This window comes from Schistocerca serialis, chromosome 4 (assembly GCF_023864345.2).
Source record: "Schistocerca serialis cubense isolate TAMUIC-IGC-003099 chromosome 4, iqSchSeri2.2, whole genome shotgun sequence".
NCBI lineage: Eukaryota > Metazoa > Arthropoda > Insecta > Orthoptera > Acrididae > Schistocerca > Schistocerca serialis.
In genome coordinates this window covers 472,582,461-472,654,549 of record NC_064641.1, presented here as the reverse complement: position 1 = coordinate 472,654,549, position 72,089 = coordinate 472,582,461, and the positions used below count along the sequence as shown (strand labels likewise).

The 72,089-nt window shown below is 42.1% G+C and overlaps 1 protein-coding gene across 1 annotated transcript; it reads right to left on the bottom strand.

Annotated features, from left to right (window-relative positions):
• Positions 1-38,983: 38,983 nt before the first annotated feature.
• LOC126475147 (ORM1-like protein 3) lies at positions 38,984-68,089 on the bottom strand. Its single transcript, XM_050102762.1, has 4 exons — positions 67,936-68,089; positions 67,594-67,766; positions 56,986-57,137; positions 38,984-39,455 (listed from the first exon to the last, which is right to left on the bottom strand). The coding sequence occupies exons 2-4, from the start codon at positions 67,762-67,764 to the stop codon at positions 39,320-39,322; spliced, it is 459 nt and encodes a 152-aa protein (XP_049958719.1). The 5' UTR covers positions 67,765-67,766; positions 67,936-68,089; the 3' UTR covers positions 38,984-39,319.
• Between the last annotated feature and the right edge of the window lie 4,000 nt (positions 68,090-72,089).

Here is a 72,089-nt window from a genome sequence, read left to right as displayed (position 1 = left end):
ACTTGTCACTTACTAAGTCTAGAAATACGGCGTTAAATTTCTTGCCCTCTCATAAAGTGGAATACTTTCAGAATTGCTGATACTGCATAATGTGGTCCATAGTTGTGCACATATACATATCTCCGCTAAGGAATTAATAAAAGCTAATTCACAAAACTTAGTTGTTGTTACACGCTTCACACTTTCACAGCCAGTACTCAGTAAGTATACAGACAAAATTACGTAATGCCCGATTACGAATAAAAATTAATTTCCGGGAAATCCACTTTGACAAAAATATAAGTCGTTCCAAACTATTCGTGTTATTTATTACGTGATGTGTTCATTACACACCGGAAGTGTACTAGTCTTAGAGAAAGTATGTATGACATAAAAGGCGTAAGTTTCATCGCATAAATGTTGTTGGCTGTTAAAATCTACGCTCAGCGAGATAAGTATTCGAAGGAAGGATGAAGGTTAGGATTTAATGTCCCGCCGGAGACGAGGCCAAAGTTATAAACTGGTAGTAGATAGTTTCTCTGAGTTAGCAAGAGTTGGTATTGGGTCCATTTACTGGCCCCTTTATTCAGGTGATACAGTTGTTGAAATCTAAGATAATGATAGAAGCTGAAGAAATGATTTAAAATTTGGGCTACAGCTAGGACTTGAACCACGGTTTCCTGCTTTCTAACCAGATGTGTTGGCCCTTACACAATCATAACAGTCCAGGTAACACAGTGCCACGGACGACCCTAGACCAATGCCCTGCCTAACACAAACTTGACGCCTTCAGCCTATTTTCCCCTACTTGAATAGAAGCTTTCGAGATGTGGTGCTACAGAAGAATGCTGAAGATTAGATGGGTAGATCACATAACTAATGAGGAGGTATTGAATAGGATTGGGGAGAAGAGACGTTTGTGACACAACTTGACCAGAAGAAGGGATCGGTTGGTGAGACATGTTCTGAGGCAACAAGGGATCACCAATTTAGTATTGGAGGATAGCGTGGAGAGTAAAAATCGTAGAGGGAGATCTAGAGATGAATACACTAAGCAGATTCAGAAGGATGTAGGTTGCAGTAAGTACTGGGAGATAAAGCAGCTTGCACAGGATAGGTTAGCATGGAGAGCTGCATCAAACCAGTCTCAGGACTGAAGACCACAACAACAACAAGAGGAGGGCACGGGACTAAGATGTCTGTGAGGGTGTGTTAGCTGTACTACTATGGCGGTGTACTGGGAAACACATATAGCTATTAAACAGAAGATCTGATCTTGGCTGTGGCAGAACTTTTAGTTCATTTCTTCCTCTTTTATCTTGTCGTAGATAAAGTTGAGATTCATAATTTAATTATATAAGTTGCAAAACTGTTCAAAGAAATCTTGAGTCTCATTTCCAATAGGCACCTCACTCATACAGTCAATCCACTCTCGATATGTTTTTGAAAATACATGTTTATAGTCGGTGGTAGGCATAAAACATCATCTGGACTGATACTAAATGCTTCCTCCCGAAAGTATTTTGAGCAATTACTTCAGGAACCCACTCAAAGTGTAGTAGTTGCGAAAACATGCTTGATTTCTTAGAAACAAATAAGTCTGAGTAAATAGGGGGCATCAATGCGGATACAGGGATTAGTGATCACAAAGTCGTTGCAACGTACTTCTAACAGCAACAAACACACCACCGCCAATTGTGTTTAGATTCTTCGCAAAAATTTCGGCTGAAGTTATCTCTGGCTTTAGCCAGCTTTCAGTGCGTATAACGATTTGAGCATCAGTGCTTTCTACTATCGCTTGGAGCTCTGGTACTTTCCTTACACAGCTACGACGATTTACAACTGTTATACCGATGTTTCCTGTATGTACGTTCTTCCTTTGTTCGGCCTGCACCCTTTGTATGATTATATGATAGCGGAACAAACACTGGTAGCAGTTACTTCTGTAAAATATCTGGGAGTATGCGTGCGGAACGATTTGAAGTGGAATGATCATATAAAATTAATTGTTGGTAAGGCGGGTACCAGGTTGAGATTCATTGGGAGAGTGCTTAGAAAATGTAGTCCATCAACAAAGGAGGTGGCTTACAAAACTCTCGTTCGACCTATACTTGAGTATTGCTCATCAGTGTGGGATCCGTACCAGATCGGTTTGACGGAGGAGATAGAGAAGATCCAAAGAAGAGCGGCGCGTTTCGTCACAGGGTTATTTGGTAACCGTGATAGCGTTACGGAGATGTTTAATAAACTCAAGTGGCAGACTCTGCAAGAGAGGCGCTCTGCATCGCGGTGTAGATTGCTCGCCAGGTTTCGAGAGGGTGCGTTTCTGGATGAGGTATCGAATATATTGCTTCTCCCTACTTATACCTCCCGAGGAGATCACGAATGTAAAATTAGAGAGATTAGAGCGCGCACGGAGGCTTTCAGACAGTCCTTCTTCCCGCGAACCATACGCGACTGGAACAGGAAAGGGAGGTAATGACAGTGGCACGTAAAATGCTCTCCGCCACACACCTTTGGGTGGCTTGCGGAGTATAAATGTAGATGTAGATGTAGAAGCCATTTTTGTGTTTTCCCGAGACCCTCTAACCTAAAAAACCGCCCAGTCCACGCCACACAGCCCCTGCTATCCGTGTAGCCGCCTCCTCCGTGTAGTGGACTCCTGACCTATTCACCGGAACGCGAAACCCAACCACCCTATGGCACAAGTCGAGGTATATGCAGCCTACATTGGCGCAGAACCGTCTGAGCCTCTGATTCAGGCCCTCCATTCGATTCTGTAACAGGCAATTGGCAAATTCGATACGATGAAAACGCACCAAGCGCAGACAGCAGCTGAAGTATGCCACCGGGGAAAACCACTAATTTTTCACCCTACTAGTTTGACAAGGATGGGACTGGTAGCCGTCCGTGATCTTATAGTAGGAACCCTAAATCGGGATGGCCAGATGGAGAGTAGAGTCTTCATCCTCCCGAATTCAAGAGCAGCCTGTTTCAAACAACACACAGTCTTTTTGTCCCTGGTATATAATGCCTCTTTGTTTACTCATTCTTGTAAAGAAATTATTTCTTAATGTAAAAGGCTAGTTCTACAGTGTCCATTCATTTCTCAACACCAGTCAGCGCTCAGTAGCACTTACTATACACATATTATTTCATTATGTAAAAAGCTATCGCTACACTGTTCAATAATTTCTCAATCACTATACACATTACATAGACTCTCAGCTGACACCAGGGCAACGGCGACGATGTTTGATTTCCATTTTGTGTACCGTAACTTCCCATTTGCTTTCCGAAAAACTGAATCAGCATCCATCCGTAGTAAGTGGAATGTTGAGTTCAGAAAATGAATAATGGCCCGCGTTCGATTCCCGGCAGGTTGGAGATTTTCTCCACCCGTGGACTGGGTGTTGTGCTGTCCTCATCATCATTTCATCCTCATCACCGGCACGCGAATCGCCCAATGTGGCGTCAACTGAAAGAAGAATCGCACTCGGCGGCCGAACTTCCACGGATGGGGCGTCCCGGCCAGCAATGCCATACGCTCATTTCATTTTTTGTGTTAATATTGGTACCTTTACACTGAAAACCAACTATAAAAAAAGAAAAAAATTGTAAGTCTGGCGAACTCGCAACTATTGTGAGTTCGAAAAACTTACATTGCAAAATGTTTACAACAGTTTCAAACTCCTGTAAACACATAGATTCTGAGTGTGAATATGCATCACGAAAATCAACCCAATAAAAGACGCGTGTGGTCCATAATGTTTTTGTTACAGAGAGAAACTATACAGTCAATGTTTCAAGAATGTTGTCAAAATGAGTTGTGGGTAATTCGACGAACTCTTGAAGCTAGTAGCTACGCATATTATTCAACGGAAAGACGCATATTTTAGAGCTCCTGTATCACCATCAGAACCACTTACTGTAAACCTTCGATATTTGGCAACAGGTGACAGTTATACGAGGTTAACGCACTCTCATCGAATATTAGTGTAACTGTGCCTAGAGTGTGCTGGGTTATCGTGAATATGCTCAAGTATTTTGTAAATGGAAGTACTCGGGAACCGGCATTGTATAATTTCAAGATAGAAACAAATCAGATGACATGGCAATGCGCATACGTCCATCATTCAACTCGCCGTGTTTTTGCTGACTGATCATAAACTACAAATTCCGGACAAAACTTATCTCGACTACTTTTTTAAACTCCCGATTTCAAACAACTGCAGACAACAGTTAAAAACTAAGTCAGGCTTAGAGTTGAAAACAGTTGTCAGCTAAGTTTGTCGGAGTTGGTTTAGGGTCAGAAGGTGCCTTAGGAACACGAACGCCCCAGTCTGCTTCAACTGTGTGGCAGCCTACAGCAAGAACAGTGTCGTCAGCCTTCCACTGCGTCCCGTTATGCCAATATTCCGTCGCGCGTGGCCGTCGCCTGATGTCAGGCGCTCTGCATAATGAATGTTATCGCATTGGCAGGACGAACGGTAGCAGGTTTGTTGACCGAGATAACCTGATCCGATTCCCATCTGGCTCACAAACGCGCCTCAGACAGAGCGCGGTCAGAGCTGCGTCGGCCGCAGTTTGTCTGAGGCTTAGCGCGCAGATGTTAGCACGGGACTGCTAACGTGTGCCCAGCACCGAACAACCAGTCGATACCAGAGTATCGAGCATCTGCTCTTTGTGCCGACTGCGCGTCTGCCACGAGGGTACAGCCCGCCGGCCTTTGCCTCTGTTCCGTATGCGGGTGGTGGATCCAACGAGAGGATCGTGTAGATTGTCACCTCCACCACCATCTCCACTCTTCCATTTTACTAAACGTCTGTATCTTTTTACCTATCACTGTTGAAGAAAAATTCAAGACCATTACTCCTGAGTATAACCAGATATTAGCTAGTGCCTCCACCCCACCCCGCACACCACCCTACCTCCCCTCCCTACGACATTATCACCATTAGCGTCTAACTAAACTTCAGAATGAAAAAGAATTTTCTTTGCACACTTTCATTTTTAAAATTAAGAAAGGTCACACGCTGTAACTCCATTTAAACAACAAAATTAAAACTTATGCGCTATGCCTTGGCGTACTGTCTGTAAATGACTTGTTGCTGTACTTCCTACTTCTGAACTGGAAGAAATTAAAAGATTTAACGTTGTCAGTGGTTTGTGTCTGGCCACTGCCACTAATAATAATACTGTGTAGACCCTACTGTAGTGTAGTAGCCATTACATAATTACTGTTGTGTTGTGCTGCTGCGAATTAGTTTGTTTATTGTTGCAAATAAACAGTGAATGGGTCAGTGTATCTGGACATGTTAGAGCAGTTTGTGTACACTCAGATACAAGACTTGCAACCCAACATCATTTTGCAGCAAGACGGAGCTCCGCCATATTGGTCAATGGCTGTTCGCAAGTTCCTGGATAGGAAATTTCCCAATCGTTGGATCGGACACGGAGGACCCATTGCCTGACCACCACGTTCACCCAACATTACGCCGCTTGATTTCTTCGTGTGGGGATTCGTGAAGGACCGCGTTTATGGGATCAAAGTGGACGATATTGCTACATTGCGACATCGTATTACTAATGCGGTTGCAACAATAACAGAGGAAATGTTACAAAGAACTTGGTAAGAAACTGAATATAGACTCGATATTCTTCATGCTACAAATAGTTCACATTTAGAGGTTTATTGATGATAAATAAATAAATACTTTGAGATGGTCTACAATGTGGCGCATTTTTCATTGTCGTATGTACTGTGTTTTTTTCCCTGGGTGTATGAAATCAGGGAGGTTTGAGTGGGCCACCCTGTACATCACATAATCCAAGTAATATGTTGCTGCACTTCTGTATACAGTTATTTGGCTGTAACTGGATGCACATATTAAAATAATTCTCATGGGTGAGGCGGATTTATCGAAGACTGTGGAATAGAAGAATTACTAAAATTTGCCTACCTCTTTTTCTCTCCTGGAGTTTCTGGAGATTTGCGGGATGCGTGTTTTTAAACTTCAAGAAACTCCCTCAGTGGGCCTCGGTTCTTCCTGTTCAGGCAGCAGCTCACTTTTTAGATAGAGCAAGCAGGTATAGCAGTTTGTTCTGTTGTAATAAATGAAAAGCGCTAGTTTGCTGTGTTGTGTTCAATGTCGTAGCTTTTTATATTTTTTGAAGCTGGCTCCGAATCATAGCTCTTTCCGTGAACAGAAGCGTCAGGAGCTGGAGGTGTTGCCCTCTATGAAACAGTATCAGACTCAACTCTCATTTTCAAAATTAATACAAATTGCAAATCGCGTCACAAGTCACAACTAGGCATGCGGAAATTAACACAGAGACAGTAAGGCTACAATAATATCAACATACTAGCATACAATATTGAAAGCTAAGGTTGGTAGCGGGAAACATGTGTATATCATTCCGAAGCCCCGAACACTCTTTCGGCTTTTATAGAAACAGTGACTCACGCAATCAACGCGCCGAAACTTTTCATAAAATGAACAGAAAGTACAGTACTATCAAAACAGTACATTAGGTCAAAGAAATGAAACTGAACTGTGTCAAGTGTGACTTCTGTTGTAGAAAGAATTATGAAAGGAAACAAAGGCCGACAAGTTGCTAAAGTGAAACAAAGTGCTCCAACAGTTGTAGCATAATTTTAAAGTGGGGTCAAGCGATTAGTTTGGTTGTAAAAGATGAAAATTTTGTGAGATGTCACGTACTTTAATTACCAACACTTTCAAGAATTTTTTACTGACATACATAGTGAATATGAAGACGTAATTTATCATTCCAGTGTGCGCTGGCTTAGCCACTGAATGTTAATTGAGATATTTTTCAACTAATGTTTCGACACAAAATCATTATTCAGAATGAGATTTTCACTCTTCAGAGGAGTGTGCGCTGATATGAAACTTCCTGGCAGATTAAAACTGTGTGCCGGACCGAGACTCGAACTTGGAACCTTTGCCTTTCGCAGGCAAGTGCTTCTGTGAAGTTTGGAAGGTAGGAGAAGAGGTACTGGCGGACGTAAAGGCTGTGAGGACGGGCTCTGAGTCGTGCTTGGATGGCTCAGATAGTACAGCACTTGCGTGCGAAAGGCCAAGGTCCCGAGTTCGAGTCTCGGTCCGGCACACAGTTTTAATCTTCCAGGAAGTTTCAAAATCGTTATTATCGAACAAAAATAGACTCTTTGAAGACCTCTCTGCTTAAGGGTTAATATGAGACTTGGCACCTTTAGCAGGTATGACTCGTTACTTGAGCGACTTTTTTCGTCTCGTAACACTCATACTATGAAAGGTTAGCCTCCATAACTGAGTAGTCAGAGGAGATGGCTGCCAAGCAGACGACCTGCGTTCAATTCCCGGTAGCTACTGCGAAGGAATTTTCTTTGTTGGGAAGATTGGTACGGGGTGCACTCACCATCGTGATGCTAACTTACTTGAATGAGACGTAGCGGCCTCGCGGTCTGGAAAGATGGCGAAAAGTTCAGAGAGTGGTGTGTTGACCATATGCTTCCAGACCGCGTGCACGCGACGTCGCAAGGTAGATTGTGACAAAGGCGGCTGGTCGACTTCCCTTGGACCTTCAGGGTCTGGATGAGATCTTTTTTATGGAGCATCAAAAATCTAATTTTTCCTGTTCAGGTGATATAACTCACAGAAGACGAGTCTAAAGAGTGATTTGTCAAAATTCAGAATTATGCAAATGAAATCCGATTGTATCAAAATCCTTTTGAAGAGGGCTTTCTAAAACTTCCAGAAAATAATTATTTGGAGCTAACTGAGTTACAAGCGAATCATGCCTTTAGATACTCATTTCATAAGAAAGATACTATTGTACTTTGTGGCAGTTTTATACGGTTATTTTAGAGTCCTTTCCTAGAAATCGGTTTCTTAAATGAAAATAATTAAATTTGCGACGCAATCCAGGCTTTCAGATGAATATTTCCATCAACGTTTCAGAATGGTTGCAACTTACGTTAACGATGATACTGTGAAGATGTCCAAGATGCAAGCCCAAATAACTCAAATCACTCTCTAGCTGCACTTTGCAACTTATCTACTCTTTTTCAGTGGTAATCTGCCACTGTATCTGATCTCCTTTGTTTTCAATAGGGGCAGAGGGCTATATTTTTCTATAAAGAATTGGAAGGAATATTTTTAAGTAGAGATGTGAGAGAAGCTTAATTGTAAAGAAAGTTTAATAATCTAAATGGCTGTCATTTTGTTTGACATCCTGTTTTCATAACTGAAACCCACGCATAATCCCTTTCTTGAAGAATTTCTCTTATATCTGATCGAAAAGGGGTTATCTTATGAAATGAATATTACTCCATTAAGAGATTTCAGTAGTGATAGAAACAAAAGGTTATCCACTGGTGCAACGTAGGAACCGTGTAATCCAGGCATCAACTAGACAAAAGGGTTCTCTCAATTTTTGACCGTTCATCAGAAATATATGGATGTGCCATAGGCATGATAGGAGCTGGTGTGGTGCCTTTCTCGTTGATTGACTCTGGTTTATTTCTCCAATATACCCATCTGATGACAACAGATTTTGGAATCTAACGTTTGTGCTCCTAGAGGGCGAATCGTGTTTAAACCCATAATCTGCTCCACAGACGGCAGCAGGATTTTTTACAGCTGACCGTCACTTTGTTGTTTCTCACAGAGCTTCAGTTTACTTCAACAATCCCTTTGAGCTGCATTATTGCTGTAGGTGTAGTGACCAATCAACTCACCATAAAGATAACACATTGAGTTGCAGACAAGCACTGCGAAAAGACTGTGTTACACACTGAGCTTTAGGCCAAAGCCTTCTCCATAAAGTAAACACACAGAAGGAAGCCATCTCACGCACACGTGACCACTATGTCCAGCCACTCCAGCCACAATGCAACGGTGTCATCGAATGGAAACAGCAATTGAAAGTGGGCATGGGGAGTGGGAGGGATAGCAGAGTATGGGTTGGGACAGGGATGGGGAGGAGAAGTCAATTCATGGCAGAGAATGCAGGGAGTGGGTGGTGGTGGCAGGATAAGGCTGAAAGCGGCGGCAACGGAAGGCCTATGAGATGGGATGGAGGAGGAGGGGACGGGGAGTGGTAAGAGAGAGGAACAGAGAAGGGTAAAAGACCAGTGGCTGTGTTGGAAGACACACCAGCAGAAATATCCGGACGGCTTTGCAGATTAGCACCAAGCAGTCCCCTGCCCTCCCTCTTTTCTCTTTGGACCAAGCTTCCCCAACCACAATGTTTTCAATTCTAGAGAAACTTCGTGGCCGACATCAGTCTTCGTCAGCCAATGGTTCCAGACATAACAGAAAAAAGTAAGAAGACAACCTACGGCAACATAATATTTTAAATAAATAAACCACACTGTACTAGTGTGTGACATCACTGTAAGAGTCCAAAATCACTGCGGAAAATTCCGAAGTATATTCACGTCCATGCTACCGTGGGAGGTTCCTACCCCATTCTGTGGCATCTAGTAGTCAGGCCTACTAGATGAGTGGCCTGCCAAGCGAGTGCAATTATTGTTCGTACATCAGAAATATTTTCATGATTATCGTACCCACTGCATCTATAATTGAAATATGAGCCCTAGTGCCTGTCAGTTAAGCTATAATTTATTCTCGTCCTTACTTCTTAATTTAATGAATAACGCATCTGACTAATTGCTAGTCCACATTTCTGATGGTCTCATTCCACCCTGGCAAGGCCACATTTCCTTCCTGTGGTAAAATACCTCAACAAAATGGCTACCCACAACTCAATAATCAAAGCCACTATTTGTCTCACATATTTCCTCTTTTATTAGAATAAATTCTTTTACGGTAATGTTGCGAAATTTCTTGCATTACACTTAAACACAGTAGTTAAACAAGGGATTCTCCACCCGATGGGCATGCCATAACATAAGCATTTTACTATTCCATGGTCGCGTAATGTTTCTGTCTATTGCTACAGTGCACTTTCTGGATTGGTAAGAAATCTTTCGCTACTTCATCCTCTCCCACACTTTCGTAATATCATTCATTAGCAACATAACGAATTTACTGACTTTCGTGCTGTACTAGGAAAAATCATGCTTGACCCAATAAATTCGCTACTGTCTCATGCAAGTCACACAGATTAAACACACATAATAAATCACACTGACAGTATAAAACACATCTCACAAAACAAAATGTTGGAGTATCTACTCGTTCTGCTTTCCCACATCAAAAAATAGTCATCGCAGACTCACACGTCACTGGCCCACGTAATAATTTTCCTACCACAAACTCAGGAGGATTTACGCACATCTCCCTGTGCAATGCAACCCACATGGAGTTGCCGCATAGATGGCTGACTCACTTTAATTCTCTCTCAGAGTATCTGAATATCAAGCTGGCGTCACCCGGATGTATCTCATAATGGAAGTTTTAGTATCTTATTTATCTCACACACGGATCCTCAACTGAATACTAAGACAAGGGCTTCTAATTCTTTTTGTTGTCTCATAGTCAGGTTGAGACTCACACTGTGCTCACCGCGTGGAAGTGAATGTCTCTAGTTCAAGTTCTGCACACAGAAATCTTAATTGTTTTCAACTTAGATTTACACACGCAAGTATTTCATCTTAATACTACCACATGCTAGCATTTCGTCTTATAATTACAACACGTGGTTCCTTTGTTCCCCATGAATTTTTACCTACCTATCTTTTTCCGAACACTTCACATGAGCCTCCCACCAAAAGTTTCTGAAAAAGAGAAACTGTTAGTTCATCTACTCTTAAATATTCCACATGCATACCATTTTCATTTAAATTTGTTTTTCTGGAGCACACATAGAGCACGTCTTCACACCTCAGGAACCAGAGACAGAGTGCAGAAACATGGCCGTTCATCCGGTCATCCCACGCTTCAGCAGAAGTGGGGGAGGACTTTGCCATCATATTGGTCAGACACATTCCAGGCCCTCTGGTGCTCTGGTATACTTCCTCTCTTTGGTTCGGCCAAAGGTGACGAAAGAACTGTCTCAAAGATGATTATAGAATCTACCTTCACAATCTGTGGTCAGCAGACGACCAGCCATTCAATCAATTCACAAACATTACCAAACTGAATTCAGGGATCTATTTTAAGGAAATGCACATCTGAATAATTAAACATACAAATTACCCGTCTTTCCTACATTGGTATCTGGATTCGGTGTATTAAATAAAATGGTGTTATTCTACAAAAAACGCTGTTCTGACAAGAACAACAAAGTATGTTGTTGTACATCTTTTCTATGTCGGGTAGTACTGTACCCTTTCAACCGAAATGAGACTGAGAAATGTCGATAGTGCAGAAAAAATAAACTATTTCTGCCTACCTTGTCATCTACTATCTGAGTCCATGGATACCTATACCGTGCTTGCCAGTATATACTGCCGTAGAGACCAGCAGCATTCGCCCCCCGTCTGGTGATACACCCAGATGAATAACAATGTCGTCAGTTATCCCTCAACGATACTCCAAAGACGCACGTAAGAGATATGTGTTTGAACAGTCATGCACAAGAAGATGCACGTCCCTGCAAGAATAACAACCGCCACCTCTCGCCTCTGACGGTGCCATAGCGTCTCTCCAGCCATCCCATGGAATAGCACCGAAGCCTCAATGAGCCAGACACATCTCTTTCCTCGCCAATATGACCGCTCTAGGCTGGGGAACTACCAAGACGCCTACATATGCAAACGACGGTATTCAAACTGCCGGAACCGCACTCTCATTGGACGTCAGTAATAGTCAGGCAACGACGGAAGGGTAACTAGCAGAAGTCTCCTCGTCCACGTTCTGGACGCTCGAAATGGTTGGTGCGTCTATGCAATTACCACTCACCGGCGGAAGCAGAGGACGTGATAAAGAGACACCGGCCAAAGAGTACTGTAGCAGCGCTGCGTTAAACACACGGTAATATTCTTTATTACATACACTGAGGTGACAAGAGTCATGGGATAGCGATAGGTACATATACAGATGACGGTAGTACCGCATACACAAGACATAAAAGGGCAGTACGTTGGTGAAGCTTTCATTTGTACTCAGGTGATTCCCATGAAACGGTGATCATGGTCGCACGACGGGAATAGCAGACTCTGAACGTGGAACAGTCAGGAGTTAGACGCGTGGAACATTCTATTTCGGAAATCGTTAGAGAATTCAATATTCCGAAATCTACGGTGTCAAGAGTGCGCCAAGAAAACAAAATTTCACGCATGACCTCTCAGCATGGACAACGGCCGAGAGCAGCGACGTTTGCGTAGAGTTGTCAGTGCTAACAGCCAAGCAATCAATGTGGAACATGACAAACGTATCCGTTTGGAAAGTACGGCGAAATTTGAAGTTAATGTGCTATGACATCAGGCGTCCAAAGCGAGTGCCTTTGCTAACAGCACGAAATCGTCTGCAGCGCCTCTCCTCGGCTCGTGAACATATCAGGTAGACGCTAGACGACTGGTAAACAGTGGGCTGGTGAGATAACTCCCTATTTCAGTTGGTAAGAGCCGATGGTGGAGCTCGAATGTGGCGCAAACCCTACGAAGTCATGGACCCACGTTGTGAACAAGGCGCTGTGCAAGCTCGCGGTGGCTCAGTAATGGTATGGGCTCAGTTTACGTGGAATGGACTGGATCCTCTGGTCGAGATGAAACAATCATTAACGAAAAAGGGTTATTCTTGGATACTTGGAGACCATTTGCAGCCATCTATGGACATCATGCTTCCAAACAACGACGGAATTTTTATGGATGACAATCCGCCATATTACTGGGCACAATTGTTCAAGTTTGGTTTGAAGGACATCCTGGACAATTGAAGCAAATGATCTGGCCACCCACATCACCCGACATGAATCTCATCGAACATTTATGGGAGATAATCGAGAGGTCAGTTCGTGCGCAAATTCCTGCAGTGACAACACTTTGGCAATTATGGACGGCTACAAAGGCAGTATGGCCCAATATTCCCGCAGCGGACTTCCAACGACTTCCACGCCACGTCGAGTTGCTGCACTACGCTGGGCAAAAGGGGCTCGACACGATTTTAGGAGGTTTCCCATCACTATTGCAACCTCAGTGTATCTGACTAATTCTCGGAGAACCATGCAAAAGGGGGTTGTAAACATTTATCTTCTCGATGTTTATTTTAAATTTTATCATACTTTGTGGTTTGTAAGATTTCTGGCTGCAATTTGGTAGCAGCAAAAATCTTTTGTTGACTGCGGAAATGTGAAAACACTGCAACACACTTCCTGGGCACAAATGGCTAACATTGTAGAATGCTTTCTGTAAATTAGTCATGTAATGATAGATTTGCTACTGGTAGGCTTTATCGACACGTAAACTCAAACTGTAATCGTTGCAGAGAAAGCGATATTTATTTCGCGAAAACACAAATGAGTAATTTTAGAGAACAGTAACTTGCAGACGACAACAAAACGACTCCTCTACCACTAACGCACATTTCACGTAACATAAGAAAAATTGGGACTCTCAGAGAGGCATATATACGAAGATTCGTTTCTGTCCCTCGTTTTTTTCTTTTTTTGCGATTAGCACAAGGTTCTCTCCATCAGACACAATACGGTGGTTTGTGGAGTACATGCGTTCTAATAATTTAGGAGTGATCATCGGAAGAGATGTCATGATCACGTGGTCAGCTTACTCTGAGGTGACAAAACTCACAGGGTACCTCTTAATATAGCATCGGACTTTCTCTTACCCGGCATAGTGCAGCAACAAGCCGTGGCATTAACTCAACAAGTCGTTAGAAGTTCCGTGTAGAAATAGTGAGCCATGCTGCCTCTATTGCCGCTATAGGTGCGGAAATGTTTCCAATGCAGGATTTTGTGCACGAACTGACCTCTCGATTATGTTCCATAAATGTTCGATGGAATTCATGTCGGGCGATCTGGTGGGCCAAATCATTCGCTCCAATTGCCCAGAATGTTCTTCAAACCAATCGCGAACAATTGTGGGCTGGTGACATGGCGCATTGTCATCCATAAAAATTGTTTAGGAACATGAAGTCCTTGAATGGCTGCAAATGGTCTCCTAGCAGCTGAACGTAACCATTTCCAGTCAATGAACTGTTCAGTTGCACCAGAGGGCTTAGTCCATCCCACGTAAACACAGCTCACACCATCAAGGAACCACCACCAGCTTGGACAGTGCCTTCTTGACGACTTAGGTCCACGGCTTCATGGGGCCTGGCCACATTCGAATCCCACCATCAGGTCTTACCAAATGAAATCGGGACTCTGCTGACCAGGCCACGGTTTTCCAGTCTTGTTGGGCCCACCCGATATGGTCATGAGTCCAAGAGAGGAGCAGTCGGCGATGTCATGCTGTTAGCAATGGCATAGACCGCAAAATGTCGCCGCACTTTCCTAATGTATACGTTTGACGTACGTCCCACATTCGTCCCACATTGACTTCTGCAGTTATTTCATGAGGTGTTGCTTGTCTGTTAGCACTGACAACTCTAGACAAACGCCGCTGCTCTCGGTACTACGTTGTCCGTCGTGAGAGTTAATGCCTGAACTTTGGTATCTCGACGCATTCCTGATACTGTGCATATCGAAATACTGAATTCCCTAACGATTTTCAAAATGCAATATTCCATGCGTCTAGTTCCAACTAGCATTCCTCGTTCAAAGTGTTTCACATGAGTCACCTGAGTACAAATGACACCTTGTGCACGCGATACTACTTTCATCTGTATATAGACCTATTGCTGTCCCACGACTTTTATTACCTTTGTGTAAGCATACAGCGATCTAGATTTCAAACCACCATTAAAATAACACGAAGAAATCTATGACATGTGCGCAAAATTAGCGAGCATTTCACTCTGATAGTTCTTCGGACACACGCATACGTAAACGCTGGACTGGCTCCCTATTCCCCGGAAAATAGTCCTTCCTGGAGGACCTAGAACATAGTTTTCTCGAATTCTACTGGATAACTTATTAGGGAACACACATTTGACGTAGCCTACGTAATAGTTATGTACAACATATATTAATCCGACCTGATAATGGGCTCAGGCTGACAGGCTAGTCCCGTAACCTGACATATTTCTACGTAGCATACAGCGAAAATCACATTTCAAAATTCGATTCATTTCTCGAAATGTGGTAATGAAATGATAAATAATTACTGATTATAATCATTGTAAAAATGATTCTGAACCACATATCTGGATATGTAGACCACATCCTTATTAAACAACAGGCAGGATTCCGTCGGGGAAAATCATGTTGGAGCCAGGTTCTCAATGTAACCTAGCATATTGAGAACGCACACGAGAGAAGAGACCACAGGTGTGGCATTCGGGGCCTAACAGCGGCGTATGACGCAGTAAATCAAAACAAACTCACAAGGAAGATTTATACAATCACCAAGGAGTACCGATCCAAACCCTTCCACAAAACAGGCAGTTTTTTTCACTCTGAACTACAAGAAAAGCCGATGGAGACTCCAGAAGAACGGTCTCCCTCAAGACAGTGTGTTGGCACCGCTGCTGTTCAATATCTGTGCCAATAACCAACTTGTCTGAACAGGCGCAACACCTTTTATCTATGTCGACAACACGCCAGTTGCAGCCCAAGCAAGAACGTTCGAGGAGGTAGAAATGAATCTGACTGCAGCCCTCGAAAATCTGGCAGAATACTACGACAATAACAACGTAAAGCCTAATCCATCCAACACACAGGCCTGTACGTTTCACTTGAGAAATACACTTGAGAAATAGACAAGCTTGGAGAAAACTGGAAGCAACTGGCAGGGGAAAGCAATTACAACACAGGAACTCCCCTACATATCTCGGAGTAAAGTTCGACCGCACACTTACTTTCAAGGGCCATTGCAAGAACACGAAGTCCAAAGAATGAAATTTTCACTCTACAGATTAAAACTGTGTGCCGGACCGAGACTCGAACTCGGGACCTTTGCCTTTCACGGGCAAGTGCTTACCATCTGAGATATCCAAGTACGACTCACGGCCTGTCCCCACAACTTCACTTCCGCCAGTACCTCGTCTCCTACCTTCCAAACTTCACAGAAGCTCTCCTCCGAAACTTTACGAGAGTTTCTGTGAAGTTTGGAAGGTAGGAGACGAGGTACTGGCGGAAATAAAGTTGTGAGGAGGGGGCGTGAGTCATACTTGTGTAGCTCAGATGGTAGAGCACTTGGCCGCGAAAGGTCCCGAGTTCGAGTCTCGGTCACGCACACAGTTTTAATCTGCCAGGAAGTTTCACGAAGCTCAAAGTCTGCAGTATAAATAATATTATACGCTAACTCACTAACAGCACATGGGGGACTCAACCAAATGTTCTGCGTACGTCTGCTCTATCTCTATGTTTCTCCGCGACAGAATCTGCTACACCAGTCGCAGAACTCAGCACACACCAGGCACGTTGACACCGCTCTTGACGAGACAAGCCGCATTATAATCGGTTGCCTACGACCAACTCCAGTTGACAAAACCTACCATCTTCTAGGCATAGCACCACCGGATATCAGACGAAGAAAAGCGACAGAAATTGAGAAGAAGAAACAGGAAAACGATTACAGGAACCCCATGTTTGGAAGCGGAACCTCATGTCCTAGGTTGAAGTCGAGAACTTTCTCAGAACAACCGACGCCATTATTTCATCACATTCCGCTCGCCAAACAGAGCTGTGGCGAAACAAGGCAACTGGAAGTAACAAACAAAACCTAAAGGAAGAATGCGCGTCTGGTTTCCAACTACCCTAACGTATGTGGAAGACTTTGGACAGACTGTGAACTGGAGTGCAAACAAAACTTAAAGCGATGGGACAACATTACTGGAAGAAAATGGCTCTGAGCACTATGCGACTTAACTTCTGAGGTCATCAGTCGCCTAGAACTTAGAACTAATTAAACCTAACTAACCTAAGGACATAACACACACATCCTGTAGCGCCTAGAACCGCACGGCCACTCCGGCCGGGCCGGCCGCGGTGGTCTAGCGGTTGTAGGCGCTCAGTCCGGAACCGCGCGACTGCTACGGTCGCAGATTCGAATCCTGCCTCGGGCATGGATGTGTGTGGTGTCCTTAGGTTAGTTAGGTTTAAGTAGTTCTAAGTTCTAGGGGACTGATGACCACAGATGTTAAGTCCCATAGTGCTCAGAGCCATTTGAACCACTCCGGCCGGCCAACATTACTGGAGATGCAAGCTGCGAATGTGGAGAACTTAAAGATAGTGAACACTTCCTAGTCTGCCGAAGTTGCCTGTAGGGTGCACGCGAGCGGAGTGTGATGTAATGGCGTCAATTGTTCGGAGAAATCTCTTTCTCGACTTCAGCCTAGGACATGAATTTTTTTTCTGTTGTAGTGTTAGAGCAGTGACTAATACACAAATCGGAAACATCGCGAACCAACTAACCACGTCACGTGAATTTTTTATCCGTAGTGTTAATACGTATTCTATTTTTTTGGGAGTCATGACTGAAAACGACATTATGATCACCTGGCCAACTTATAAGCTCGTAATATTTCCCAATAGACAATTGCATAGCTACATATATAAGATTTAGCAGGCAACGACTTAAATCTGCCCGACATCGCGGTTCCTTTAGGTATCAGGAAGACCAACGTTCTATATCTTTGCCAACAAGACAGTCAGATCTCTCCATTGTTACAGAAAAGTATAACTGTTATTTGCATTCTCGGATTTACCAGCATGGAGACAATGACTGTCACTGTAATTTTCCATACTCTTAACACTATCAGAAACCTCTGGGAAGGTGAGCTTTTGCCAGCCATAGTTATAAGCGCTTCCCAGCATCATTAGCTCTACAGCAGGTATCCGAGTCGAGTAATTCGGATGTCGAATCGATTTACACGTTCGGTCACACGATCTTCTGTTCATAACTTCTAAGTTTGATTGTATTTTCAGTCTAGAAGTACTCCTGGCCCAGTTACATTATTTTGTGTGTTCTGTGACAAGGATGCCCCAGGGCCAGGGGAGGGCGCGAGAATGGATCCAGGACCGACAGGCAACATGCATGTGTGTTTTTTGTATACATAGTGCTACTCTGCACGCCAAAACTCATATTACGGGAGGAGATCTAGCAGCGCGTATAGTTTTTTTTTTTTAAGTATCAGCCCCGAAATCCACAAAAAAAATGCGAGATGCCACTCCCGAGCAAAACAGTACAGTCCACCCCCAACAATTGTGTGGATGAATGTGGTGTTATCCTAGCATGGAGGGTCATCATAATGTATGGAAGGCTTTGATGCAATTTTGAATAGAACTAAGACTTGTATTTTGAAAAAGTAATACAGCTAATCTAGACTTTGGCACTCAATCCTTACCTAGCACATTTACGCCTTCTCTATAGTACTAGTAGCAAATGTCTCAGAATAAATTGTTTTACACGGGTACATGAACAGCATGAGTGTGTGAAATCGAGTTAACAGTTAAATAATTAAAATTGTAGATACACATATAATAGTCTGCATTAGATCACCACCTGTGAAACACAGTTTAGTCACATTCAGTATCTGCTTTATGAACTGTGGTGTGCAGTCAGCCTAAAATATTAATTCATCAGCTTTTAATAAAAGTGTAGTGCTTATGAGACCACTCATTTCCACTTTATAACAACACTGTATTTGTTTATTTAATAAATAATAACCCATATTCAACGTGAAAACCATAGGACGGTGACATGCTCTCATTGGCTGACATAATTATACTATGTGATCCTGATGAATCAGCAGTGATGGGCCTACCCCTCTGCACAGGAGCGATATGGTACAGACCATATCGCTGGCCACCTCCCCCCCCCCCCCCCTCCTCCAAAGTGTGTTAATTCTCCTCCAAACAGACAATCGTTTGTGTGTCGAACACTGCAGATTTGACACCAATGACACTGTTGGTTGCGCAGACTACCAACAGAATTTTTTCCCAAAACGAATTTATGCATTCTGCAAGCGCTGGAGGACTTGCATTGAGCGTGGCGGAGATTATGTTGAGAAGTGATACAGCTTTGTACCATTTCTGCACAATAAATAATATTTACAAAAATATTTAAGGTTTTCATTTGACTCACCCTCGTATTTTATGATTCTAGTAGATGTGTATGATTTGCAGCTCGCATGTGTTGGGAGAGAAACCACAGCATTCAGAATCCAAATATAGGGTATCTTACAATCGCACTCCACAGTAATAAAACGACTCGAGGTAAGAGGTCCTGGCGCATGTCAGGAACTTGTTTACACCCTGTATTCCTGTGTGTAGAACTACCAGTTCAGCTGCAAATGGGGGCTGAAGTATGACTTGTTATTCTGGTAATGAGATCTCTCGCTTCCCTGCACTCCATTGTCTGAATAGAGGTGCTGAGAAGTCCGCTGAGAAGAACTGTACACAGTTAATTTGGCACTGATTAGCAGGACGCTTTCAGCACAAGAAATACACCCCCAAAGGGCTCGTCACTCTTTACCTGGTTCATGCTTGGCTACCACACGGCCCCTGCTTTGCAGCATCTTTTTCCTTCCGTGCCACATGTCTGTCCTCTTGCTATTCTTTTCCCCTTCCCTTTGGGAACATGTCTGTGATGTTATTGGGAATGTTCTGCATTGTCTGTCAGTGACATGAGAAGAGTCTAACCATTGTCTTTCGTTCCCTTTTCCTTTCTTTGTTCCCCTTCTCCTCTCGTTCCTCTGCTGTGACGTTTGAGGTTCCTCTTTTCCTTCTTCCTCCCTATGCGCTCCTGATGACCAGGCCACTCGTCTGACGCGGAACAGTTCACTGGATAACACGTAATTCCCAGTCTCGGGTCAACAGGTAGGGTTCGCACGTACCTCCTAGTACAGGCCAGGCCCAGGGAGAGGTGATTGCCTGAGCTGCTACCTTCCCAAACTGCCGATTGGTCCCTCTGTCAGGTGTTCAGGAGATGTGGTCTGAGGTGTGAACAATCACCTAAGGTGAGTGCGCACCTTTGTGAAGGCGGCCCCCAGTTGGAAGGAGCGCACCATCGGAGACACTGGCAATCATGCGGGATTTTCTCGCAATTAGCCAATTATCTTCTCAATCAACGAAACATAAACGGAATGAGGCTAACGATTCAAAGATAATTCAAGCAGCACCACAGTTCCTCGTGGTTTCACTTACACTTACTGAAGACAGTCAGAGTCCTTTGTAATGGTAAATATGTTCATTATTCAGGAAGGTGTTGATGCCATTGCCGGCTCTGTCAAATCCTGCTCTCGTTTACAGAATGGCACTTTGAATCCTTTTCTTGTTTACAGAATGGCAATTTGCTTTTGGAGACTACTTCTGATTCCCAAGCACAATAACTGTTTGCTGCCTCGCTTCTCCATGGCTATCCTGATCGTGTCGAGGCCCATAGAACTCTGAATTCTTCCCAAATTCGTCTTGAATTCTGAGACCGAAATCCAGTCTTACCTCTCTGATCAGGGTGCTATTGCCGTCCATCGGGTGACGAAAAAGGTAGATTCCTCATTAGTGCCCACCCACACTCTTTTTCTCACCTTTGATAGATCGGTGCTTCGACACCCAGCCAAATGTGTAACCTGTGGTAGGGGTGCATACGAGGGCGATTGTCTGCCTCCTTCTCCATACTGTATCAACTTCAATGGCGGCCATGCCGCCTCCTCTCGGGATTGTGCCATGTATCTTGCTGAGCGGGCTGTCCAAGAGATCCGTGTAAAGGACAAAGTGCCTTACTCAGTCGCTTGCAAGTAATTGGCTAGTCGCAAACAATGCGCTCTCCCGTCTGGCACTTATAGTTCCGTTATTGTTATCTCTCGCTCCATGAAGAACATGGCCACACAGACATGCGGCCTCAGACTCACCTCTGAGATTGTGAGATCGGCCAGTGCCAAGGTAGCATCGCTATCCCCCTGTCCAACTGTGCAACAAGCCATCAGACTCTCGCCTCAAGGGGCATAGCCACCAGCTACACAACCGGGAGGCTGAAAAAGACAGAAGGAGTACTCCTGTGAAAACTTCTTATGTCCCTCCAGCCAAACAACACCTGAGTCTTGCTCTGCTAACGGAAAAGCTCAAAGAAGTCCAACAAAGGCAAACAGTGTTCTCCTTTGCCAACTCGAAGACCCTCTTTGAAAGTGCTGCCACGTGATCTCTTAGCCTGGCTGGCCTCCGTGTGCAGCACCAACCATTTTTCTGCATTGTACTCCACAGACTGACAGCACAAGCAAGCTGATGCTTCTGTGGACCTCATTGAGCAGGATCCTCCCGCTTCTGTGCCCTGTAGCAGCGAGTCTTCGCAGACTAAATACTCGGCAGGCGCCAAGGTGACACCCCTTCATTTCTTCCTCATCATAACACTCTCCTCCAATGGAACGTTTGTGGCCTTCGGTCCCACAGAGGATTTACAGCTGCTTTTAGCATCGCAGCATCCCTTCTACTCTGCCTTCAGGAAACAAAATTACGTCCTCATGACCGCTTTGATATTTCACATTTCTTCCCAGTTGACTATGGCCTTCCCATCAGGTTGGCATTCCATCCCAGGGGGCGTCATGCTGCTCATATGGGATGACATTCGTAGTCAACCCATCTCCCCGATTATCCATCTTCAAGAGTTGCAGTTCGCCTTTTCCTTCCTCACCTGACTTTTTCCCTCTCTACCATTTATGTCCCTCCATCATTTGATGTCACCAGCCCAGACTTCCTTCAGCTTATTGGGCAGCTACCTCCCCCATTTCTGCTACTCGGTGACTTTAATGCTCACAGGGCTGATCTTCTCAATCAACTCAACGTCTTCTGCCTCAACAATGGAGCACCCACATTCCTCTCAGACTCCATACACACTTATTCCCATTCGGACCTATCCTCTGCGCTGCGCAGCTTGCCCATCATTATCCTTACTGCTGCAGAACGTTCCATGACTCGCACTTCCTCTTTACCACGCCATGTCCCAGTCCCTTGGTGGACTGAGGCATGCCGCGACGCAATTCACGCACGGAGACATGCTCTTCGCGTTATTAACCGTCATCCTACGATGGCAAACTGCATTCATTATAAACAGATGTGTGCAAAGTGTCGTTGTGTTCTTCGCGATAGCAAAATAGCTAGCTGGCTTTCATGTATTATTTTTTTAACAGTTTCACCCCTTCCTCTGTCGTGTGGGCCAACCTCCGACAGCTGTCTGAGACCAAGATCCATTCTCCAATTCCCGGCCTGACAGTAGCAGACGATGTTACTGTGGACCCTGTTGCTATATCCAATACCTTGGCCGCAATTTTCTGAAAATTACTAGCTCTTCCCACTATCACTCTGCCTTCCTCCATCGGAAACGAGAGGAGGAGGCTCGGGCGATACCCTTCTCATAATCGTGAGTGCTACAATGCCGCCTTTACTATGAGGGAGCTAGATCATGCTCTCAGTTCATTCCGATCCTCCGCCCCAGGGCCAGACTCTGTCCACATTCTCTTGCGGGCAAGCACTTTCAGCTTAATATGTACAACCGGGCAGAAGGTACATTTCCCGGACATTGGCGTGAAGCCACCGTCATACCCATACCTAAATCCGGTAAACAAAGAAACTTTGTTTCTAGATACCGCCCATCTCTCTCACCAGCTGTGTTTGCAAGGTGATGGCTGGTATGGTGGCTTTAGTCACGCAATTTACTAACGACTGCACAGTGTGGATTTCGAGCGCAGTATTCTGCAGTTGACTATCTCGTTACTTTGTCCAGCCATGTCACTAATGGTTTTCTGCGGAAATCGCAGAATGTTCCAGTGTTTTTAGATTTGGAGAAGGCCTACAACTCCTGCTGGAGAACTGGTATCCTCTGTGAGCCGTGGTAAAATTTGCTGTTTAGAAGAGCGCGCCGCAGCGCGTAGTGTAAACAGTCGCCCTCCGTTTCTGGCGGTGGCGCCGCTGTGGCAATCGCAGCTTTGGTGTCTCCCTCTGGTGGGAAAGGGGAAAGGTAGCCTGTTCACGTGCATTTAAGGGGCGCTATCAGCTCACGAGGCGGGAGTCTGGTCAGTTGGTCAGCCGGGTCAGTGTGGGGCAGTCAGTGTCTGTCTGTCGTCGGAGTGCTAGTATGTATTTCGTTTGGATCAAACTTTAAAGCCGGCAAATGAGAGTCTTGCCACTCCGCCAGTAACAGACCTCAGCTAGTGGTCGCCCGGTCGGGGCTGAGTCCCTGCATCTGAGTCTGCGCGTTAGGCCGCCAGTCTGCTCGAGTTGCTCGGGCAACCCTCATTGGCGGTTGGATCGATCGGTTGGTCGGTCGCGCACTGAGACTTGTCCGTCTTGAGCGTCGGCGCATGTGAGGTCGCCACGTCAGTCCAGTGGCCCGCGCCGTATGGCGAGGGGTATTGGCTTCGCGGCCGACACATCGGTCTGGCCGGCGCGAGCTGCGACGCCGTCAGACGGGAGATCGGCGCGCCTTCCTGCGTCCGTCGAAGCGGCTGGCAGCGGACGGTTCGGGAGAGCGTTTGGGCGTGCTGCGCCAGGTCTTCGCCAGACATCGCAGTTTATTAAAAGTTAAGTGATTCGTGATACGTTGTTTCATTCACTTGTTAAATTCTACTTGTGTTCTTGGTCAATCTCTCGCCCCCAGCTTTCTCGTCTGTCTCTCGTCCGCATTTGTTAGGCAGTTAGTGTCTGTCTGTCGGTCTGCCGTACGTTATGTTTGTCGGATTCAGTGTTAACGAATTTATTGCTTAAGGTGTAAAGGCCGAATTCCTGAAATGTGTTTTTATCTTGCCCATCATCTTGAGAGGCGATATATTTGTAATGTAGAGCATGCTTGTACATTTTATGTTAGACTGTATTTCATGGGTTTTTATTTAAATGGTCATTTTAGTATATAAAGTTGCCACCCTTCCACCGTAAAAGTCTCTTTTAAAAACAAGTTGCACTTTCGGTGGCAAGTAATTTTTAATGTGTTTTGTACAATTTCCATCCCTCCTATGGGGTGCATAGTTTATGTGTTTGTGTGAGTTGTTAAAATTTTTAGTTTATAGTAATCTGGTGTGTTACAGATTTGCACCAGTGTAGTCTTTCAGAGGTTGTTGTGAGCGGTCGTGACTACAGCCGTGTTAAAATGGAGCGGCAAGGTTCTCAGCATGAAAGCATACACTGTCAAAAAAAAGAAAAGAAAAAAAAGTTATTTCATATTTAGAGGATGCTTTCTGATCATATTTTTTAAATCTGGTTTTTTTAACCCATCAACCCTATAATGACCCGTCTCCTGCTGGGCATCTCTGGCTCCCTTTTTGTTGACGATTTTGCCATCTATTGCAGTTCTCCACGGACTTCTCACAGAGCGGCGTCTTCAGCAATGTCTAGATCTTCTTTGTTCCTGGAGCATCAACAATGGCTTTCGTTTTTCCATTGACAAAACCATCTGTATGAATTTCTGCCGGCGCAATTGGTTTCTCCCAACGTCTTTACGTCTTGGACCCGTTGCATTTCCGCTCATTGAAACTACGAAATTCCTGGGGCTCATGCTCGATAGGAAACTCTCTTGGTCCTCCCACGTGTCTTACCTGCAGTTGGCTGTATGCAGTCCCTCAATGTCCTACGTGTCCTCAATGGTACTACCTGGGGTGCAGATCAAACCAACCCCCTCCGTTTGTAGCGTTCCCTTGTCCGCTCGAAACTAGACTATGGGTCCATAATGAGATTTTCACTCTGCAACGGAGTGTGCGCTGATATGACACTTCCTGGCAGATTAAACAGTGGGCCGGACCGAGACTCGAACTATGGGTGCTTTGTTTATGCGTCTGCACGTCCGTCCCTCTTACACTGTCTCAACACTAGTCACCATCGTGGCATTCGTTTCACCACTGGCGCCTTTTACACTAGCCTGGTTGAGAGTCTGTATGCTGAAGCTGCTATACTACCATTGTCCTACGGCGGTGACCTCCTTAGCAGGTATGCATGCCGTTTATCTTCCATGCGTGGCCACCCACCGTATGCCTCCTTCTTCGATGATTCCTTTGATCGCCAGTATGGGGCGAGTCCCTCATCTCTGTTACCTAATGGAGTCCGCTTTCAGCCAATGGTCCTTCCTTCACGGGAATAAGCTCTGACTTATTAAGCTTCTCCCAGCGGCTTGGACGATATCCTCTCGGCCCTCCCGCCAGGAGGAGGTCATTTTAACTAGGCTGCATACTGGGCACTGCCTTTTTAGCCTCGTCCTTTGATACTTTGTACACATTGCGCCCAAGTTTTAACTTTCCGCCACTTCATGACAGAATGCCCATTTTTTAACCGTTTACGTTCCCGCTTGTGTTTGCCGTCTGAGTTATCAGCCCTTTCTCCACGTCCCTGCAAGCGCTTTGAAGAATCAATCTACTAATATCCTAAAGATCGACTAATGAACTGTTTTACCTATCAGCACCTATCACCGGAATAGGAAAACAATGGATAAATACTTCAAAGCCAACCAGATTACGTCACAGTAGAATCTTATAGCTGGGAAAATATTGTAAAAGTAATACTAGGTAATTTGAAAAATAAGTCTCATAGCTATACTGTGAATTGGGAATAATGGGACAGGTTCCTCATGCTCACAGAACTAGCGTGAGAATATGACAGTTTTGTCTTGTCAACACGTTCCTCTCTGGAACCCACCGTTTTTCCACTCTAAGGGCAGCCGGAGGTCGTCAAATCGGTTTTTCTTTTTAGGGTTCCGTGCCTTAATCTGTAAAAACGGAACCCTTGTAGGATCGCTTTGTTGTTGATCCCCTTCTCTGTCTGTCCGCCCATCAGCTCGACTGTTGAGAATCCTTTTTCTCAGGAATCGTTAATGTATCAGCTTCAAATTGATGTCTATAGTTCCTTAGCATTGTAGAAATAAGCTAAGTCAATTCAGTTAAAAGATACGGCAATTTGTCACATATCTTTATACTCGGAAGCTCACTCGTCAAAACCTATAGGGTACTTTCGTTTGACCTAGAATCATTAAATTTGGAAAGAGGTAATGTTTCACAATGCAACTAAGGGAAAAAACCCAAAAATTATTAATTTCTGATTGTGTATTATATGACAAATTTTTTTTTTTTTACATTTTATCCTTTCTGCTTGTCTGTCCGTCTATTAAGACCCCTTTTTTTCGTGAACAGTTTGACGTATCAAATTCAAATTTATGTTACAAAGGCCTGTGCTCCCTTCGCTATGTAGAACATTTATGCTTATAATCAGTGCAATCAAAAGATTCGGCCTCTTGTACCACATATTCTGATGCTCGCAAACTCACTCATCAAAACTTGTGCAGCACTCCCCGTTCATGTAGAATCGTTAAATTTGGCAAGAACCGAGGTTTCACAGTACAAGTAAAGCAAAAACATCTGAAACTTGTTAAATTCTTATTACATCACGTAAAAAAATATCTTTTTGCCGTTAGAACGTACATTGCATTCATCATTCGTCAAAAGCATAACAGGTGCACATTACTCCATGCAAACATAAAATGTAAGTTGTACTCATGTTTTGGTAAGCAAATCAAAAATACTTTATTAAATCTTCTACATCTACATATATAATGTGAAGTCCCCTGCTTGCTTCTTTTTGTATGTCCGGGCAAGTGTGAGGAACTATTGTAGAGATTTTGATACGGTTATGGAATTCTCGGGATCGATATTTTGCCAGTATCTATTTCGATATATACAGCTTGGACAGAACCCTCAGTGTGCGTGTCCTACTCACGCTTACCCACTTTATACTTACTACCAAAAATTAATGCAAACTTTGATTTATAATTCTATTCCCCCTAGAAGTGGAGGTATCGCGGTTTTTATACATGCTTGCAGAGGACGTGGGCGGAACTGCCGAATGAAACTAACAGCTTCTCGTGAGTTCTTGGCGAATTACTCGGCATTTTCTCGTCCTGAACTGAATATTTCCTTACATTATCTCTCTAGCAGGTGCGCAAAGGTTGGCTACTGTGTGTCTGCAACAAATGAAGCGCTAAGGGAGCCAAACATTCCATTTTTGTTATTGTTAGTTTTGAAGTATTTCATTGACGCGCCTATTCTTGATAATATTATACTCCTCGTGTAAGGCGTTCTTCTGGTTACGATGCCGAATTTTAATAATCGTGTGTATAAGAAGAGGAAGAACGTAGGGAAAAGAAAACTCGCACTGATACCAAGTTGCTGGCCGGGGTGGACGAGCGGCTCTCGGCGCTACAGTCCGGAACCGCACTACCGCTACGGTCGCAGGTTCGAATCCTGCCTCGGGCATGGATGTGTGTGATGTCCTTAGATTAGTTAGCTTTAAGCAGTTCTAAGTTCTAGGGGACTGATGACCTCAGATGTTAAGTCCCATAGTACTCAGAGCCATTTTTTTTTAATACCAAGTTATCATGCTGTAATTATGGAAACAATGGGTGTCTCCTGCTAAGCAACACACGGCTGACCATAGCCCAGGGACATCTTCTAGCAAGAAGTTGACTGGTGGAGGTGACAGATTTTGTAAACATCCAAGTGATGATGATAATATGAATAAAGTACTGAATATTGGACTTTTTGTCTTCTGTGCTGTAGAAAAGTGTTTTGTGCAAAATGTGTACGAGTGTAGGAGTGGAACTGGAAATTTCAAAGCACTTTGGCTTAGTATGTGAGATGAAGCTAGTCTGCATACTTTGCAAGTAAGAAGTGACCTTCCATAATTCACATAGCAGCCTTTGTGGAGAAGAAGGGCTATCTAAAGTGTTTGATGTGGATGTTCGACTTGTGTATGGTCTTCGATCCATTGGAAAAGGATATGCTGCAGGCAAGCTCTTCACTGGTATCACGAAATTGCCATTACCTCCACGCAAATTTGGGTGCTATTGTGAACTAGTAAGATCCTCTACTGAAGATGTAGCTGTGAAAACCGTTTACGTAGCAGTGGAGGAATCTGTAGAAATGAATGGTGGTTCTGGGACCTGAAAGTGGCATTATACGGTTCTTAGTAAAAGCAGGGCCACAATTCTCTAAATGGGGTTGTAACTGCTACTAGAGGTGATAGCGCAAAATTAATGGGTGTCAAGATATTTTCAAAACATTGTAGGGTCAAAAACAAAATCAAGGGAGAACACAGCAATACTTGTGAGGCAAATTTTAGTGGGTCAAGTAGGACAATGGAAGTGGAAGGAGTGAAACAAATTTTTTGAACGATCAGAGCTCAGGTACAATGTTAGGTACAAATACTATCTTGGCGATGTGGAGTTCAAAGTTATAAAGACTATAGAGGAACTGAAACCACATGGAAATAAATTTAAAGTTGAAAAGTTGGAATCCACTGGGCACGTGCGAAAGCACATGGGAGCATGACGTCGACGGCTCAAGCAAACTTTAGGTTCAGATAACCTCAGTGCTGAAAACCCAATAGGAGGGAGAGGCGAGATTACTGATCTGACATCTACAGAGAGACTATGAGTACGCAGTAACACAGTTGCTAGTGATATGAGCAATGCGGGAATGTACTGAGAAATTTTGGAGGCCATTTGTAACAAATTAGATTTTTTAAATTTAAGGAACATTTTATCAACAATCACTCAAGACAGGAAGATGAAATTTTTGCTCTTTGAGGTGCTTGCATTATAACAGAACCATTTGACAATATGCTCAGAAGTGTACAAGTAACTTAATAAAATATGGCATTTTTAAATAGGATTGATAACAAAAATTATTTAAAGGAAACTATAAAAGATAATAAAAGATCGTTGGGTCCTATATTCAAGACTAAAAAACTGTATATGTCGACAAATTTTCAAATTAACAGAAGTAATGTTACTTCCATAAACATTCCTCTTTTTTTCATCCTTTTAACATGGGACAGCTTAGGCCCCTCCGGCTCTCCTAATGAATTGTTTTATCAACACCTATTACCAAAATAGGAAAAGTAGAAAGAAACAATATAATCTTATAGCTGGGAATGTATTATAAAAATTCTACTAGGTAATTTGAAAAAATATAATTTTTAATAGCTACACTGTGGATTGGGAATAACAAGAGCGTTTCCTCATGCGCACAGAACTAGTGTGTGAATACGACAGTCTCGTTGTGTCACAGTGCCTCTTTCTCTCTAGAATGCACCGTCTTTCCACTATTAAAGCATATGTGATGTCATTCCCTTTCACATGTCTAGTCACTACATTAAGAATCAAGTGACCCTCTCTACTCTACCGAATATTCTGTGTACTCCATCTGTGTAACACTTTTTTTTTATTTCGAGCTGAGTGTTATACTATCCCGTTGCCTAGGGGTAGCGCCTTTGATTAGTAATCTAAACGTCCTTGGCCATGGGTTCTAAATCCACTACAGCTTAAATTTGGAATAAAATTCAGTATAGGTGGGCGAAAATTTCCGACATAAGGAGGGCAAAGGAATGGACAGAGGTTCAGGGCACTCTCTTACCCATGCGGTGGGATACTGCCCTAAAGGCGAGGAATCAGCAACGATCAATGGCATTAGGATGCAGAAGGCACTGGAAACCACTACACTAGAAACACATAACGTACATTCACAGGACATGTGGCCTGTAATTGAAAAAGTATCTTGATGAACTCTGTTGGAAAAAAGTTACAGACTAGTCTCCCATTCGGACCTCTTGGAGGGAACTGCCAATGAGGAGGTGACCATCAGAAAAACGTTAAATAACCAACTAAAGGATAACACTCTATGAGTCGGGGCGTGGAATATCAGAAGTTCGAAAGTGGCAGGGAAGCTAGAAGATCAGAAAAGGGAAACGCAAAGGCTCTCAATCTAGGTATAGTGTGGCTCAGTGAAGAAAAATGGAAAGAAGGTAAGGATTTCTGGTCAGATGAGTATAGGGTGATATCAACAGCAGCAAAAAATTATGTAACAGGAGTAGGATTCATTATGAATAGGAAGAGAGGACAGTGAGTGAGTAACAGTGGACTGTTCTCATCACAATCAACAGCAAACCAACATCGACAACGACAGTTCAGGTGTGCATGCCAACGTCGCAAGCTGAAGATGAAGAGAGAGAGAAAGTATACGAGGACACTGAACAGGCAGTACAGTACGTAGGGGTGAAAATCTAACAGTCATGGGAGACTGGAATGCAGTTGTAGGGGAAGGAATAGAAGAAAACGTTACAGGAGAATATGGACTTGGAACAAGGAATGAGAGAGGAGAAAGACTATTCGTACCCAGGAGCAGATGTAGAGTCAGATAGCAATGTACTAGTGATGAAGTGTAGGCCGAAGTTTAAAAAGATCAGTCAGGAAGAATCAATACGCAAAAAAGTGGGACACAGAAGTACTAAGGAATGAAGAGATATACTTGAAGTTTTCTGAGGCTATAGATACTGCAATTAGGAATAGCTCAGTAGGAAGTGCAGTTAAAGAGGAATGGACATCTCAAAAAAAGGACGGGCACGGAAGTTGGAAAAAAACAACAACATAGGTACGAAGAAGGTAACTGCGAAGAAACGATGGGTAACAGAAGAAATACTTCATTTGATCGAAGAAAGAAGGAAGTACAAAAATATTCAACGAAATTCGGGAATACAGAAATACAAGTTCCTGATGTATGAAATAAACAGCAAGTGCATGAAAGCTAAGACTAAATCGCTGCAGAAAAAATGTGAAGAGATCGAAAAAGAAATTTTTATCGGAAGAACTGACTCAGCATACAGAAGAGTCAAAACAACCTTCGGTGAAATTAAGAGGCAGGATGGTAACATGAAGAGCGCAGCAGGAATTCCACTGCTAAATGCAGAGGAGAGAGCGGATAGGTGGAAAAAGTACAGTGAAGACCTCTACGAGGGTGAAGATTTGCCTGATGTGATAGGAGAAGAGACAGGAATACATTTAGAAGAGATAAGTGATCCAGTTTTAGAATCACAATGTAAAAGAGCATTGGAAGACCTAAGATCAATTAAGGCAGAAGGGGTAGATAACAGGCCGGCAGAATTTCTAAAATCGCTGGGAGAAGGGACATATAACGACTATTCAAGTTGGTGTGTAGAATATACAATTCCTGATGGAAACAAAGTTGGTTTAGAATGTATGAGTCTGGCGATTTACTATCTGACTTTCGGAAAAATATTATCCACACAATTCCGAAAACTGCAAGATCTGACAAGTGTGATTATCGCACAATCAGAAGAACAGCTCATGCATCCGAGTTGCTGACAAGACTAACATACGGAAGAATTGGAAGGAAATTGAGAATGTATTAGATGACAATCAGCTTGACATTAGGAAAGGTAAAGGCACCAGAGAGGCAGTTCTGACGTTGACACTGATAATGGAAGAAAGACTAAACAAAAATCAAGACACGTTCATAGGATTTGTCAACCTTGAAAAGGCGTTCGATAATGTAAAATGGTGCAAGATGTATAAAATTCTATGCAAAATAGGGGTAAGCTATAGGGAAAGACGGGGAATATACAACATGTACAAGAGCCGACAGGGAATAATAACAGTGAAAGACCAAGAACGAAGGGCTTGGATGAAAAAAAGGTGTAAGACAGGGATGTAGTCAATCTTCAGTCTATACATCAAAGAAACAATGATGGAAATAAAGGAAAGGTTCTGGGCCAGAATTAAAATTTAACGTGAAAGGATATCAATGACACGATTCGCTGATGACATTGCTATCCTCAATGAAAGTGAAGAAGAATTACATGATATGCAGAATGGAATGAACAGTCTAACGAGTACAGAATATCGATTGAGATTAAATCGAAGAAAGATGAAAGTAATTAGAAGTAGCAGAAATGAGAACAGCCAGAAACTTATCAGGATTGATACTCACGAAGTAGATGAAGTTATGGCAGCAAAATAACCAATGACGGAGCAAGGAGGACATCAAAAGCAGACTAGTACGGCACAAAGGACACTCCTGGCCAAGAAAAGTCTACTAGTATCAAACACACGCCTTAATTTGAGGAAGAAATTTCTGAGAATGTACGTTTGGAGCTCTGCAGTGTATGGTAGTGAAATATGGGCTGTCAGAAAACCAAAACAGAAGAGGATGAAGCATTTGAGATGTGTTGCTACAGGCGAATGTTGAAAATTAGGTGGACTAGTAAGGTAAGGAATGAGTAGTTTCTTCACAGAACTGCAGAGGAAAAGAAAATCTGGTAAACAGTGCCGAGAAGATGAGACAGAATGATTGGAACCTGTTAAGATTTCCATGGTACTAGAGGGAGCTGTGGAGGCTAAAAGCTGTAGAGGAAGACGGAGATTGGAATACATCCAGCAAATAATTGAGCACACAAGTGCAAATGCTAAAAAATACTGCTTATCACGTTTTTCATGTGACACACAGTGTCGATGGAAGTGTTGGTTTGTTTCCCGTTACAATCAAAATTATTGTTAAAGTGCAATTTTACGTGTCCGTTAAACAGAGCGGTCCCGAATTATCGATATGTGTTAACAGAGGCGCTAAAATACGAAGAATAACAGGTAATCCAGCAGTGCTTATGCATGGCGGAAGTAGTCTGTGCTGATCTGGGCGCTGTTCTTGCACTCCAAATATTGCGGAAAAGGAAAGTGCTATTGACGTGCGGTTTTCACAGAATTGATTCGAAGTCAGTGGTTCGTAACGTTAGCCGATAAACAGATTGTAATCATATTTGCGTATTTTTTGAGCAAACATAAAAGTATGGTAAATTAGTATATCAGTGGCGTTTTTTGCAGGATTTTAGTGCGAGCCATTTACGAGACATTGTATTTTGAAAAGTTTCCGTATCGAGACTTGTTTGTGCCATTCAACCTGCGTAGTTGGTAGGTACGATGTTGTCATGTTTGCTTACAGTGTGCTTCTTTGTTCCATGAGTGCATTGTGAGTAGCTAGTCAGTCAGCGTGTGACAGTCCAAGAGTAGGTGGTAAGTGGACGATGCGATTTACCAATGCAGAAAAAGCCGACATGCTGATGGTGTATGGAGAATGTAGGTAGGATGCTGTTCGTTCTTGTACGGTGTATGCGGCAAGAATCCCAATAGACGTCAACCATCTCTGTAGTTATTTATCAACCTCTTCGACTAGTTACATAGAAGTGGTAGTATAACACCTACACAATGTAACAGAAGGAAACAAGTGACGACGGTAGAGAGAGACATTAATGTTCTTGCTGCTGGTGCAGTTGATCCGCGCTTTAGCTTCAGTGCAATCGCACAAGAAAGTGGCATGAGTCAGGCAAGTCTCCAAAGCATACTCCATCGACATAGGTGGCATCCTTATCACATCTCTCTCCATCAAGGGCTGCATGGAAACGATTATGAGAATCGTGTTAACTTCTGTACATGGGCATTAAAACAGGATACTCCAAATGTAACATATATCTTGTTTAGTGATAAGCCACACTTACCAGTCATGGCCAGATAAACCGCCGAAAGAAGCACTATTGGTCTGTTGACAACCCCCTTCGCTTCGTCAGGTAGTATGTCAGCGTCCGCGGAGTGTAATCGAGTGGTACGGGATGATGAACCATCAGCTCATAGGCTCGTTTTTCATAGCGGAAAAGTGAACGCACAAACGTATGACAGATTCCTGACAGATCATATTCCACAGACCTAGAAGACTTTCTTCTGCAGAGTAGGAGGAACCTGTGGTACCAACATGATGGCTATTCAGCCCATAGCGCACAAAGTACCACAGCATGTCTTCACAAATTGTGTCCAAAACACTGATTTGGAGGAAGAGGACCCGTGCTTGGTCAGCCCGTTCCCCGGATTTGGCACCTGTGGACTTTTTTTGTGGGGAAAGCTGAAAGACGCTGTCTGCTATGATAGATGTTATTCTGGTTTAGCCATAAAGTATATGTCATTTAATAAGTATCGTAACATTGTGCGGAGCGAAGATGCAATATAAATATGTCTGTGCTAAAAAGAAATATGTACGAAAAGAAAGACAAAGGTACTGTATACCTGTATTCTAATGTGTCCTTAATCCGACATCAAATCTGTCACTCTTCAGCTATCTGTCTATGTTCAAATGGCCATGAGCACTATGGGACTTAACATCTGAGGTCATCAGTCCCCTAGGACTTAAAACTACTTAAACCTAACTAACCTAGAGACATCACACACATCCATGCCCGAGGCAGGATTCGAACCTGCGACCGTAGCGGTCGCGCGATTCCAGATTGAAGCGCCTAGAACCGCTCGCCCACATCGCCGGCTATCTGTCTAGGTCCTTTATTCTAGGTGGACGTAGCGTGTGTATGTCAGACAATAATATATATTTGTGTAAAAGCTTTTACAATATATTTTCTGGAAAGGAATTCAGTTTCTTTCGTTTCTAAATTGTTTCATCCTGAAAATGATGCCTGGATACACTGTAGCCTGCAAACTTCTGAGAAAACGGCGACATTATTTGTGACTGTATTATACTGCATTCTTTATCACAGAGCTGGTAGGTGCATCCTTTTCTTCAGGAAAGAAGAGGTAAATATCACTCTGTTCAAAGGATAATTAGTATATCAATCAGTTTAGACCGTTACAATAGTAACCGTAGGGAGAGACTGTAGAGGTGCTAACTTAGACACGTGAATTGCTTCTGGTGAAAGTATCCGCCAGTCACACACCTCGAAATAATCCATATTATTCGCACGTCCTTACGGCGCCAGTTCTTAAAACACCAGTGCAACTGGCGACCGTAAAAAGGGTGGTACCATGTGTAGATAATTGAAGTAATTAAAATATATAAAACATATTGTAAAAATTTTCCATGAAGAGTGTGTCTTATTTTCATGTACAACTGATAAGAAAATCATACCGAAATATGAGGCACAGAAACATGTCTTACACCACAGTCCAATGTCCATACAATTAAATCCCGAAGAACTCTTATGGATGTTGTACAGTGGTGCAAACAAACTACCTTCACAGATATCACTTTTCTGGCATCTCAGTTTACTAGTTTTGTTATTCTGTGTGTTACTGGAGTTTGTCAGTGAGCAATTACATATCACATTTTTCATAGCCTGATGTCAACCTAATTATCACCACACCTTCTTTGATGTTCCTACCTTTTGTCTACTAGAAAGGAATTCAATAAACAATTTTTACGTGATTACAATTTGACCCTGAACACAAGACATCCCACTATCTTCAAAAAAATCCTTGAAAATATTCTTATTTTTAACAAGTTCTAACTAGTAAAAACCACAAATTGTTCTATTAATGTAAACTATTTTAAAACCCATCCAAAAAGTTGACACTACTTACTGCAAACATATGACAATTCTGGTTACCTGAATTATTTTAATGAAACAAATCAAAAATCAAACAGCTAACCTGTAGCTTACTTTAAATTTCCCTCTTTTTACACACTACCAAGTTAATATTCTGTTGGATCACCTATTTCATTTTCATCATCATTGGTATCACCATCTGGAAGGATGCCATATCTTTCTCCTTTCTACTCTAGGCATTAAGAATCCTTGAGTTCAGGAGGCATTTTGACAAAATCTTTAACTTCTTTCCTAGAGTGAACGTGGTGCATCATTTAAAAGGAAAGTGGTCACAAAGCTGTTAGTGATGACATATGAAATATCAGTTCACAATGACCACTACTAGAAGCTACAAAGTTGTGTGAACATGAATTATTATTAAATCAGTGTTGTCTTTTGCTATCAGATCCTTAGCTCTTTGTGTAAGGTATCATGAAAAATAATACACACCCTCCACTCCCTTTCTAGCCCCCCAGCCCACTGTTATCGTAATTTGTGCTCTTTTTGCACGTCAGAAGCAGCAATTTTTCCATCAAATACTTTTCTGTTGCTCTGGAACATTGTAGGCTGCTATTTTCCCATAAAATCTGTCTGTTGCTCTGGAACATCGGAGATCACCATTTTCCCCATTTGAAACATTGGGAGACATGTTTTACACTTTCTCCAGTATCACTCACATACTTACACATAAGCTTTCTTGCACCAACAAATCTGTAACCATATTGCCAAGCTTATGTATGGAGCCTCACTTCAAGATGTACAACACTCAGAAAAATTATAAAAAAAGTTTATTGCACTTTTATAATGCTGAATGCAATTTTCATGTTTCCCACATTATTTACATATACCAACTCTAAATTAAGTTTTTTGTTTTCTCATTACATTCCTTTAATTCTATCCTTAAAACTATTCTAATTATCATACAAAAATGCCCTGTGATTTTGTACAGAAAAATCTGATGTCATCCACAGCTATAGAGTTAAGTAGCATTATCTTCTGCTCTAAATGTCCTTCAATCAATCTACAATAAAGTTTTGGCATTTAAAAGTACGTCCTGCAGGCATTTTTTCTTTTGCCACTGCTTTCCTGCGAAGCAGCACAGCTTCCTGGCATCTTCCAAAGCACTCAAGTGTTGCAGCCTTTTTATTCCAAGTGCTTCAGATAAGGCCACTTAACACTATTTGACACATCAGAATAACATGTCTCTAATTGGCATTGCCCACACATTTCATCAAATTCCAAGACATGCAATTTTTTACTGTAATGTTCTTCACTGTAATGTAATTCCATGTCTTTTCACCTCCCCCTCCTCACATATTTGCTTCAAATTACATTCTACCTGCCTCTGGAAAATTGCCATGCCTTCAGTTCACTCATTCTGATAATTTCATATGAAGGGTCAGCTTCTGTTGTCTCTCACCTGTGTGTACTTATACTGCACAATCTGCTCCTCCAATTCATTAAAAGCTTACGTGCTTACATTGTCTATATATGTTGCATGCATAGATGGTGCTCTTCAATGTATTCTTTACCTGCGACAAATTCAATACATGCACTTTTGTAATACCACCTTTCTTCATTCTGCATACTTGCTTGTAACTTCTGCTTTGTAAGATCATTTATTTAAAAGTTGGCATTGCATAGTCTGCATGAAGCAGTTACCAACTGTAAACTCTTACACTGACATACTCAGTAAAATCATGGCTATGAATCAATTTCACTGCAGGACCGCTACAAATTACCGTTCATTACAGCTTTGAGTAAAAGTAAACTCAATCAGGGTTGCCCCAAGTTTCGCCAACTGAAATTCCCTGATATTTCCCCGATTTCCAGACAAATTTTAGCATTTTTTGCTAACAAATTTTGAGACCTCAAGGGTACGTTAGTATGTAAGCTGACAATGTATTTGCAACTATGGTGCAAGAAACAATATTGCAAATGAAGAAATATCTTTTAAAAAACGAAAAAAGAAAAAAAAGAAAAGACAAAGCTTGCAAGCAGATGGCGTATACTGTTGTAAGCAAAAATCATAAGTACGAACATGAACTTCTTTTGTAATGAACTTTTTTTAGATGGAGAAAGCAAGCCAAGTGGTTTGTGTGCTTCATTAAGATTCCTGATATTTTATTTCAATAAAACAAAACACATTTGGTGACAAAAATATGCATTTCCTTGGAGTTGCAAGACAGATTTAAAATAGCTTCACTGATTTCAAAAATAACCTCAGAAAAACGTAGGACTCTTGAAAGAAGTCCATAAGTGAGGGAAGAACTGTGTAAACCAACATTGTAAGATACCACCAATAAACTGTTGGTTCTACTATGTTCGTTATTGTCTGTTATTACCCACTGTGTTATATCTATTATTTTAAAGATATTGTGTGAGTTTTTCTTTCAAGAAATATATGAGTTCATAGCATACAAACCGCCAGCGACTGACAATTTTCTTCTTCTTACTGTCCTTACTTTCTGATGTATTAACTACTTTTGAAGTGCCAAAATGTACAACAACAAATAAAATGTCTATAAAATGCCACACTGTACAATGTTCTTGCTGTGAGACAGTCACAATTTCTAAAATCCATCACCTATGACCGCTGGTCTGCTGAGGAGCATCGCAGTCCTGGGTCCATGGATAAACCATGAAAATCCACTGCATTATGCCATACACAAACAGACCCATCCTGCAGGCAGATTGGTGAGACTAGATCAGACGGGCAGTGCATGGACATTAGTGGAAACAGAATGGCTTCGGATAGGCGGGCCCGATCCATTAAAGAAACGGCCTGCGGTTCTGGTCTGTCACAGAAATCCAATCATGCGGCCAGCTGTTCACGAGCCACAGATAGCATACTGATCAATCCATGCAACAGATAAGTTGTCCGAATACTCTGCGAATCAATAATAATAAGAATAGGTAGCAATTCACCGTAAAGATCATTGCCGAGCTGCAGCCAGCCACATACAAAAGAAAATCACACACTCACAACTAAATTTTCAGCCACAGCTTTTGTCAGAAAACAAGAGCATACACACATTCACACAATCACTCTGACCTAACTCACGCACACATGACTGCTGTCACCGGCCGCTGTGTCTACAGTCACTGACAATCAGATCCAAACAAACCACTCTTGCCTCCCTGCCTCTTATCAGCAGCTGCTAAGGCTAGTGGCAAGTAGTGGTGGCAGCACTGACTGCAAGCTGAATGGAGTGGTAGGAAGGGGTGAAGCGTAGTAATGAGGGGAGTAGGGAAGCGGCAAACGTACTCAGCAGCACTGTCAGTGACAATGCATGACTCTTCCATAAACAAACTGTTTCATCTACTGAGACAAAAATGAGATTTTCCATTTTATTTTTAAACTTCCCTGACATTTCCCCAATTTCCCTGACATGTTCAAAATTCCCTGATATTCCTTAATTTCCCTGATTTCCAGAACCTGTGGCATGTCTGTCAATATTGATCATCTTTAAAAAACGTTACAAAATTTAAGTGTGGCAGTTATAACAACAAAAATTCCAACTAAATTTAAAAATCAATGACTAATAATATTAACATAAAAATAATGACACGTACCAATGCTTCAGCTGCAAAAGAGGATCCTGCAGTTTTTAATAATGAATTTGGAGAAAAGCACAATAACTGCAATTATTTGACATATAAGTATTTTCACAAATATGTAACATGACATTAAATTAATTGTGTTAAACAGCAGTTACAAATCTGAATCTAGTTTAAATATGTGAAAGATGTAAGAGCTGCTTCACACAAATGCAGAGGGTGATGATAATGCAGAATGTCACCATTTCAGTGAGTTTATTTAAACAAAACTGGATTTCTTTCTTTTTACACAAATATCCTAACCAAAAGAAATTTGTCAAACAACAGAGGTAAAATCAATGCAACGAAAGTCTGAACAATATCGTGTTTATCTGGAAAGTTTTACACACAAACTGAAGTAACAACACCTGCCATACACTTCTCAAAGTTTGAGAGTGTTTAAAAAACACACACACTTAACTGCAATCTCAAACATAATGGCAGTTTATACTGTAAGTACAGTGCATCTGCAAAAGATGCAGTGACGTCTGTAACATTGTATAATTTTACACACAGTAAGTCATCAGAAAAATACTTAGTACTTATTTATACCAAAAAGTCTCACTCTGTGGAACTGTGGTAGCTTCGGCAGCAAGACCAACATCATCGATACAAAATTCACTACGAAATGTCCAGTTGCATACCTTGTGTAGTAGCTAGCCAGGAAAAACCTGTCAAAAAAGAAAAAAAAATAGTGTAAAAAAAAAAGAGTGAACAAATAATACTCAATTTATTTTCACTTCTCATACCCTATCTACACTGCTTACCTTCCACCATCAGCACCATCACCACCCTCTCACTCAAGCCTGCATGTATTTTGTAAGCACTCAAATTATATATTAAAGTTACAATTCCTGAGTGAGAGGGAAGTGGTAAATAAGCACTAGTGCTGAGATTTGTTTAAACTCAAAATTAAGGTCTCTACAGTACATGACATAAATGCCATACACCTTTATCGTAAACATTTACAAGTTTATTCATATCGTCACATTAACTGCATTGTTTAATGTCTGGAAAGCACATTTTGGACCATAAATTTCTACCTTTGTTTGGTATTGAAACAAAGTTATCATTCTTTGGGATTACGAAATGGATGCCATGTTCAACACCAGGTAGCCTTTTGATTTGGCACCACACTAGTAGTCTTCAAACTGCTGTCAATAATTATCTACTCAAGTAGATTCTCATTCGGCATCACAAAGTCGAGTGAACCCCATTCTGTAGCAATCTTACTACAGGACTAATCCAGGATCTGCACTTTAGCAACTAGCAATGCTAAACACTAGACCACAGAGATGGTATATTTAGGTTGCTGCATGTGTGTACAAGAATTCATATCATTTTGCAGTGGACACAACCAACACAGACAGTCACTAGACATTTCAAACTAATGACTATATACAAAAGTGTATTAAACTTCGTGTACTAATGGTTTAAGTTTTAACATGTTTTTGTAGCTGGTCATTTATGGTTGGGCACAAAAAACTGACAATTGCAAAAGAGAAAATATTCTCAATATAATGTTGCTGCCAATTCTGATTAAAATCAATCAATAGAAATTCAAAATCAATAATGAATGTATGCTTAAACCACCCATTTCTCTATAAACATAATTCAGTAAATATATATGTATTCAATTTGGGCATTTAAAGCCTTTTTGGACCCATAGAATACTTGATACAGGAAGTTGTTGTTATGCGCAGCAGTGATGATAAAATACAAATCACTAGAACCATGACATCTGTCAGCAGTTTAGAAAGGGTAACCGAAAGAAGTGCACAAATTGGTTGAGAATATACAAGTACTTCAAGACTAGATTAAACAAGTTCATTGTAATCCAGTTGTACAAGACTGAGCCAAAATCAATATATTTGTTGTTTCTCGAGTACAACATTGTTACATGTGACTGCCTCTTTTCTGCCTTTTTCAATTCTATTACTTTCTCTGCTGCATTTAATACATATTTTTTATAGTCAAACCAAAATTTTCCACACTGTAACTCCCTGAAGAGCCGTTTCATTCAATGCATGTTCTTCCATGGCAGTTTGTGATTTTGGTTCCTCTAACTTGTTAAGTTCCAACATTTTGGCTGCTTTCTCTTTACCTTCTTGAATTTCAGCTGGTATTTTATTAGTACTATGTTACTGTGACTACCACAATAACTCTTGTTGACCAGAATTTGATTCCTGAATCTATGTTTGACCAAAATAGAGCCAAACTGATGTCTTATTTGATCCCTCATTATCTCCTATGAGTGAAATATTATTTGTATTTGGTACTAGCCACGAAACCCTGGCAATTCAACTTCTCCTTTGGAAGGCAATGCTGTGCCTGCAAGAAAACAGGATACAGAAACAGTGATGGAGAAGTTACACGTCCTTAAAAGAGCTTTATACAACCAGTGCAGCTGGTATTACCCTAGTATAGTTCTCTTGCAAGAAAATTAAAAACCTCTCTCTCTCTCTCTCTCTCTCTCTCTCTCTCTCTCTCTCTCTCTCCCCCCCCCCCCCCCCCCCTCCTCCATTCTTGCCCACAGTTACACTTCCCAAATAAGTAAACCAGCGACCATATTTTGGAAAGAGTGCAGTGAACAGTAGTCATTGGTCAGTTTACGTTTGGTGGGTTTAGGTCATAGCTATATTTCATATGCTGCAAACTTACATTGAAATTGCTTTTAACAGTGGATGGAGAGCGATATTCTTTCCAGTCTCAAGAAAATACACGAGATATATTGCAGGTTGTCTGCAATGAGGCTGGCTGCTACACATCACACTTGCTGCTATTGCCATCTGCTGTGGCCTGCTATGCAGAGAGTGGAGCTACCTCCGGGGATGTTTTTTCACTCTATGTTCCCTCATTTCAGGAAACTTTGCAGAGGTGTAAAAAGATATTGGACAGCTACACTCCTGTTACTTCTATATGAACAGCTGGACGAAGCTGAAGAGGACAACATAATAGGCTTCTATCATTTCTTTAAACACATTGTCTAGCCCTATGACACCAGTCACGGAATAGTCAGTGTGATATTCCTTGATGGCATGGTGACTACAGAATGCTATGTGAATGTTTTGGAAGGTTATTTCATTGCCATATCCAAAATGACCCTTATTTCGACAAGATGCGATGCAAGACAGAATTCAACCCCATTGAAGCAGGAGTATGTGTGATGTTCTGGAGGAGCACTTTGGTGACTGCATTCTGGCTCTGGAGTACCCAGAGGCCACTGGCGTGGGCCTCGATTGGCTGATGTATTCCCCGGATCTGAACACATGTGACTCCTTTTTGTGGGGCTATATTAAAGACAAGGTGTACAGCAATAACCACAAAACCATGGCTGAGCTGAAAACAGCTGTTCAGGTGGTCACCAACAGCATCAATATTCCAACACCTCAGTGGGTCGAGCAGAATTTTGTTATTCGTCTGCACCACATCATTGCCAATGATGGCAAGCATATCAAACATGTCATAACCTAAATCTGAATATCTGTAATGATGTTTACATGTTGAATAAAGAGTGTATATGCTGTAGTTTGTAACTAATTTCCTTTATTTCATATAGTTCAATAACTGTCACCCCGTATATACACACAGAGAAGTGTGTACTGCAGGTGTAATGCTATTGTACTGTACCTATACCAATCAGAAGGGCACCCCTGATTCGTTTGTGAACATACACGGGTACCACAGATGCTACCTGTGGGTAGAGTGCAGCACTCGAATGAATGGCAGCATTTCATTTGAAAGTAAAGCACCAATAGACGCATTACAGACATCTGTAGAACAAAATAATGGGCATCTATCATGCCACATAGGGGGCACATTATAGAGATCCCAACAGGGGGAAGCGACACACACACCTGAGGGCTGGTATCAGGAGAGACATCCCTCATTTTCAAAGAGGACAGTACACATGATGGGTAGGGAATCGTCAAATGGCAATTGCATTAAGTAACCAGGAGTTGGTCCCATCGTATTTGTAGAGGGGAGAGTCCCCATTTCTGTGGAGAGGCTGTCAACAGGACTAGGGTGAAAGACACTGATAGCCAGATGCACCCCTGAATGATGAACAGGGTCAAGTAGTTTCAGAGTGGAAAGAGCCACCTGACAACCATAATCTAGTGTGGACAAAATGGCTGGCTCAAATGGCTCTGAGCACTATGGGACTTTACTTCTGAGGTCATCAGTCCCTCTGGACAAAACAAAGCACAGAAAAGGTGGAGAAGATTAGCACAGTCTGCACCCCAAATTATGGGCCAGGAGGCAGAGAGCATTAAGCTTCCACATTCATGTCGTCTTTAGGTGGCGAATATGAGGCAGCTGTGTCAGCGTTTCATCAAAAAGAAGGCCCGAGAAATGGAACTGCACTACAACATCTAGGCACTGGTTGTCTAAATAAATTTCTGGATCGGGGTCTGCTGTAATTCTACTGTAGGTCTACTGCGAAAATGCATAACCTGCATTTTGGAAGGAAAAAACTGGAAGTCATGAAAAAGGACCCATGCAGAGGCCAGTTGGATGGCTCGTTGGAGCTGGCCTTCAGCAGACGCTAACAAATGGGAGCTGCACCAGACGCAAAAATTGTGAATATACGCCGCCAGGGTAACCAGAGGCCCAACAGAAGGCACAAGCCCACTGATTGTGGTGGTGAAGAGTGTGACACTTAATACAGAACCCTATGGGATGCCTTTCTCCTGGGTCTGAGGGATGCCAAGTGAGGTGTCAACTCTAACCTGGAAGAGTTGGTGGGATTAAAACTCACAGATAAAAACCAGAAGGCGGCCATGAAATCCCCAGTCATGGAGGGTAACTAAAATGCAACAGCACCAGGCCCTGCTGTATGCTTTATGTATGTCAAAGAATATCACTGTCTCCAACCTGAGTAAATTGCAGTTGCAAATCATACTTCCCAGAATCCACACTGATACAGTGACAAAAGGCACCGAGATTCAAGTATCCAACATAACCTGAAGCTAACTACCCTCTCGAGCAATTTAAAACATTGGTCAAGCTAATCAGTCGATAGCTGTAGAGACACGTTGGGTTCTTCCCAGGCTTAAGGACATGGATAACTATGTTGTCTCACCATTGTAAGGGAACACCACCTGTGAGCCAAATGCGGTAGAAGACCCTGAGCAAATGTTGCCTCCGTGTAATGTCCAAATGTTGGATCATCTCGGTGTGAACGGAATCCGAGCCCTGAGCCATGTCATGAAGAGGTAAGAGCCTGCACAAATTCCCATTCAGTGAGGGGTTCATTATAGGCTCCAGCATGGGAATGGTTGAAACAGAAAGTGGTTTCTTCAGCTCTGCCAGAGAAAGGTAGCAGGATAGGAAGAAGACGCCGATTTTGTCGCAAAGTGCTTCACGAGATGTTCTGCGAGGATAAATGGATAAGTAAGCAGAACACCCTGTAGGATAAGATCTGGACAGCTGATTGTTGGTGGCCCAAAAGGCTACGGGGCTTGGACCAAACCTGCAATGAAGAGACATACATCCCCAGGGAAGAAAGATATTGCTCCCAGCATTCCCTTTTACTCTGCTTAATAAGGTAGTGGGCCTTAGCACAGAGATGCTTAAATGCCATAAGGCTGATCTGTGAAGGATGTCACTTAAATCATTGCAGCAGCTATTGGCGGTCCTACACAGCAAGTGCAATTTCCTTGGTCCACCACAGTACTAATCAGCAGATTTGTATAAAGGCCAATTGGCTCTGCAGAATGCCCAAAAAGGGGGCCTGTCTGCCTGGCAGCAGCAGGGGAATAACAGAATCACCATAAAATGATCAGTGTCTCAAAGATCATGACACGGTGACCAATGTAGGGAAGCCACGAGAGCAGGGGAGGACATCATGAGATCAATAGCAGAAAAGGTGCCCTGAGAGTCACTGAAATGGGTAGGGGAACTGTCATTGAGGAAACACAAATCAAAGCCCATAGTAAGCTGGTCAATTAGAAGACGCATACCCGTCAGAGTGGCAGTCCCCCACTGGGGGTGGTGTGCATCAAAGTCCCCAAGGAGGAGATAAGAGAGGTGGGAATTGCTGTACTAAGGCAGTTCAACATATGGAAGTGGCCTATCTGAAGGGAGGTAGACATTGCAAATGAGGATCTACTCACTAATGACATTGATACAAACCAAGGTGCAGACACCTCCAGATACTATCCCAGGACCAGCACAGTTCTGATAGAAAACCCAATAATTACAAAACATTGAAGAGTGATCATCTCTGAAGTGTGTTTCTTGAAGCGCAAGACAGAACGCAGAATAAGAGGAAACAAAGTGTTGTATTTCCAGAAGGTGACAATAATATCTGTTGCAATTCCATTGGTTAAGTGTGTTGCACGAGTCCAGGATGGACATAAAGAAGCCAAAGGGAGGTCACTTCTTCTACTCCTCCTGCTCCTCCTCTTTAGGAGCGTAAGGAGTGCAGGATACCAGGGAGAGCAGGCCTCTGCAAGCTCCAGGATCAAAAGAGAGCAAGCGACCTTGGGCCGCACAGACAGTGAGTCTCGTAGCCGCGATGTGGTAGCAGGCTTCCAGCCTGAGAGACCTTGGGGGACCCAGGGGGGAGCCCCATCACTGGTGGGTAATGAAGAAGGGGGGCACTTCTACAGTCAGGAAGGAAGAGTGACACCCAGAGGGGAGGGTACGGAAACTCCAGGGGAGGGGGAGGGGAAGGTGAGAGCGGTAAGAAGCTGCATTAAGGAAAAGGGAGGAGGGTGGAAGGTTTAACAGAGGCAAAAGTTGAAAGCGACACCAGATAGTGTCATTTTTTGCAAGCCTCAGCATAAGATAAGCGACCCATGGACTTGTACTCTTAGATCATCTTTTCTCTGTTGTAAGCTAGGCAATCTGACAAGTGTGGAGAGTGGCAGTCATGACAACTTACACAGGTGGTGAAACACAGGTGCTTCCCTCATGGAGTGGGTGTCCACAGTCACCACATACATAGAGGGCCCGCCATACAGCAGGAAAACATATGCCCAGAACGCAAGCACCGAATGGGATGTATGGTTTCAAGTCACATTGGTAGCATGACCTTGACCTTCTCTGGGAAGATACCTCTCTCGAAAGCTGGAATACATGCGTCGGTATCAATGTGGTTGTCTTTATGACCCTTCTGCACACGGCGAACGAAGTAAATGCCGCGTCACTCCAGATTACCCCAGAGTTCCCCATCAGTTTCCACGATGAGGTCCCAATGAAAAATCACTCCCTGGACCAAATTCAGCAACTGGTGAATGGTAATAGACACCGGGAAATCACAAAGATGATCCCAAGCACAAAGAGCTGCAGACTGACTCTCACTAATCTGGCCCTCAGTCGTCCAGCCTCTCAGTAATCCGGTGCACACCCAAAAACACGTGCACAATGAATTATAGTGCACAACAACGCTTAGTTAAACAATGCTTTATACACTGTATTTTAAACTGTAGCTTTCTTTACAATTCAGAATCATATCTTCTGAAAGGAAACATGTTACACTAGACCTCAAGAAGAAACTCGAAATTTTAGACAAATTACATCAAGGTTCTTCGCAGAAAGCAATTGCTGCTGTGTTCAATGTTGGATGAGCAACTATTTATGATATCAAAAAGAAAGAAGATGTTATTTGATAGTACTCAAGACAAATGGATAGTGAACTGCGAAAACGGAAGGTTATGCGAAAGAGTGAGAATGAGAACTGGACGTAGCTGTTTATAGATGGTTCATACAAAACACAGTAAAGGAATTCCAGTCAGTGCCCAATTATAAAGGAAAAAGCAGCTGCATTTAACAACTTGGCAGTAGTAACTTGTCTGCAGTGAGCGAAGGTTGGCTACCAAATTGGAAAAAAGACATGGCTTTCAGCAGCTGGCAGTCACTGGGGAAAGTCGCTCAGCTAATGGTAAGGATGGTGATGAGTTTGTAAGCTAGATATGGAAGATAACAGAGGAAGAATATTTAACTGCTGATGCCTTGTATAATGCTGATAAAACAGGATTCTTTTAAAAGATGCTTCCTTCAAAAACATTAGCGCCCAAGAATGAGAAGGAAGCTTACAGTTACAAGCAACAGAAACAGCATGCAACATAAATGACGTGTTTTGATGCAAATGGGAGTCATAAACTACCGCTTAAGGTGATAAGAAGAAAGAGCTCCCACTGAAAGCTATCCTTATAACTGACAATGCCCCCAGTCATCCTTCAGATGTTTCTCTGAAGTCCGATGGTATACAAGCACTCTTTCTCCCACCCAATGTGACAGCCCTAATTCAGCCCATGGACCAGGGAATTTTGGAATCAAATGCCATTATCGACATTTGCTTCTCTTCTCCTTGCTGAATAAAAGTGAAAACGACTATCGAGACTATACTGCAGGCGTGGAAAGCAATTAACATACATGGTGTTTTCCAAGCAGCCGAATCATGGGATAATGTGGATAGCACTACCATAATGAAGAGCTGGAGAAAATTGTGGCCATTCATTTATGCCAAGTTGGATCAAGTACTGACTGACAGCGATGAGCCAGTCAATTCAGAATTATCAATTAATTTGTACACTGACATGTTTCACAACCTTCCAGGGGAAGAAGAAATTGATGAAGTTACTAAGTGGCTGAATGAGGAAGACTGTGATATGGACCAAATTTTAACAGATGAAGTGTGTAAGAAAGTAATGATGAAAGTGATGAAGAAAAGGACACAGTAGGAGAGGGCATGAAGATTTCTCACACTGCTGGTGCTGAAGCTGCCGAATTCTTCCTGGAGGACATTATGCAACAACCATATACATAAAGTACCTATGTAACACTTGTAAAGCGGTTGCGTGATACAGCATGCCACCATCGCGTATCGTCATTGCGACAGTTAAAAATTAGGGACATGTTTGATAGTGAGTGATACAACTGTATAATTATGTACAGAACAGACTCTAGGACTAAGTTTACTTTGAAAATTAATGTATTTTTGGATGTAATAAAGTATATCCTCTGTTTTAAAATTGTATCCTTCAGTTTAATAAAGTACAAAACACTATATCCCCTATGTTTTCAAAATAAATAAATAAATAAACAAAATAAATGAATAAAATATTTTTCAGACACGCAATAATACAGCACCCAAATGTGCCAGGAATGGCCGGATTAGCCAGAGTCTAGTTTCGATCAACAGGGAGCCTGACCACATCTTAGTGAGAGAGAGACTCTGCCAAACTTGTCTCAATTATCTCCACAAAAAACGACTGTGGCAATGAATGTGTTCCTGTCCGTCCTAGTACTGACCAGGTAGTGAGGAAAGTGTTTAATACCAAGACGGTGAGCCTGGCCTTCTCCCAGGGTGTAGCCAGAGATGGTTGGTTGGTTGATTGGGGTTAAAGGGACCAAACAGCAAGGTCCTCAGTACCTTGTTTCAAATGTGGTACATTCGGACAGATTTACATCTCGGAAGAGTCATAACGATAAAAGGTAAAAGGCTAAGAAACGTAAGAGTGCAGTTGTGTTAATGGTGAAAACAAAAAGAGAAGTCAACAACTGGGCAACCCAAGGCTAAGCTAGAGGCAGGAAATATCCGACCTCTGATGGAATACAGGCAAGACCACCTGCTAGAATGTAAAAGCGTGTATTGTAAAAGGAGACTAACCAAATCTAAAAAGTGATAAGAACAGAGTAAAAGGGGAGAGAAAAGAGGATCTTGGCCAGGGAGGGGAATCAGGAATCTCCAAACACAGCCTACAGTGGGAGACACCCCAACCCTCACCACCCTGCCTAAACTCCAGAGGGAGATTAAAAACCTCAGAACTGAAAATAAAACCACTTCCATGGAGGAAACTGAAAACCAGTACAACCATCTGGGAATCGTCAGCCAATATTAAAGGTAAAGTGCGTGGAAGTCTGTACTCAGTACACAGAGCCAAAAGAAGAGGCATTCCACCAAAATGTGGACTACTGACTGGAAGGCTCCACAACCACAAACTGGGCGTGGGTCATTACACACAAGAAAATCATGGGTCAGCCTGGTATGGCCGATGTGGAGACAACACAGGATGGTCGAGTCCTTTCGGCAGAGGCGGAAAAAAGAACACCACGGGACAGGCGTCACCTTAATCGCACCAAGTTTATTAGACAGGATGGTAGTCTCCCAAGAGTTGCGAAGTGGGATTTGATATGAAGCTGTAAATCCGTCACAGGAGGGGTTACAGAGAAGGAGGGGTAAGTAACTGCTCCCCAGGCAAACTATCAGCAAGCTCATTACCTGGGATACCCACATGGCCAGGGACCCAAAGGAAATCAACGGAACAAGCAATATGGTGAAGATCAGAGAGACGGTCATGGATAGCAGAGACCAAGAGATGGGGGGAAAAACACCGATCAATAGCCTGAAGGCCACACGTTGAGTCCGTACATAACAAAATGTAGTCAAGTTGGAACAGTTTAATGAAGGTAAGGGCCTGGGAAATTGCCATCAGTTCCATAGTAAACACCCCATATGCAATTGGCAAGAAGCAATTTTCCACGTAGGAGACAGGACAAAAGAAGCTGAAAATCATGACGAAGAGACGCAAAGCGAAGCCCAACAGGTAAACCCGCCCAAGGGTGGCAATCAAGTGGGCGACATCCATGGTCTGAGAACAGAACAGGAAGGATGTGTGCGAGAGAAATGGACAGTGACTGTGTAAGAAACCAGAAGCTGGGACCACCGACAGAAAGTGGGGAGGGGGATCCCAGCTTCAATCAGGAGACTATCAACAGGGCTAGTAGGGAACACACCAGTGACCAAACGGATACTACGATGCTGGACCGGACCTGGGAGGCGCAGTGTGGAAGGAGCAGCCAAACCATAAACTTGACAACCATAGTCCAAGCGAGACAGCACTAAAGCCCAATAAAGGCAGAGAAGAGTGGAACAATCTGCACCCCAAGAGGTGTGGGCAAGGAAGCAAAGGACATCGAGCTTACGGAAACATCCTATCTTCAGAAGTCTGATATGAGGCACCCAAGTGAGCTTGTTGTCAAGAGGACGACCCAGGAAATGAAACTATGGGACCACAGGTAATCACTGTGCATCGAGGTTGAGCTCCAGATCGGGGTGGACCCCAAAGGCCCCACTCATGAAGTGTAAGAAAGATATGATGGTGCCAATCCATGTCATAGGCCTTGTGAAGGTCGAAAAACACTGCAACCAAATCGTGGCGCTAGGAAGAAGCCTGCCGAACTGTGGATTCCAAGTGAAGTAAATGATCGATTGGAGACCACCCCTCTCAGAACGAGAGAATCAACAGGAAGGGCTCACTATCGCAAAGGTTGTCGTGTGGCAAACAGTGTAATAAGGCAGGAGGGAGAGAGAAGAAAGAGAAGGGTCAATGGCACAAAAGGCACCATGAGCAACACTGAAATGGGTGGGGGAGCCATCATTAAGAAGGCACAAGTCGTGGTCTGCGAGAAACTGGTCTATGAGAAGATCCCAACTAGACGGAAATGCACTGCCCCACAAGGGATGATGAGCATTAAAATCCCCAAGAAGGAGGAAGGGAGGAGGAAGTTGCTGAAGAAAGGCATTTAAGGCAGCAGGTGTAAGAGTCCTGTCAGGAGGGATATAAAGATTGCAAACTGTGACCCCAGAGCCCAGGTGGACCCTAAAAGCAAACGCTTCCAATGTAGTTTGAAGAGGAAACTACGTGCTAGCAACATCCGTATGGACCAACGTACAAACACCACCAGAGGCCCGCAATGGGCTGACCCAATTTTGACAAAAAGCATGGAAACCACAGAGGGTCGGTGAGTGATCATCAGTAAAATGAGATTCCTGCAGAACCACACAAGCTGCAGAGTAAAACGAAATAAGGGATTTCGACTCCGGAAGGTGACGGTGATACCCATTACAATTCCATTGGATAACCACAAAATGATGATCCAAATGAGGGGAGGGGGGGGGGGGGGTGAACAGGCTGAAGCCAGTCATGCCACCGGGTCACCAGCGGTCACCGACAAGGAGGGGGCGACGTCCATGAACAGCAGGTCAGAGTCAGATTGGGGACGGGACCTCTGGTGACACCAGAGGTTCCTTGTACCAGGACTTATGTTTCTTCTTCTTTTCTGTTTGAGATCGAGGAGGGCTGTGATGCAAAAGGGAGTCAGCTGCAGCAAGATCTGGAACAGAAAGAGAGTGGGCGACCTGGGGCCCACAGACCGTGGTTCTCGCGGTCGTCGTGTGGCAGCAGACCTTTGGCCTGAAAGGTGCCGGGAAGGGGGGTCCCGGGAGTGGCGCGCTTGACCAGCACATGGTCAAGTGGGACACTTCTCCGACTGGGGAGGGGAAGTTGCACCCGGAGGGGAGGGTGTGGGAACTGCAGGGATGGGGGAAGGAGAGGGGTTTGGGACTGGGGTAAGGAAGGGGGAGGAAGGAGTGAAAATGTAACTAAAACCTAGCTAGACGTCACTGACACAGGATGAAGATGTGCATACTTCTTACGAGCCCCAGTGTAGGTTAGATAATCAAGGGACTTATATTCCTGTATCTTCTTTTCCTTCCTATAAGCCGGGCAATTTGGTGAATGCGGAGAATGCGGAGAATGATTGTCATGACAATTAACACACACAGGAGGGGGAACACAGGAACTACCCTCATCGAGTGGACATCCACAGTCACCACAGAGAGGGTCTGCAAACAGTGGGAAGCCCAAAACGCAAACACTTAAAACATCGCATAGGTGGTGGGGTGTACGGCTTCAGGTCACATTGATAAATCATAATCTTGACCTTCTCAGAGGGGGGGTTATCCCCTTCACAGGATAAAGGCACCAGTATCAATGCGATTGTCCTTCAGGCCCCTGAACACAGCAAAAAAATGAACACCGCGCCATCCTAGATTGTTCCTAAGTTCCTCATCAGTTTGAAGGATGAGGTCCGTGTGAAAAATTACACCTTGAACCATATTCAAAGACTGGTGGGGGTAATGGACACAGGAATTGGGCCAAGATGGTCACAGGCACAAAGGACCGCAAACAGGGCAGCTGAAGCAGTTTTGATCAACAACGAACCTGACCACATTTTACTCAGAGTGTCCACTTCGCCAAACTTGTTTTCAATGTGTTCAACAAAAAATAAAAGTTTGGTATCGGTGAAAGTATCCCCATCAGTCCTGGTGCAAACCAGATAGCGGGGGAAAGGTTTTGTCCCTAGTGTACGAGCCTGACCCTCCTCCCTGAAGCAGCACTAAAAGAATCAGTTCCATTCAAAGAGACGTCCGTAGAAGAACGGCCAGAGTTCTGGACCCATATGCGTTTCATTCGCATAGCGTCCGCCCTGATACCACCCACTCTGATCAGGGGCGCCACCAGCCACAGCAAGGGCCGTCTGGCACAGCAGCCATTGCCAGGAGTTCTGATGCTGCAGGATGACAAGCAACCACTCCTAGGCTTACATGAGGTCATCACAACACAGGTATCAGAAGTGTGATCCCTGTGCTTTCAGGAGGCTCAACCAAATGGGTACATAGTGACTCCACCACACGGGCTGGCTACCGTGCTGACTATGTACCCTAGCATCAGACAATGATGTGAAGGAAAAGATGGAAGGAACTAGGAGGGCACATGCCGGAGACACTAGGTAAGGTGCTCTTCCCCAAGTGGCTCACACTACAGAATAGAAATTTAGTAATGGAGGTCAACCTCAGAGGGGGACCAGAGGATGCCAAAAGGATGAGGTAATTACTCAACAAAACCAAATCACAAAGCCAACATAACCAGGAGGATAGTGGGGCCAACATAAACAAGGACACCACGAGAGGGAGAGGAGAGGGCGGAGGGGAAGGAGCAAGGACAGGAAAGGAGGGGAAGAGAAAGGGAAAGGAAATGCAGCCTGGGAAACAAGGCTGCAATAGCTCGGGGCGCCGTGCTCGCCACACACATGCACACATGCTCACGGAAGGACTGTGAGCCCCCTGGGGGGTGAAGCCAGGGAAGGCAAGGCTGCAGGACCATATGAAGCAACATTCAATGAATGTTTCCCACTCAGAGACACGTCATCTGAGAATGGCCAGATTTTTGCAGCTTTAAACACTTCATGCGCCAAACAAGCCCAATCAAATCGGAGGCTCTCCCCATGGGCGCCACCCCGCCACAGCAGGGGCTGCCTAGCACAGCAGCTGTTGACAGGAGTTCCTTTGCTCCAGGATAACAAGCAACCACTCCTTGGCATACATGGGGAGGCAACAGCTCAGGTATCAGTAGTGTGCTCCCTGTGTCTTAAAGGGGCTCAGCCAAAAGGGTACATAACAGCCCCATCACACAGACTGGCTACACATGCTGGTGACCTAGCAGGGTGGAGGGGGCCTATAGTGGGGAAGGAAGAGGGGAAGGAAATTAGGGAGAGGAATCCACGACATAGATGCTAGGAACGGAGCTCTTTCTCAAATGGCTCACACTAAAAACAAAAAATTTAGAAATGGAAATCAAGCCCCAAGGCTGAAAAGGATGGCTGTGACAAACCTAAAAATGGGCAGCTGCATGGGGGATTTAAATTACCGCCTTGGTAAATGAGGCACCCGTTATGCTCAGTACCATCTCTGAGCTGTATTGGACCAGCCAATCAGCTAAGCAACCCACAGAGTGCGCCTAATATGAATCATATTTAAAAACTGATGCACCTGACTAATTATGATTGACTTTTACAAGCTGATCATATCATACACAAACAAGCAGAACACAAAATGCTTCCAAAAACACAAATTTTTAGAACTACGAAAATCCGCATCAACGTTCTAAAATCTGAAGGAAGACAGTATCAAAATGAAGATAATAGTTTACTAATTAGTTTTTCTGTCTTAAGTGCAGTGCTATTTGAGAAAGTATTACACCATATGTTTCTCTTTTGTCAATAAAACATCTGTGAGACCACAACTAATCATTTCCATTCCTGTTCCACTCGCAAACAGAGCAATGGACACAGAATTAACTATAAGCTTCTGTATGAGACCTAATTTCTTGTACCTTATCTTCATGGTCATTACGCAAAATCTATGATGGCGACAGTAAAATTGTTCCGCAGTCAGCTTTAAATGCCAGTTCTATAAATTTTCTCAATAATCTTGCTCCAGAAGAATGTCGCCTTTCCTCCAGGGATTCCTATTTCAGTTCCCAAAACATCTCCGCAATACTTCACTGTTGTTTGAACCTTCCAGTAACAAATCTGAGTTGCTTCGATGTCTTCCTTTAATACGACCTGGTGCAGATCCAACGAAATCTAGCAGTACTCGTGAATAGGTCACACTAGCATCCTATATGCGGTCTCCTTTACAGACCAGTCACGCTTTCCCATAATCCTCCCAATAAATCGAGGTCAGCCATTCGCCTTCTCTCACAATACTCGCATGCTTGTTCCATTTCATATTACCTACATAGTTACTCCCATCACACACATACATGCACACTGTCTCCTCTATATGGTGATTAGTAATCACTCCCTTTTATAATACAGTCATATTTCAAAAATCTTCACAGCAAAACAAGAAAATAAGTTCAGATATCATATGCCCAAAATTTGTTCCTTTTTCAAATTAATAATGAAAGTTTACAATTTAGGTGATTGGAGCTCATTAACACAAAAAGTCATAATAAATCCTGGAAATGTACTCTTGTTTCTAAACATGAATGCATTTGTCAAATAATGGACTGTCACACCCTTTCAAATACTCCCTGGTAGTTTCCAATGGTTTCGCAGGCTTCCATGCCAAGTCGATGAAGAGCTTCTGCATCAGAGTTGTCTGGTGCATAAACCAATTGTTTAAGGTGCCCCACAGATAATAATATAAAGGTCAGGGGAACATGCAGACAATGGGACAATCCTCTTCTACCTATACCTCCGCCATGGTAGATACCAACCACTGCATTTCTAACACTTTGACTGAAACGAACTCCAATTCCATCATGCAAAAACCACTTGTTCCTTCTTATTTACAGCAACACATCTTCTAGTAGCTTTTTACAGCATTCTGAATAAAGTGCCTGTACAACGTACTGGGAGAATGTATGGTCCTACCAGTCACCTGGAACTCCGCCTCACACAACACGATCTAGAATACAATGAGACAAATGGGTGAACCAATAAGTGGAACTGTAGTGATGTGCTTCAAAAGGTGTAAAAGCACAGGGTATAGATAGATAGATGCTAAATGAAACGCATTTGGCTCTCAAGAGAGCAATGCGCAATGCCTTCAATGACTACCATAGCAGAACACTGTCAAGTGATCTTTCACAGAACCCACAGAAATTCTGGTCATATATAAAATCTATTAGTGACACTAAAGTTAACGTCCATTTCTAGTAAATGGGGCAGGAACTGAAATTGAGGGTAGCAAAGCAAAACCTGAAATACTTAGCTCCATTTTCAAATGTTCCTTTATAACGGAAAAACCAGGAGAATTGCCCCAATTTAATCCTCGTACCACTGAAAAGATGAATGAAGTAATTATTAGTGTCAGTGGTGTTGAGAAATAACTGAGATCATTAAAATTGAACAAAGCTCCAGGTCCCGATGGAATCCGTCAGATTCTTTACTGAATTTGCAGCTGAGTTAGCCCCTCTTCCAATTATAATCCATCATAGATCCCTCGAACAAAAAGCCACCTCCAGTTCTTGGAAAAAGGCACAGGTTGCACATGTCTACAAGAAGAACAGTAGAAGTGATCCACAAAACTACCATCCAATATCCTTGACATCTATTTGTTGTAGAAACTTAGAACATATTCTGAGCTCAAACATAGTGAGAGACCTTGAACAGAATATGGCCTCTTCAGTGCCAAGGCAACGTAACATGTTATCTAGGATGGAGAGTCATCGTCAAATGTAGAAGTAACTTCAGGTGTGCTCCAGGGAAGTGTGTTGGACCGTGCTGTTCATGGTGTACATGAATGACCTTGCTGGCAATATTAATATTAAAATCAGGCTTTTTGCATATGATGCAGTTATCTATAATGAAGTACTAACTGAAAGAAGCTGCATAAATATTCAGTTTTTGATTGGATTTCAACATGGTGCAGACATGGGCAAGTAACTGGTGATACTGAGCGTATACAGAGAAGGGTAGCATGAATGGTCACCCGTTTGTCTCATCCCTAGGAGAGTGTCACAGAGATACTGAAGGAACTGAAGTGGAAGACTCTTTAAGATAGACTTAAACTATCGCAAGGAAGTCTATTACCAAGGATTCAAGAAGGGCTTTAAATGATTCCTCTAAGAATATACTAGAACCCTCTATACATATCACGCACATAGGGATCGCAAGGAAACGATTAGAATAATTACTGCATGCCCAGAGGCACACAAACAATCATTCTTCCTGCACTCCTTATGTTAAGGGAACCATAAGAAACCCTAATAACTGGTACAATGGAACATACACTGTGGTATAAATGTAGATACAGATAGCCGCTGAACGTCAGCTTGCATTAATTGCTCAAAAACTAAAGATTGTCAGACATATGTTTACGCTAACTTTTTTCTTGTTTTGGTGTAAGGAAGATGTCTCCAAAGTGCATATAAGTATTTTCAAAACACCCTGTATAATAAAATCAGATTGTAAAACCCACTCACTATCCATCTAAGACACTAAGATGAGCAATGTGTGTAATTAATTCTCAAAAAAGGAAGTTAACGCAGCCAACAAACAAGAAATAGTAACGGAATACAAAATTCAACATGCATGGATTCAGTTTTAAAATCAGTAAGTAAGGCAGTACAGAAGTAAAGTAAAAACTGGATAATCTTAGCAGTCTATAATGAAGAATAACTCATTCTTGATACCATTCAAAAACAACTTACAACAATACAGTATTACAGTACAGTATCACTCATTATACTACCACGATCAGTTACAATGGTTCAAATGGCTCTGAGCACTATGGGACTTAACATCTGTGGTCATCTGTCCCCTAGAACTTAGAACTACTTAAACCTAACTAACCTAAGGACATAACACACACCCATGCCCGAGGCAGGATTCGAACCTGCGACCGTAGCAGTCGCGCGGTTCCGGACTGAGCACCTAGAACCGCTAGACCACCGCGGCCGGCACGATCAGTTACAGTTCATATTTTAAGCATCATAAAATTTTTATTTTTGAACATATTCAGTTCCTTATGATCATGCACAAAACCAAACACCAATGTGCATTCTTAAAGTGTTCAAAGTTAATTGTGAAATATAATACTGAATGTAGTTAACTCACAGTACAATGGGCACAACCGTCAAGAATTTCCGAGTAACAGTAAACTGCTCTCCATAATCAATTTGCTCCCAGTGGGTAAGTTCCCTACTGTCCCCTTGATCTTGAGGAACCCATGGTGAGCCTTTCACGAAGTGAAGGAAAAAAAAGTGACACTGTAAAAGGTAAAACATTTAACATTATGATACGACAGATGTGTAGTCACTAAGATTAAAAATTATGTTTACAAAATCTAAAACTTTTGAGACAGCATTAGTGATGACACAACTGACAGGTTTTCGCAACTCATTGGCCAGTCGATTGTTTTTTGTTCAGCATTTTTTTCCAGTCAATTAAAACAACCAAATGAGACTAGTCTTTGCAGCCATGTCACCTATTATAAGATTTTTCACTCAGTCTCCGAGTTTGAATGATTTCATTTACACATTTTTCAGCCTTTTCAGTTAACATTTTTAGTAACAAATAACACATTTATGTAGAGCTGGACAAAAGGTGTATTTATAAAAATGAAGTATTTTCAAAATTTATGTAGGCTATCCATTTACTCAAAAACAAATTTTTGATACTTCTGGCATTACATATGGATTTTTGGTTGGTTTTAAAAGGTTAATAATTGGTGCTACATTATAAATTTATGTTTAAATGTACAATTACTTTTTATTTAAATTTAGAGAAAGCCCCCTCTCTCTTTACAGTTGGTTTGCACTCATCACCGATAATTCTACTTTTGTAAATTCTGAGATGTTGTGAACCCAACCTTGTATTATATGGTGTCTTAATCACTGGCTTTTTGAACATTTACTGTGAATTGTCTGAAGCTCTTAAATATTTGTCATCATTCTTTAATTTTCTCTGAATTTCTTTAATTAATGTAGTTTCTTAATATGAATCATCCTTGCAGATACTGTGTAGTGCACTGAATTTATCTCTAACATCACACATCACAAATCCAAGCCGATGAAGTCAAATACCAGCAGTAAAGAGAGGGCGGCCATTCGTGATCTGAGGGAACGCTCTGAAATTGTTGTCCTACCGGCTGACAAAGGCAATGCTACAATTGTTGTCTCCCATAAGGACTACACTGATAAGATGCAGAGCCTGCTAAATGACGATTCCTACCGGAAGATCAGCGTTGACCCTACAAAGAAGGTGGAGAACAAGACGAGGGCGCTTCTCAAGGACGCAGATTTACTGGAGGGTGACGCTAAGAAATTGTTACCCCAAGGTCCGGTACCGCCTAGACTATATGGACTCCCGAAGGTTCACAAAGAGGGGGTACCATTACACCCCATTGTCAGCAACATCAGGGCACCTACATATTTGTTGGCCAAATACCTGACGGGAATATTAAGTCCTTATCTGGGTAAATGCCCTCATCACATCCATAATTCCGTGGATTTTGTTAAACGCCTTGATAGCTTCAGGTTGGATGAGTCAGATATCATGGTGAGTTTTGACGTTGTTTCCTTGTTTACGAGGGTACCCCTGCGAGAGTCACTAGAATTGATTAGTCAGAAGTTTGACGAGAAGACCACTGAACTTTTTAGGCATGTCTTGACTTCCACGTATTTTCTTTTTAATGGAGAATACTATGAACAAACGGAGGGAGTCGCCATGGGTAGCCCACTCTCACCGGTGGTAGCGAATTTGTACATGGAGAACTTCGAGGAGGAAGCCCTGTCGTCATCCGTATGGAAACCTACTTGCTTTTTCCGTTACGTGGACGACACGTTCGCCATCTGGCCACATGGTATGGATGAACTCCTTGCTTCCTTACACATCTAAACTCCATACACCCCAACATCAAATTCACTATGGAGACTGAAACGGAGGGTAAATTACCTTTCCTTGACGTCTTGGTCAAGAGAAGGGCTGACGGCACCCTAGGTCATGGGGTGTATCGGAAGACTACGCACACTGATCTGTATTTGCACGCAGACAGCTGCCACCACCCTTCACAGAGGAATGGAGTACTTAAAACTCTAGTACATAGGGCGCGCACTATCTCTGAAGCAGAGAGTCTACCCCAGGAATTGGAACGTCTGAGAACTGTATTTCGAAAAAATGGGTACTCAGAGTGGCAGATTCAACATGCTCTCCGCCCAACCACTGCAGCACAACCTGTTGAGATGGATTAAGTCACGAGGGAGGAGGTAGGCACTGCATTTATTCCATACACAGGCGCACTCTCGGGGAAAATCGCCCGCATTCTGAAGAAACACCGGGTCGGAACTGTGTTTTGTCCTCCAAATAAAACTCGTGTACTGGTGGGGAGCGCCAAAGATGACCTGGGTTTGAGGAAGGCCGGCGTGTACCAGATTCCGTGGCAATGTGGCAAGTCGTATATTGGTCAGACGATGCGTACCGTCGAGGATCGACGCCGTGAACACCAGAGGCACACTCGACTGATGTATCCGAGCAAGTCTGCGGTCGCTGAACATTGTTTGTTGGAAAATCACGCCATGGAGTATGACCACACGAGGATTCTGGTACAGACGTCGAGATACTGGGACAGCGTTGTTAGAGAGGCCTTCGAAATTCGCACCAAAGACGACCTCATAAGCCGTGACTGTGGCTATAATCTTAGCAAGGCTTGGGAACCAGCGATTGGGTTAATCAAGAGTAAATCGAGCAAACGTATAGTTGTGACGGCCATGGTGGACAGAGCCATCACAGCGACGTCATCTCAGACGCTGTCGCAATCTGTTGCACCGCGCAACCGTGGCGCGGGGCGCAGACGGCGGAGGGAGCGCGCCGCAGGCGGAGGGTATTTAAATCGGCCGCCGCCGCGACCGAACCCAGTTCCCTCTGAGCAGCCATAGCGTACGGATCTCCATGCCGGCACGTTCACAGGAGCTCAGTTCATCAGTTCACCTGACGATGGCGACATGTATGATCGCCGAAATATTGTGCCCGTTTGACACTATAGACCGGCAGCATACCCGTGGATATTTTGATCATCACATTTTAGGGTTCTGTGCTTCAATCAGTAAAAATGGAACCCTTATAGGTTTGCTTTCTGTTTGTCCATCCATCAGCCTATCAGTCTAAAACCCCTTTCTCAGGAGCAAGTACGCAGATCAAGTTACATTGAAATTTATGTCACGTATTGAGGTGCATAGTCCCACAGTGGTGTAAAAATCTCAAGCTTCTAAGACAATGATGTCGAAAGATATGGCCATTTATATCACCATAGTTTAATACTCCCAAACTCACTCATCAAAACGTATAGGGTACTTCCCGTTGATTTACAAAGATGAAATTTGGCAAGTAGTAAAGTTTCATAGTACAAGTAAAAGAAAAAATTCGAAAATTGTTAATTTGTAAATACATCATATGAAAAAAGTATTTCTTTTGTCATATGTTATCCAACATCAAAACTGGAAATTAAAACAATCAGTAGTTCTGTATTCAGGCTGATTGGGTTGCAATGGTAAAAGTCAAGTATCAGGCAAAGAATGACTATTGCTCGTATGACATGTTTCAGAATTTATACAATATCAGATATCCAGCAGCAATTACTACACATAGATACAGCATTCCAAGTCTTACATGAAACGAACATTCACAGGCGTTCCTAGACATCTGATGGTGGATAAATTCCTAAATGCATCATATGACTAGTAAGTCATTCCTTGCCTGATGTTGGGTTTTTCAATAGCGACCCAGTCAGTCTAAGTGCAGAACTACTGATTATTATAATAATCAGTCAACTGCCTCCTGCATGACTATGTCACATTTATATTACTGAAATTAGAACATTCTCAAAAATCTTTGAAACCTTGGAACTGATATCTTGTCATTATCAATGTTGCTAACAGGCAAAAATGATCGAGATTCTCAATTCCCAGAATGGATGAACTGCCTATGCACATAATTCAGTCTGTACAGAACCATCAACACAAGATGTCCTCTCACTTTGCAAATTTTTATGCAGTCTAACAATTCCTTCCATTCCCACATTAGTTGAACATTTCGACATTATGACTGTGACACAAAGTTCGCTATTGAGGAAAAACGAATTCATAAACATGGCCAAATAACTGAACTAGAAGCTATTTATTAACACTTAATAAAAAACAAATATCACAATGCAGTAAGAGTGCTAAACAGGCAACGGCAAAGTGCAGTTGACAACCACTTAACAATGGGAAAAGGTCAAATGTTTCCAATCAGAACTGGACTGCATCAATTTTTTTCATTTCATTGCTAAAACAGACTGGTTTCTCACATAAAAGAATGAACAAATAACTCAATTGAAATGTAAAACTACAACTGAATGAGCCTATTGTTTTCTAAATACAGACTTTCTTTCAGTTAGTCATTCCCATAAATAGACAGGATTTCTGGTCAGCACTTACCTTCAGGAGGTGAAATGTGTATTACTATATCACCTATAAATATGTATAACGGTACATAGCACCCTAGCTTTTGGAACTATTAGTTCCATCCTCTCGGAGAGGAAGGAGCGACTGGTTGGGAGAGTTTAAAAAGGAGGATAGGTAACTCAGACCCCAGGATGAGGCATTCAAATGTTTACAAAATCTGTGTCACAACAGCCACATTAGAATTTAATCTGGAGCTGTACATACTCTTCACAGACTATGCGAACGGTTAAGGAAGTGCCATAATTAATAATTACAAATATAATATTGATCTACTATCTTCTGAACAGACAATGGAAAATTACAGCAGTAAGGTTTAACATCCAGTTGATAAGGTTATTAGAGGCATGGAATCTGTCATGTCATTTTCGGAGCACCCATCACCACATCTGCCTTATGCAACTTAGGAAAACCATGGTAAACCTAAATCTGGCTAGCCATACAGAAATTTTAACTGCTGTTGTCTCAAATGCAAATTCAGTGTAATCACTTCACTATCTCACCCAGTTACTACAATAGCAACAAAAATATGAGAGGGGTAACAGGAAGGTCATGTAAGAGTACGTATAATTATAACTTCTTAAATGGCATTAAAAAGAAATAGGCCTTCTGAATACAATATACTCAGGTATAGCAGGGTTTACAATATATATGGTTGCTCACTGTTATGTAACAGTTGTTTTATGTTATCAAAAAAGAAAGAGAGAGAGAGAGAGAGAGAGAGAGAGAGAGAGAGAGAGGGGGGGGGGGGGGGCGGGCAGGGGGGGGGGGTAGTGTTCACTTCATTTTCATTTCATATATTCATAAAAAGTTAGGCCAAATAGCTGAATGGTGTTCAGGAAAAACCACAAAAAGATCTGTTCTGGAATTCTACAGCCAATTGAAACAAAAAATGTATCAATAGTCTGGCAGAATGGCCCCTCTACCATTTCTGTACAGGGTCAATCCATACAAAGTGGTCCAAGAAAAAAATAATTGGTTGCTTGACCGTCTCAGAAAAGTTTTATATTTTCTGGGTGAATTCCCCAATATTTAGTCGGCACAAATATTTTTTTTAAAAAAGTTTATTGTTTATTATTTTGAAATGGTGGCCACATTTGCTCCAAGCCGCAAGCGTTTTTTCGTATTTGTAAGCATCTACATTTTTTTTAACAATTATTCAGTAGTGGAATGTCCTAAGCCTTTCAGATAAAATTCATTTAGTTCACCACACACTGGGCTACAAATTAACATCATTATTACTTAGCTGAACGTATTCTTTAATATGTTTTTAAAAGTTCAAAGTTATGAGCCACAAATTAACAAACTCAATTTTTGAACAGTAGTTTTCCAAACAAAGAATTTCTCAGCTTTAATCTTTTTTCTGTTATTACACTATATAGTATAGTTACTTTTTACAGAGCATCGATGGTGAGCAGCTTACACTTAAAAAATACACTTTTTTTTAATTTTTCCATTTTGTGGTCTGGCAATATCTTTGTTGGGGGACCAGATAAAAACTGAAAATTTCACAGTGAATAGACCTTTGCGATATCAAACTTCAGTATAAATTTCATCATTGAGATTCAATTGGAAGTTATGGAAAAAAATACAAACACGAGTCAAAAATATGTTTTAACATTTGCGATACCTAGGCTTATAGAATAAAATATATCAGTTACAATATATAATTTAATCATGTCTATGATTACATACTTTTTTAATGAAAATAAGCCTACTAATTACATTATATTGTTCTCTTTTTATCTGTTTTTAGTACATCACTTATTGAACATTTAAGAAATTTGTTCACCCAGTTTGGGTGTTAGATTATAAGTTCACCCAGTCACAGTTGTAAATTCCATAGGAGACAGTTTCCTTGGCACATTTTTAAGTGGCATCCAAATTTGGTCCCTCAATTTTTTAAACGATGTCCTTGGTCCTGGAGGGTGATAAAATACATCATGTACATCTTGGTTTTTGACAGTCAATATTATCAACTTCACCAATACACCACTGTTCATCGTAAACACAATCCACTATGTCTATTTTGAAGAACCAGTTGTACAAGTTTTCCACACTGATGAAGTTCATTATCAGGCAAGTTCTGTCTTGTGCCACCCATTGTTAGTATTTCATACTGTCAGGCATCAAATTGTCTTCTCCTGATTCTTCAAACATGTCATATAAGACTTGTTTGCCTGGACACTCTTCACATTTTCCCTTGATCATACAATTTTAACTGCCAATATTGTGTACCATAACTTCCAAAAGGTCTTTACAGTCAACTCTAAGATTGGCCCTATCTATCATCAACTTTACGTTCTGATGAAACAAACATGAACATTGTGGGTGCCAGATGCCCCTGCAACAATACACCACCTTGGTCTCAACTCGCTAAACTTTAATCTTCCACTTTAATGTCAGGATTTTTCTTTTTAAATTCAGTGAATAGTTCATCTAAATTACACAATATTAACCTTTTTTTTGTCTTTGAATCTTAAGAGCATTTTCTTTCACAGAAATAGTCTTTTTTGCCAGACATCAAACGGCTGTTATTGTCATTGTCATAATACTTAATAACTCTACTGATTGTGTTTTCATCTACCAAATTAGATGCACTTCTTTTGTAACACTGGTAAAATTCCCTGATCTTTTACTAATTGCCTTAACTGAACAAGTCGTTCTGCCCAATTAAATTCATCACTAACTTTTGCTCGACTCCAAGAATTCGGCAGTAAACTGATAATCTTAATTTTATCCTCTTTGTTTGAAGTACTGCATTTAGTTTTTCTATCAAATCATCATATTCGGTTGGTGAAGTTTTAGAACTTCCCTCTGTTTTAGCTCAAATTGTATTTTGAAATGAAACTTCCACATTCTTTTTGACTGTGGCTGCCACTTTCTCAATCTTTGTATTCAAGGCACTTGGCCTTTTACCTTGAATTAGTTTTCTAATTTTACTAGTAGGTGATATAACCAGGATTTCACAAGCTGTATCTACTTTTTTAATGGTTGCTGATAAGTCAAAAAATTCTGCATCTGAGGTTTCACTATCCTTTCTCCTGTGAATGACAAATATCTTAGAATAACATGTTGAACACAATGATTTTCCTGTTATGAGATTGACAAAAGGGCTTTTATTTTTAGAATAATGATCAAATGTTACTTCTCGCAGACCGTTTGTTATAGGTTTCTTATGTTTCTCAAAAGGGCCCATGCAAGTCTGACCAAAAAGGTCATGATATTTTACGTATTTCATTTCATGGTACTTAAATGTTGATTTGACCTATGGGCCAACTCCCAATTTAAACAACACTTTTCCTTCTTCACTGTAATCTTCGATTAAAGTAATGTCTTTAGGACATGCTCCATACACACTTTTATGACATGCTTCATTAATAATAAACATCAACAGAACATTGAGACACCATTTTCCAGCTGTACACTTCAAGAACTTCTAGCTAAATAAGCGTGAGCAGACAATTGTTGGTGTAGGGGGGAAGACAAGAATCAGAATTGTCTAGGCTTGCAGATGCTATTGTTAGCCTGCTGAAACAATTATCATAGCATTGTTTCAACAAATTATTAGCTAGTGTAATGTGGTGTGCTACATTATGCAATTGGTATACTTTATTTGATTAGCCTACCAGATATTGCAGATGTTAAATGTATTTTTGATTTGTATTTGTAATTGTTTTTCCATAACTTCCAACTTAATCTCAAAGATGAAATTTATACTTAAGTTTGATATCATAAAAGTCTATTGACTGTGAAATTAAAGATTTTTATCTGGTCCCCAACAAAGATATTGCAGGCCACAAAACGGAAAAATTAAAAAATCCATTTGTTAAAACACTATTTTGTAAGTGTAAGCTGCTCACCATTCATGCTCTAAAAAAGTAACTATACTATACAACGTAATAGCATAAAAAATATTAAAGCTGAGAAATTCTTTCTTTGGAAAACTACTGTTCAAAAATTGAGTTTTTTTATTTGTGGCTCATAACTTTGAACTATTAAAAATATATTTAGCTAAGTGATAATGATGTTAATTGGTAGCCCAGAGTGTGTTGAACTAAATGTATTTTATCTGAAACGCTTAGGACAATCAACTAGTGAATAATTGTAAAAATGTAGATGCTTGCAAATACGAAGAAACGCATGCGGCTTGGAACAAATATGGCCACCATTTCAAAAAAATAAACACTTTTTTAAAAATATTTTTGCGACTACTAATCATTGGGGAATTCACCCAGCAAATACAACTTTTTTCTGAGATGGTCAAGCAACGAGTGCTGGACCACTCGTTATGGATTGATCCTACACAGGAATGGCTTTTAGTCTATTCAAATCACAGAAACGAATTGCTGTGTGTTATAAATAGTTCACAGTGTGCTTCCAGTCACATGTTCTAAGAAAAAACCATGCATACCCTCCTAATGCTCTCATCTAACTAAATATTAAAATAATGATATGAATATATCATCAGATATAGAACCCACAGCCTTTCGTCTTTCCCTCTTTCCTGATGAAGCAACCTTGGGTTGCGAAAGCTTGACATTTGTGTGTGTTTTTTATTGTCTCCTATCAACATACCAACTAGTTTGGTAAGTTACAGAAACTTTGCTTTTAGATATAAATATTAAAATATTATTCCAAAGATTAATTCCATAAATGATCAATGAAACAAATAAATCTTGCCTTAGAAAGTAATGTACAATTACAAAATAAAACCTGCAATGCTGTATTGTGAAATTTGGGGATGGATTCAAAATAAAGGAAGGCAAAACATAAATCACTTTCAGTATTTACATGTTTAATATATGTAGTAGGCCTAAAACTCAATGGGTGTAATTTTACTAAAAGTTTGAGAGCACTGTTTGTATTTCAAAGTGGCAGCCCTAGATATGAACAAAATAATAACCTTCAATGTGAAAATACTAGGTTTTCGTGTAGCGCATTATTCTGCTCGAAAAACATCAGACACCATGAACAGCAACATACTTGTTACCAAATGCAACAATACGGTTTGTAAGGGAGGGGAGGGGGGTATACTTGGAAGTGTGTAGTATTTTTAACGTTTTAGAAGATGAAGGGCAACTTTTATGTAGCCATAAGAAAGTACCAGTTAAAAACCTATGTAGCACCAACATTTAAACCACTTTCTTCCCAGAGAAACACCTCTGTATTATGATGGCAAATCCTGTATTATTGAGGGATGATAATGAGATGAATGAATAAAGCAAATGAAATAAAATGAATGATTATAAAATAATACATCAGTTCACTTTTCTGTCAGTTGACATATGCACTTCCACTCTACAGAGAACATATCAGTATGATCCTCTCTGATTAAAAAACCATTACATATCAAAGTACCTCTATAACTTTGAAAACTGTGTATAACACATACGTTTTACAAACTGGTGCATACAGAAAGAGAATTGTTTTTCGGTTCTATATGCAACCGATTCGAAAATATAAAATGGAGAAATTCTGTTGCTTTGCGCCTTATACAATAGATAATTATCAGGACTTCTAGGCCCTATAACTATACTTGTCGACACACTGGATTTAGTGCCATTAGATGCTGAGTAGCGATTATATTCTGGAATATACTTGGCTACTGTATTGATAAAGACGCAATGTTAAAATTTCAAATGGGCTGCATATTTAACTACAAGAGGTGTTTAGATCTGACCACACTCTGATACATGACCATTTAAAAGCTTTACAGGAATTTTTCAGTGCAATTTCTATTGTGCAGTACTCAGTCTGCAGTCAGCTCAAAACAGTGACATTCCATTCGCTTTACATGTGTCTATTACCTGAATTGCAATTGTGAAATTCATTTGGTGTTTTCGTTACACTATCACCGTTCTTGGTAACATTCTTGTGTTTGAACCGTGGGAGTGATGTGGCATTTTAAAATTACCATCACCGGTATGTCAAATTTACAATACCTGTCACGAGAACAGATAAAGGTGATTCAACTGAGAAATGAAATCTTTTGGTGACAACTGCGGGTGATTAGCACATTACTTGAATGTCCGGAATGTAATAAAGTAATATCTTCGGTATCTCTTCATGAGTACATGCGCATCCCTCACTACTAATGCGAGCTCAAACGTAACGCACTGCTCACGCGCTATCATTAAAATCCTCACAAAATACACTCGAAGATACAAACAACGATCTATATTTTACTTATAATCACTTGAAACAATGAAAAAAAAATACTCACCAAATTATGGATGATATTCGTAAGAGTCCAAGCAAATGCTACACTGAAAACTGGTATACTTAGAAGAATCAGATGAAGCACAAGCATCCCCACAGCGTAACTAATCCATAAACCACGACTGTCCAGCCAGTTTGTGTTCGGATTAGATTCGCCGTGGCCGCCAACTAGCATTTCTGCAAATTATGGGGAAGATTTTCTAAATGAAAAGTACAGATTTCTAAACGAGAAGAGTCAATCGAAAAGTGCTATGAAATAAGACAATAATCGAGACTGTCAGTCTACAACAAAACACTTTTTCGAACATGCGTGTCTGCAAATCGATAACTGCGACAGCAATCTTACTTATTTCGTCATCTGGAACATTTGGAAAAAAAAATTATTACGATCTAACGTCGAGTGTCACGCCGGGACTTTACTCCACAAGTCAACACACCTTTCAAACATAACCATCCAAAGATATGCAATCACGCCCTGCACTTACACTCTATGGTCCTGCATGATCAGTGTTCACTGTTCAGTGATGTCGAACACCAGGTGTCTGAACCATGGTCTGAACGTGCCGGCCAAAGTCGTTCTTATTTCGTTTCGTGACTAAAGGTGGATTCACACATGACGGATTTATTTATTTATTTAGCGTATGGCTAATACAGACATATCATGAAATTACATATATATATGTACATATTGGCACACAAGAAACTTAAGTTTGTTTTTACAACTGAATATCCAGTCCTTCAATCCAGCGCACTGCATCTGGAGTTGCTAGCAGGAAGTCCTCTTTGGCGCCGTGATAGGCTCGAATCCTGCATTCACTGACGATGTGGTGAACAGTCTGGTATGGAGCCCCGCAGTCACAAGCTGGATCAGGCAGCTTGTTCCACTTAAAGAGAGCATCCCTGCATCGCCCATGGCTGGTAAGGATTCTGTTGAGAGTAGACCACGTCTTGCGTGGTAAGTCGAATCCACTTGGAAGTTTAGCACCTGAGAAGATGTTATGCAGGTGCACATCTGTCACTGCTTCCCACCGACCTTTCCATTCTTCAAGAGGTTTGAAATTCTTAGCCACCATGTCAGCAGCATCGCACAGAGTTGGATGACGTGATTTCAGTCTCTTGCGATTTAAAAGTGGCAGGTCGCTATGCACGGGTAGGTTAGAATTCCTGGAGATCTTGTGGAATTCTCTCATAAGGGCAGTACATCTGCGTAGATCAGGAGGCATTATACCAGTTAACAGTGGAAGCCAATAAACTGGAGTAGATCTGATTGTGCCAGATATTATGCGCATTGTCGTATTCAGCTGGGTATCAACAAGCCTTGTATGATGACTATTCATCCAAACAGGTGCACAATACTCAGCACTTGAGTATACCAAGCCCAGAGCTGAAGTTCGCAGGGTGGTTGCTGAAGATCCCCAGGTAGTTCCGCATAGCTTATGGAGGATGTTGTTTCGAGTCCTCAGTTTTTGAGCTAAGTTAAGAAGGTGTTGTTTGAAGCATAGTGTACGATCCAGGGTGACACCAAGATATTTTGGGTTCCAGTTGTGATGAAGAATTCTGCCTCTGAAACTTACCTCCAGTTTTACGTTCGCCAACTGGTTATTTAGATGGAAGCAACACACTTCTGTTTTACTCACACTGGGTTGGAGTCTCCAGATTTTGAAGTAATTGTCTAATGCAGACAGGTCATTGGCTAAAATCTCTTCTGTTGTCTTCATTTCCTGGTGTTTGACGGCTAGAGCCAGATCATCGGCATAGCAGTATTTTCTGGACGAAGTGTAAGGTAGATCAGATAGATATAGGTTGAACAGTAAGGGTGAGAGAACTGATCCTTGAGGCAATCCGTTGTTCAGCTTCCTCTCCTTACTTATGTTGCTTCCAGTGATTACCTGGAACTTCCGATCACTTAGCATGCTGTTAATCAGTCGAGCCATTGTTCTGCAGGGTATGATGCGGAGAAATTTGTAGATAAGGCCTTCCCTCCACACAGTGTCGAAGGCGGCAGTTAGATCAACAAATGCCACAGATGTTTTCTGCTTCATTTGGTATCCTGACTCTATGAAGGATGTGAGAGACAATACTTGGTCGCAGCAGCTACGCCCTGGTCTGAAGCCTGCCTGATCAACTGGAACGTTCTCTAAGATAGCGCTACTTATTCTGTTATATATTAGCCTTTCAAAAAGCTTGTAGCAGCAGCTGAGTAGGGAAATGGGGCGATAGTTTTCTACCCTGTTGCTGGGTTTGCCAGGTTTCAGAACAGATATTATCTTCACCTTTTTAAACTCAGATGGAAGTTGACCAGTCAGCAGGATGTCAGTGAAGAATTCTGCCAGCCATTTCTTAGCTTTTCCTCCCATATGGATCAGGAATTCTGGGTGGATACCATCGAATCCAGGTGCCTTAAGAGATTTGAGGTCCTTCAGTCCAGAGTCAATGTCTGAAACTGTGAAGGGATGGGTATACTCAGATGAGGGAGATGCCTTATTTTTAAGGTCACGAAGCTGTCGTCTGATATGTCTTGTATGTTTCTTGTCAGGAGGTACTCTTGAGGTGGTAATGATGTGGGAAGCAATTTGGTCTGGTGTTACTTCGGAATTTTTTCTGCATGCTGGTGCACTTCCTCCCAGTTTTCTCAGAAGACTCCATGCTTTCCTGCTCGAGTGGGTAAAGTCCATAGTTTTGACTGTTTCTGCCCATTTCTGCCTCCGAGACATGTCCAAGCTGGACAATAGTTCCGTAGCTATCTCTGGGTCACCACTTTGCTGAAAGTATTGGTACAGTGTTTCACTTTCCTCATTCCATCCTGGAACATATTCTTTTCGGTATCCTCTTGGCATACACTTTTTAGCTGTTGCTGTTACTGCACCAATGAAGCGTTGATAGTTATTATGTGATGGAGGTATCCATCGAATGGTCTTATCCAGTTCCGTTGAAAACTTCATCCAGTCGGCTTTCTGGAAATTCCATCGAGCATGCGGAGTTGATCGTATGACAGGAACAGTGTGGCCAATTTGTATTATTACAGGTCTGTGTTGGCTGTGAGGAAAGGCATCTATCACTTTCCTTGTGGTGTTGATAGGAAAGCCAGTTTCGTTGCAGCTAACAAAGCATAAGTCAGGATTTGAATCCTTGTCCCAAGCAGCTGACCTGAAAGTGCCTTGATCTTTGGCATCAAACACTAGATGAAGATTATTCTCTTCGATCCATTCTGCAAGCATGCTCCCATTTTCATCATTTTGAGAGTACTTCCAAAGTTCATGGTGACTATTGAAGTCTCCTATGTAAATTGCAGGATGTTCTGCTGTGTGTAGGACAAAATCGGGCCATGTTGTTTTGGGTGGTTTGTAAACATTTGTAATAGTAATGCCGTGCAATTGTATGACAACTGTATGTATATCTGCCTCCACACTTACAGAAATCAGCGAAGCTTCGTTTATGTTGTTACGGACATATGTAGCAATTCCATACACCTCGTGGTAAGTTACACCAAGTGCAGAATATCCAGGAATTCGACCTCGGCTTCGGAATATTTCTTCGCTGGAAACACGAGTTTCTTGAATGGCGACGACATCGATATTGTTGTCCAGCAAAAATTTTGACAGGTAGTCACACTTTGCCCTGCTAATGCTTTCGATATTCAGTTGAAGGAGTCTGATAGTTGGTCCAATGTTTCTTGTTAATGAGCTCTGAAAAGAACTGTTTCTGCTATTTAGTTGATATGTCATTGCCAGGAGATCCTATGGATAGTCTGGCTGCCTGTAATCACTGTTGCTCAATTAGCACCACCCAGGAGGCACGTGTAGGGTATTTTAAGGTTAAACCTACGGACGTGAGCAACGCTACCTCCCACATGACGGAATGTCACCGAAACGTCCGTCATCTCGAAAGATTCTCCACTGTAGTTCAAATTGTGGTATTCACACACGCCGTCAACTGTACGTAATCGACACATCACGTTACGTCAAGGTTTCTCGGGAAGAATTTTTCGACGGCAAATAGCGTAGTCTACCTGGAGAGCAACCGTTAACTTCAGTCCTGAACTAATATGAAGGTATTCTCCACTGACTGCTACTGCGAAAAGGCCTTAATATGTGTTGGAAGACAGCACTAAGTTTAAGTATTTTATTTTATACACTGAAGGAATACATTGCAAAATAAACGTTTCATACTTTGTTCAGTGTGCTTTACTCACGATTGTTCCAGTGGAATAGCGAACAGAAAAACCGGGAGTAAATCCGATGCGTCATGCAGAAGTTTAAAATAAGATTCGTAATAAATTAACGACGACCGTCAGGCAGCAGAAATATATGAAAACATAGATCAAGTACACTAAAACGGCCGATCTAGACATACCGAAGGCACCTTCTGTCGAGGCGATAATGGGCGCCAAAAACTTAAACATCTCTTCGTAATTTTTATTTGTATCTTGCTTAGCGGGTAAAAGAACTGTTGTTTAGACATTTTGAAATATTTGTCCAACGATGACTCTTTCTCTTCCAG

Bases quoted from the DNA above. Each gene is read 5' to 3' on its own strand.
- LOC126475147 (XM_050102762.1), bottom strand. From the start codon at position 67,764: ATGCTAGTTGGCGGCCACGGCGAATCTAATCCGAACACAAACTGGCTG. The intron at 57,138-67,593 runs GTGAGTATTTTT...TACCTTTTACAG, and splicing joins CGAATATCATCCATAATTTG to TGTCACTTTTTTTTCCTTCA. The intron at 39,456-56,985 runs GTGAGTTAACTA...CTTTTTTGACAG, and splicing joins ACGGTTGTGCCCATTGTACT to GTTTTTCCTGGCTAGCTACT.